This window comes from Caloenas nicobarica, chromosome 4 (assembly GCF_036013445.1).
Source record: "Caloenas nicobarica isolate bCalNic1 chromosome 4, bCalNic1.hap1, whole genome shotgun sequence".
In the NCBI taxonomy this organism is placed as follows: Eukaryota; Metazoa; Chordata; class Aves; order Columbiformes; family Columbidae; genus Caloenas; species Caloenas nicobarica.
The window spans coordinates 39,570,530-39,642,618 of NC_088248.1; the positions used below are offsets into that span (position 1 = coordinate 39,570,530).

The window sequence follows — 72,089 nt, forward strand, 5'->3', positions numbered from 1 at the left end:
CATGCTTTCATGAACTGAGAAAAGAAACAATATTGCAATAATTACTAAAAGCTTCCATTAGGCTGTCACTTACACACATCTCTAACAGGAGATCCGGTGTGACATGGAACAGCAAAAACATAATGTCATGAAAAGAACTCTGGAAGATGATATTCTTCTCATAGAGCTTTTGATGGCTAAAATATAGTCCTCTATAATGAAGCAAGTCACTGTCTACAGAAGGAAAAAAGAACCTTAGAAATATATTCATCTGACTGATTTTACACCTCAGCTATACAAAAGATGAATTGATGATGTAAATAATTCAGATGCAGATATGTACATTGTGGTGTTCATAAATTGACATTTGTGTAGACAGGTTCTCAGAGCAGCATCTAGTAAATAAGCCATTTTTAAAAAGTGTTGTAATTATTAATAGCTTAATTTTCCCTCATAATTACTATTAATGTATTGATGCTTTTCCCCCCATTTCCTGCCCTATGCTTCAAATTGAATTGAAATGAAAACACTATAGCACCAGTTCTTGCCACAGCTCTGATCACTGAGATGTTTTCAGGAGGTGCTTATGAGGGGATCTACAAATGGCAGGCACTGTGGTTCAGCAACACCACTGATGCTCTGCCACGGTGAGACTTCTTGAGCAAATGCTGCTTCAAAATCAATCTGCTTAAGAATGTGAGAACCACTATGGCAAGTTAAGAGTCATGTGTACGACCCTGTAGTGCCCAACTGTCTCATTTAACACAGGATTACCTCAAATGCGTGTCACTTTCTGCATTCAGAACTGCAAGTTATGGGAAGACTGGGTTAAGAGACCATCTTCAGGGACCCCTGTGTACGTGGTGGAGAGGCATGGGCTAATGACCTTCAGTGCAGCAGGAGTGACTCGGAGCACCGAAGCCTCTGCATCTGGACATGCCTTTCTTTCCTCTGCTGCCTTCAGAGTTACCCGAGCGTTGACCCTCCTGGCATGGAAGTGATACAAGAGCTACTAGTTTAGATTCTTGAAGACAGGGTGTATGCTCTTATCTTTCTGCTGTCTTCTTCCCCTCCCCTGTACACTAATAAATTCAGAAAAGGACTTTTACCTCTTTGAATTGCAAAATGTGATATGGATCATCCTCTTCTATAAGCAAATCATAATACTTTGCAGCTGCGAATAAAAAGAATCTCAAATAAATCTGCATTCTTTGTCAGGTTCTTCTAACTAATTAGATGATGTAAGCACCCAAGAATGTCAATAGCATCACTGTATATCAAAGTTCTTCACAAAGGATGGTAGCTATTGTTATCCCCATGGGGATACAGAGAATGAAGGTACTTGTTCAAAGTTACTCAGAAAGGAGCAGGAAATCCAGGTCAAACCCATTTACAATGCTTTGCCCACTTGGCAGCACCATTAGGATTTTTTTTCCCTTTTCTTCCCATAACCAACGTGTTATTCCAATGCAGCTATTCATTTCATCCATATTCAACTGCAGTTAGAAACTGGAAATAAGATATTATATATAGACTCTACATTATAATGTAGCCACTGGCTTAAGTTGAGCACACAGAGGCGAAGCCAAGGCTGGAAAAAAATGTGACCTAAAGAAAAGCTTGAACTTGTTTAGCAGCAAACTGACTTGGTGCGCATGTGTGAATTGATGATTACTTCTAAACCTTGTTCCTAGACTTTAATTCTCACTGTCACTAACTTCATACACAATAATCTGTCTTGCCTGAATAATCCTTGCTAAAAACAGAGACACAAGCTAACACTAATACCTGTATTGCCATTCCAGTTTAGACAAGGTTTTTTAGTCCAAAATAATGTCTCTGACAATGGCCAAAGCAAGAGCATAAGAAATGAGGAAATCTTTAATGATCCTTTGAGCTCTTCCTTCATTTTGGGCAATCATTGGATTAGGAACTCCTGATCTGGACCATGTAGGTCATTGTGTTTAATAATCTTTTATGGACCTGTTCCCAGTTGTTGTGTTTAATCCCTTTTCCAAACCCATTTGTATATTTGGCCTGTGCAAAGTCCTGTGTAAAGTTATGGTGCATGTAACACTTTCTCCCCCTGGCCTCCCCACCTGCTGATTAAATCCCCCCCCTCCTTCTTTTGTGATGAGAACAGTGCACACGACTCCCGATGTGTTTCGCTTATGCCGTTGCTGGTCTTACAAAGCTGTCTTGCACACCTTCAAGCTCTTTCCAAACTGCAGAGCCTGGCTCATTTTGTGCATCCTTTAGGGAAGCTGCGTTATACCCCTGTATACTATGATGCTGGCTGCATGCATAAAACAATTCTGATTTTTTGAATGAAGAGTGCTGCGTAAAAGTGAGAGAACAGGTTTTGTTGCAGGTTTTGGTTTTTGGCAGGGACAAAACATTTGTGTAGTTTATTCATCACAGGATATTGTACTCTCTGTGCTCTGTGAATCTGTTACTGGCAGCAAGCTGTGGCAGCTATCAAATTTCTAGTTTGGTGGTAAATATGTTAGCAAAGTTATTAGAAAAATTCTGTTATAGCCTGGGAAAAAACAGAGTAAGCAATATTTTCCGTGAGATTCCTCAGTGTCAGATAGTCATATATGATTGTTTGGGCCTGATGCTCGTTATCCTTAATAGAAAAATAAATTTTAGAGAAACAAAATATTAATATTTTTGTCCCTTGAGAAAGAAGGTCATTTCACAATCAGCACTGTGAATGAGTATTAGAAACATCCCTAAGAGTAAGTCTCTCTCAACAATGTGCATGTGGCCTTGGGGAAGATTTCTTCTCTGTTATGACTGAACTTTTCTCATATGCTTTGTCCTACTCTCCTCCTCTGCTGTTGGACTTCTCTCCGGTGTCATCCTTCTCACTTCATTTGTCCTGAGCATCACCAATACTTTATTTTGAACAGTGAGATAAAGGTCAGGGCATGCCACTAAGCTGTTTGCAAAGATCTTTCCCCCTTTCATTAGACCTCAGAGGCAACGGGTGGGTATGTGTGGTCGTGGTGTTGCAGCGTTTCATTCAGGAAGCTCACAAGAACGTGCTTAAGATTTCCTCTTGCCCTTATAGTTCTGAGTCATGAAACTTTTCTATGGGATTTTATTAAAGAGGACATCAAAACCACATAATTGCCTTAGAAATTTTAGTTCCATTTTAAAAACTAACTTGGTCATTCAGGAGTCTAATGTACAGAAATAAGCAGTAGGACTTCACCTTCCTAAATACTTTACTTACTCTGAAAATCAGTTTTAATTTAAAAACACTTAGGCAACTGTAGGAACTTTTTACCCCAGCCCACCTTCATTGCTTTGGTACCACAGCTAAGCAATTCCAAATATTTTTTCTGAATATCACTTACAAAATAGAGCAAGGCCTAAACTACCAGGATGCAAAACAGTCACATCCAATGGCCTTTTAAAATAAAATGTTACTGACATCAGATGTCTATGTTTTTTGTAATATGATTATCATAAAAGGCTCCAATTTGATTTCCTTATTTCTGACACTAGACAGGAAAGGGCAATTTGCCAGTACAGAAACTATTTCCAGTGGTGTTTTTCCCACCGTCTCTCTTTTCTACTTTACAAAACCTTCCTGTCTAAAAGGGAAATTTCGTATTTCCCTGCTTACGATAGGTTTTGAGAAGACTATGGAGACTCTTTGGAAAACTAATTAATTAGGGGAGCAGCTCCAGACTTCTGAAATATACCTTTTTTATCCCTTACTTTTGGCTTTAGGGAGTTAGCTGAATTCATACAAGTGACATGACTGGAGAGAACCCCATGGAATAAAGGGCTCTTTAATCCGATAGATTATTCTGGTGGGTTTTCCATCATTTTAAGATGTAAAACCAAGATAGGATATCTTGCTCAGGGACAATGAAAATGTGTGGCCTTCATTATAAAGCTGCTGATGATTTCCTCTGGCTTTGAAACTCATGAGTCACTGGGATACTTGTTCACAACAAACACCACATGCAAACATGACTGATACCCACAGAGTTCAGTCCCTGAATCATCTGTGCATGTTGCTTTCTGAAAGCCCTCTCTCTGTGGTGATATGTTTTGTGGGAACTAATTTAATGTCTAAGAGTCATTGCAGAATTGCTAGAGAGAGAACTAAACCTGGACACAGAATTTCTATTTCTATTGTAATAGGCTTCATGAAAATACTATTGTTGAGTAACCTAATTCATCTTGAGAGTAAAAATAAGGAGTTCCTAAAAGTATCAAAAAGTTTAAACAGAGCAACACAAAGCAGTCAGTTTCTTGATAAATATATCTAGTTCCTAATTTACGTGACTGATAATAAATAACAGTAATGAAACAGCAAGGAATAAGAAAGACAAAAAATGGGAAAAATTTTATTATGCCAATTAAGAATAATATTCTTACTCATTTGGTATAACTGCTGTTACTTGAAGATATAGGCAATATTGTGTTCCTGATAGTTACCTTTCAGAGATCCATATCCCCAAAGTCAATGGTGGTCTCCTATAGTGATACTGGTTGCTTTAAATGAAAAACTTTATACCACACAGAGATTAATTACAGGTGGGATTACATATGATGTGACCTACAAGAAGTGCAGAAGGTCATAGCATACTAGGTCATCAAATCAATAAAAGAAGAAAATAAATAGGCCAGAATCACTGGCTTTGATTATTGAAAAAAAAAAAGTTACCTGGGGGGTTCATGGAGGGAATGATTAGAGAGATCCTTAAAAAGAGATGGAACAACAGATGAAAAAAAAAAGATGCACTGAGATGCAAAAGTGTGGGTTAAATACTTAGAGTGGAAAAGGTATGAAAAATTTGGATACTGAATAACACATCTGTAAGTATGATGGCTATTCTCTTTTGGTTTAGGTTTGTGATAAATCATTTCTTTTCTTAGGTGTTTCTGAAGGGCCTTTGCTATTTTCTTTCATGTTTGTGGGATGCCTAAAATGTTTCCAGTTTCACTGGCTATGCCCGTATTAAGACAGCAACAGTCTTTCTCAGAGATGCAGGAACTTGTTTATTCACTTATTAAATAATGTCTTCCAAGTTCTTGGCACTGTGCTGAAAATGGTACTTTACATCATCTACTAGGAGGGTTTTAAGGGTGGCATTACAAGCTGGATTTAGTTAGAAATTCGAGCAAACAACATTCAGGAGTCAAAATTTTGGGCCAGGCCAACAGTGTTCTACCTGTTTTAATGCTCAAGTTTTTTTAGGAAAATGCAGGAAAATATTTTTAATCTTTTGAACCTTTTAGGTCCAAAGTTCATCATTAGCCAAACACAGAGAAAGGTACAATTCAAAGTTCTATACAACTCAAGAAACCAAAATACCTTCGCGTTGATTTTTTCCAGGTCACATCCTGGCAAATTCACTTGCTATATCAATCCAGATCTGATTTCATGTAAGTTGAAAATAAAAAGAAAATATAATTTTGAGGTATTCTCCAAATTCTGTACAGCTATAGGGGAATCTTCCAGCAGCAGTCAGATTAGTTAACACATTTCTGGGATATTTGTTCTTGAAAAGAATCAGCAAGACCCTTATCCTTCTCCCATAATAATATCCTAGCTTTGCAGGGCTACACAATGGCTTCCACAGTCATTAAGAGAAAAATAAGGTACCAGTATTCCTGGCAGCAATGTCGGAAAAACGAAAATGTATGTTGCTTTGTATTCACAGAGAACCTTCCATTCAGAATGACTACAGTTCAAACACTGCAATCGTTCTGTTCCCATCTAAGACATAGCCTACAGTGGGCTGCTCAAAAACTGTTGTTAAATAATAAAGAAAGCAAGACAGATTAGGGCATACACCAGCACAGCTCAATGCAGTTCTTTTAAATATTTACCCCAGTGCATCACAATCGATTGTAAATGCAGAACTGTAGGTACTGCAGATCTGTAGGCCACAAGGTTTTAAAATACAGAGTTCCACACAAAGGAAATTATTTTTAAAGAATGAAGTTTAAAATGAAACTTCCATTTAGAATTTAGGGGAAACCCCCTCAAAACTGAATGAAGTATTTTCCTCAAAAACACTATACGTTCTTGGACACCACCACTGGTGCTTGGAGACTGACATTCAATTAGACAAAATAATTCTTTGCATGCTCACCGTTTAATGTAATAACTGTCATATTGTATACACATATACATTCTCTCTTCTAATGAATTCCCCATATATATTTTTTTCTCAATAATTCATTAATCACAGCTGTGCTGAGGGGCTCTTGTTTGGAAGTAAGAGGGGATATTTTCTTTCAGATCAATAACCTGCATGGACCTAAAATTTCTAAATGTATTTTATGTGGAAGTCCAAGTTAATATTTCCATTTTTTTCAGGAAAAAACTGCTCCCCCTTGCTACATTTGTACCATTCCCAAAGGAAAAGTGGGATGCGTTGCACAGTGAGTCTTAATGTGTGCGACGACACAGGCACACGTGATGTACGTAGGACGTGTTGTGAGTTATATCCCTTGTATGCCAGAATTCTTTGGGTCATGTACAGTGGCGATTTGTCCAGAATTTCTAGGTGGTTTTTGTCAGCCAAAAGCCTGAAAATCCAGTGGAACTGAAGTGTAGGTACACCAGAAAGGACAGTTAATTGCCACTCAGAAGCAAGTCTGGAGACCCAGCCTGCCCAGAGCTGCCCACATGTGGGGCAGCTCTGCAGTGCTGCTGTCAGCCCTCCCACAGCTGCCCATACCTTGGTACCATCAGAGGATGTGTCTACCACACCAAGTCCTTTCCTTCCTGTGTCCTCTCATCCCCAAGGATAGATGGTGTCACTTGCACTAGCTGGCTTAAATCCAGCTATGAATGAGAGAAGTTATTTGGTCTTACGTGGATGAAACAGAAAGGGAAAACTAGACTTTAATTTGCCAGATCATTTCTTCCTACGTGAACCTGTCGCCCAGCCTTTTCCTTTTGTCTTGAAGTGGGTTCCTCCAGGAACATTTAATCACAGCAAAAACTCTGTCCCTGGAGACCAGACACTGTGCTTCATGAGGTTCAGGGAACCAGTATGTGCATATAAGATTTCACTGCCATTGTTCAATTTGCATTGTTCAGGATGTTAATTTAATTTCAGATGCTTCACCACAGTCAGGGAAAAAACCAAAACCTCTCTAAATTAAATTAGCTGATAGCGAAAGCATCTAATGTGCAGCAGATGGAATTGCATTTTACTTACATTGAACTAAATTAACATTTAGAACTCTGGAAGTTAAGAGATGTATTATTCAACACATCAGCAATATAAAGCTTGCTTAATAATTATATTTTGAACATGTTTTTCTAATTCAGGTCTGGCTGAATGGCAATATGACAATAGCATTTGACAATGACAATAGTATTTGCCTGAGAACTAAAATCAGTCTTAAATGACGTTTACATTTATTCCTGTGTAAAACTGTATTATTTTAATTAGACATATCAATTCATTCCGTTGGATAAAATGATCTTCTAAATTGAGCCCAAGATAAAAATTGCCTTACTGATGATAGTGAAGAGCTTCCAAAACTTCTATACATGGTTAAGAAACTGAGTTGAAACATGAAAACTTGCTGTTAAGCAGCACTGCACAGAGGACACTGCTAGTTTAGACCTCTCCTTAACACCATCAAACAGTGTAAAAAGGGACCGGTTTGTCTTCAAAGAAAGTGTTGGTGCCCTGAAAGCAACATGGGGACTGCGGGCTCTTCCCACACCACGTCACCCTGTGGGTCCTGGCTGCCCAGGCCCAGCCCAGCTCCACGGTGGGGCTGGTCTTGTCCACAGCACGAGCTCGGCCGCCAGCGGCAGCCCCAGCCCTGCTGCCAACAGGGCACCTTGGAGAGGAACGTGGAGCTGCAGGCTGGGTTGCAGATGGGGTGTGGTGGGACAACAGGCCCAGCCCCATGTTTGCAGAAGGAGGGCAGGAGTGACAAACAAGTTGGGACCATACCAAGTAGTTTGAATGGGTCTGAGAGGAAAGGCAAGTTGGAGAAAATTAATCTGAAAATTATGTGGACTTGGCTAAAAGTAGCAGTAATCTGGGAAGAGAGGAAACGACTGAGCTTGGATATGCTGCGAAGAGCAGAGATGGCTCACATGTGTGACTAAATTAAAAGGCTTGAGATAAATAGCAATACTGGGCTGAAGGCACTGGAATGATCCCGAGGATACATGCTGGGAAGGCACGCATCTGTGCTAGTTTGTTCTAACACATGCTATTTATAACTAAGGGGGAAAGAGGGAATTAAAATTACTGTTACTACTAAAACCATGACTCTTGTGAAACTTCCAATTAAGCAAGGTTTTACCTGGCCCATGTTTGGTTGGGTCACCTGAGCAGCTGAAGGTTTGGCTGGATCCTTGAACACGTATTTTCACTTCAAAATTCTGAACACTTGCATATAAAGAAACAGCTATCTACTATTGGTGGAAAACTACAGCACTTTCATGAAACAGTACATAAAACTTAAGTCACTAAACAAAATGGGAAGTCTTGGAGAATCTGTACAGTTAAAACTTACTGAAAGTTTTTTACATGTTGCCAAGTATCAAATGTTTGTGATCATAAGGACCAGGGGTTAGAGATCAAAACATTTCTTAATTTTTTTCATTTTGCTTGCTTTGTACATCTGGCAGTGTCAGGTTATTGTCCATCTGCTACATCCCCTGTTCAGTTACTTATGCTCACGGTTCAAAATCACATCTGATGAACTAAGAGCAGAGAGCAGTTCTATTAGGACATCTACCTACATGCGTTTGCACACCAGGGATTTTCTAACACAGGTACTGACGTGGAAGCCAGCAATCAGAAAACCTTTTACAAATTAGAGAATGAGCTGCAAAACCCATGCAAACTGCAAGGGACCTTAGGCCAAAGAGTTTTATTTGTAATCATAACCTAATTTTGCTGGATCAGTTTCCATTTCTTTAACATCCTTACATCAGTTTTATCTAAAAAAAAGCTTCAGTAAAACTAAATACTGATCTTCAGATATTCCTGACGCCATACAGCAGGTCAAGAAGAAAAGTGGCACACAAAAGCAATTCCAACATAATGTGTTGGAGGAATGTATCAGTTGGGATCAAGTAATAATTGCTAAGACCACCTCAGGTGCAACTTCCTAGGTAACCGATTTCCCGGTTTCCCAACTCAAATGGAAAACAAAAACCAGAACACAAATAAAGTCAAATCTAACAAAACCATGAATTTGATGTGAAGCAGAAAATTCTGATTTTGAGTGTTTTAAATGTTTCTGAATTAGAATAAAATTTTCTGCCAAAAAATAAGCAAATTGTTTTTCAGTCTTTCATTTTTTTTGTCTTTTTAGCTGAAATGATCAAAAGAAACATCCACTGTATTGTGCTTGCTTTTAAAGTGTTCTGATGAAATCCAAATGTTAACAAATATTTTCTGGACACAATTTTGATTGTTGTAAGAGCTCTGTTTAGCTTTTTACAAAGCTTCTCTTATAAGGCCAGCCAGTCTCTTGAAGGCCTGCAAAGACACAAATATAGTTCACATTTATATTCAAGCATCACTTAAATAGGCAACACACTAAACCTGTAAAGCTACAAAAACTACCCTAACCATATACAAACTCGGCATTTTATACTGCAAAATTCTACTGATATTCTTTGTTTTCCTTTTATAACAACAGGTATGGGCTTTGACTGGACAAAGCTTCCACTTTTCTGATACAAAATAAAAGTTTTCTGAAACAGAAAAATACATATATTAATGGTCAAAGGTTATTTGGGGTTCAGATGCAACTAAACAGCTGTTACTTTTAATACAACTAGTGACCTCTGCAAGAGTATCTCTTTTAACTTAATATAAGGGCTTAGAGGCTCCCAAGGTGAAAGAAAAGGAAGAACAGTTGAGTGGGGAAGCATAGAAAAGATACAATTTGACTGTCAACAGTGTGGTTATGAGTTTCTTTTACAAAGAAGAAGGAAGAAATGAGAGAGAAAATAGAAGTGCTTATCTGTTACAATCCTTCACAACTGAATGATAGTACAACTACAAATTCTGAACTGTTTCAAGCACCTGAGTCAAATTAGTATTAAATCTGCACAAATAAATGTGCCCTATCTTTCTTCCCAGTGATTTTACAGATGCAGCAAAATAACAACCAAAATGTTCCCAAGATACATAAAATATTTGTTCCTGAGAAAATAAATACAACGTATATGTCAATTGTATGACAGAAAACCAACATTCTTTCTCATAAAGGACTGACAACACACACACACAAAAGAAGGAGATAATTCAGTCTCAGGAATGGAAAGTCTGGAAAATAAAAGATACATGATGCCTGCTAATGCTAAAACAAATAGCAAAACTTACTCTGACTTCAGTAAAGCCTTTATGAATAAAGTCTGTCAGGATTAAGCGTTAGACTCCACTTGTATGAGATTCACAGAAAAATTTTAAGTGGTCCTAAAAATTTGGTACCTTTCACATCATTTGGATATACGTATCTTCTTTAAGAAATAGATAATACTGCTTCAAAAGTACTGCTTAATCACCTACGTACTAGAAAAAAACATTAACATTCAAGAAAACACATAAGGAGAAATAAGTAAAAATAAGGGAGCATTATTATGTGAGAAACTGTCTTCGTAAGAATGTAAGAAAAAAAATCTCACTTACGAGATCCATTTGGGCTGGAGAAGACAGAGAGAAGGAGGCTCTGACATACGAACTAGGTTCTGAGCTATCGATGTTGAATGCTCCTCCAGGAACCAGTAACACCTAAGAAAAATTGATGAGCCACCCAGTTAGCACAACTTCTACAGTTTTAAAACACTATGTTAAATTAAATTTGAGAAGGCTCACTGCTGAAACACTGGTATCAGAATATGGCTTTATATATTTCTTCTCTTCAAAACGAGAAGCCAGAAATATGCAACCTGGAATCGGACTTTTCATAACAAAATCAAAGGGCTCGTAGGTTTTGGTTATGGATTCTGGTGGGTTACCAGGTCTGGCTTATCATCACAATGTTTAGAAGCACCAGTGAGGTGGGATGTAGTTTACTCAGTACACAATACTGGCTCTTATAAATTGTAGAAATAAAATCACACTTAATTTCTCTCATCGAAAAGATATAGTGGACAGCCATCATTCATATAGTTACATATATTAAAATTATATATATACACCTGTTGTATACATGACATTGTTCTATAGATTATAATGGCTTAAATCTAACTAAGCTGATTACATATCAACATCTGAATACAGACATGAAAATATTTTGAGTCACTATGCAACAATGCCTGACTTGCAGACTCAATGATGGTGCACAGCAAGTTCCTCTGTTTTTTTATGTGTGCGTATGTGTAGATAGATATGGTAAATTAACTTTATCCTTCCCTCATTTCATTTTAACATTGTAAGCCATTAAACCATAGTTCATACTTCTTTCTGCAAAGCTTTTTCCATGATCAGCTGCTGTGTATCAGAAACACCCTTAATTTTGATCCATAAGAACATGCCAGCAGCAGGAGGGTACCATTCTGCCAAGTCTGGAGAAAGAGAGAGAGAGAAAAAAAGGGAGTAAAGAAAAAAACTTCTGCCTGACCTTTAACTGATACATCATAGATTCAGTGATGTTGTAGAGTCGTTGCTCCAATGCTCCAAAGGGAATGTGGGCCACAGAGCCAGGATGCCACTTGCCAAATTTAATGTACGCCTAATCAAATCTGTGTGGGCTCACTGTACTTGTGCTGGTATCCTCAGTTCTTTTACTGAAGTGATTGCTCTGGATTACATAAATCCCAGACATTAACAAACTATATTTGTTGATTAGTTTCAGCTCAAGTAAAAAATCTAAAATAATTTTTCTGATGCAGTTTCTCCAAATGTCACATTGACTACCAATATGATTTAAAGTGTAGCAAAGAGCAAAAGTGTTTTCCTTTAAATTACGATTATAGATTTTTCCCCAAAGAAAAGGAGAGCCTGGGAGTTATGAGGAGGATGGAAAGCCTTGGAGAAGATTTGTCTTAAATTATATATGCAGACTTACTGCATACCTTTTGTTTACCCAGATTTCTTTATCTGGTTTTGGACATATTTTAGAAGAAACTATTTATTTGACTTGACATCTTCTCCAGCTCTTCCTTGAAGAATTTAACCATTGCATAGCTACAAAATAAAGGTTTATCTTCCATAATATTATGGCTCCTATTACTAGAGAACATGAAGGCCCTATAGTCTTTTACGTAAGAGTATATTCTCTGAATACACTTTAAGGTTGCCCACTGCTATCACACTGTTTTGATAGTTGGGGAATTCGGACAAAGAGGGCCTACCTAGGTCAACAACCCATGGTTATTCAGAGCCATGTAGAAAAAGAAGAAATACTTCATATCTAAAAACCTGGAATAAGCAGGAGTAAGCACCTTAATGACTGTGTGGTGCCCACATACCCATGTCCCATGGAAGTATCATCTGAGGTAGGTGGGCAGTTCTTAAGCAGTTATTGCTGATTCCACTTAGACTGACAAAAGGAGTGAAGTCACCAACTGTAACTGCATTATTGTTAATCGAATTATTTCTATGCTCCATGATTAACACAAAAGAGGACATTTAAAGTTGATTTCTGACAAAAATATTATCACTACTTCTATATTAATTGTTTCTATCTTCTTTTAAATTAAGGCCACTAAACTGCTATTTCAGACAGAGATTTTAGAGACAGAGATCTTAATGACAGAGATCTTAAAGATAAAAAGTATAAGAAAATAGTGGAGTGAAATACATGCTCTTTGTAAAACTGCTTTATACAGTAATGTGGTGAGCTTTTTTCTCATCACCATCCCATCAAAATGGGACGAATCATCCCATCAGAAAAGCATTAAACCAGCAGCACTAGATAATTTGTCCTAAGCTTAATATTTAATGTCATTGATTTGCTTATAGTGCGTATCTGTCACTTCAGTCAAGAGATGAAGAGAGATTTAGTGATTTTTCTTGAACACAAAGATGACAAATAGCTAGAAAAAAACTTGAGTTATTAGCTGTGTTGCACTTACTGACCTTTTAACCACTTGTCAGCAGCAATGAGCATTGCATTCCGCTGGGTCCTGTAGAACTCCACCACTCTGAAAGTAAATTATCAATTCAAAGTCGTGATCCTGTAGCATTTCAGAGTCCGTTTGTTTCCAAAGGCTGAAACGAAGCTTTTCTACTTGAACAACCTAAGTGCATACTTAATGGAAATATGAGCATATCCTAGATGGGCACAATACAGTGTGTATAAAACTTCGTGTATGTATCAGAGAATCTTGAATGCTTCAGCGTGTCTCTAACAAAGTGCTGATCAACTAGACAGAGGAAATGCCTGTGTAGCTGCTTATTAAGCTTTACATATGTCATGGAAACTCTATATTTTATCCATTCTGTCTATTATATCAGTGGATACAAGCCCTGCTAGCAATATTTACCACGCAAAACAGACATACTGAAGGAAATGAAGGACTTATGCAAAAGCACAGACTCAATATTTGTGCATTTGGGTTGAATTTGTGTAATAGGTACACAAGGAAATGGTATTTCACATGGTAAAAAGCAAATCATATGATAAACACGTCAGGACTATTTGACAGCTTCCCCTTTTCTAAACTTTTGAACCTATCTCCTTCACACTTTCAGTAAAACATCCAAACAATTCAATGTCAGTGGGGAAAATGATCCTAACCCAATTTTGAACATGGACAAGTCTTGTGCAGTGACTTTTGGTGACATGAAATGAGACACCTGTGATTCTGCAGAGGGAGACACAAGAGAAATGCCCGATACAGAGTTCATCAATCAGGTGCAAATGTGTTCCCTTCTCTGTAGATAAACCATCGTCAGTAATTTAGATTTTTTTTATAGTCTCTGAACCAATAGCTTTGATTTCTGGATGTATTTTATTACATCTGATAGACAAACACTAACACCACCAAAGTTTCATATAGTTTTGGGACTCAGCCTATACCAATTGCTACATTCTGCATGAAGTGGTAAATCTCACTTATGCAGTTTTCACCATTTCACAGATTCTGTTGCCAGTTTTTTGCCTTTCTGTTATCATTCTACTTCCACGTTGGAACAAAATTTTAAGTGTTAGTGAAAAATGTAGCTGCTCCAAACAACAGGCTATTTCCTACTCAAAAGAATGACCTAACAAGTCAACTTTGTCCAAATGAAATCACCTGGAAGAGACTGCAGTCAGCTGTTGGGCCTCATCAGTAAGTCACCTGAGAAGGGTCTAAAAGGTTATAAAGGGTTGTGGCTACCCTACCACAGCACTATTTTCATTAACTCAAGAGGAAGAATGGTCTCTGGTTTGAGCAAGGATGCCTTCTGGCCTACAAGACAGTAAGTCAACAGATGCGTTTAGGATATGTTTTTTTAACTGCTGAAAGTTAAGCTGAAGTGTGGTCTGAGTTTCCCTGTAAAACTGATTTTTCTGTTTCTTAGAACAAGGCAAAGCCAGGGCTGGTGTGTCTGCTGTTTTCTGGTGCGGTGCTTTTTTTGTTGTTGGGCGGGGTTTTTGTGAAGTGCTGGTTTTTTGTTTGTATTTGTTTTGTTTTAATACGCTGGTCTTTACAGTATGGACAACAGGCGAGTGCTCAGGGGACAGAAGTGGCTGTTACAGTCAGGTGTAAGAATTTTTTTCTGTACTTTGCTCACATTCCAGTTACAGGGCTAGGCAGTGTCACATGCTACCCACTGAAGCAGGAAGCTTGGGGTTCTAATGGGATCCTAGTATGGCATCTGAAATGAAGCATAAATACTCTAGAGAAACTATGCTCCTCCAGCATAATAAATGAAAACCAAATGTGTGTCAGTCAGTATGCAAAAATGCTTGCTGAGTTAGACCTTAGCCCAGGGCTTTGTCTCCAAGTGTGGTAACAGAGGTAATGTTCAGCAGGTGTAGGTGAACCTCCCTCCCCTCCTCTGTAGATCCTTCTATCAGCACCCACAATCATTAGATTAAGATGTTAGAGGGTGAATCCCAGATGAGTTAGTGAGGCAAGAACTCCCTTTGTAGAAGGTATGCTGACTTTGTCAATAGATCATGTGCTCAATGATCTTAGTCTTTGCTGTAGACCCCACCACTTTAGCAGAGATGAAAACTTTATTCACTGACTTGGGGTTCCCGGGCTCCTCTTGAGCTCCCTTCAGCTGGGAGCCGCATGATGACTGTGCCAGTGGTCTGGCAGGTTTCAGTAGTGGTAGGTTACATGCCCTGACCTGCCTGTCTGCAACTTCCCACTGAGCTCCTGTGGGACCCTTGTGTGAATACTGTCAGTCTGGGTGACCTGGCTTATATGTTTGGACTAATACTGATGCACCTGCTCTGACCTGTTTATTGAAAAGAATGTTCTATGTAAGTAACAAGAAGCAGAATGGCAGGCGATGGGATTCAGCATTTGACATGACCGTACCTGTCTATATGCTCCAAGAAACCCTTTTCTCCCCATTGCTGAAGCAGTTGTGATATTATGATCTAAAGAAATAAAACACATCATCAATACCATATTTTAAACAAGACTATTCTGCAACCATCCAAAGATACATAGTGTGATGCGTTATTCAAGATTCCATACAGGCAAGAAACTGCATGCAGGGTCTCTTGGAGCTCTTTATAAAGAGAGGTGGCAACAGCAACAGGCCATTGTAGTCCATGTTCCTGCTGTCTCCAAGGATCATGGCAGTGTTTGGGAGCTGGGGTGAGGGGAGGGAAGAGTGAATGGAGAGCTAAATATGGTAATCAAGGAGAAAAAGGCAATGTATACTGGTTTACCTTCCTGCCCATTATCAGCATCTCTGCTTTAATACTGCCTCTATGATGAACTAATGGAGCTGGAAGATGTGCTCAATGTCTGCTTTCCTAACTATAAAGGGGCTGTATTTGGCAGCCTGCTTTGTAATGTCTCTGTGGGCTGTCAGTATTGTTGTAACTACATGGTAGAATGAAAATTATAAAAAACCCTAAGTGCTTCCAATGTCTACTTTACACTGAGGTTTTTCAAGTGAATCTACTAGCAGGAGATAAAAAGTATTTTAAATCTTGATTCTTGAAACCTGAGGGTTAAGTGCATACTAGCTGTGCTTTCTGTGTACTGAGACACCCTCCAGCTCTGGCTGTAATTTCTATGGTGGTGTCTTTTTTGGCAGAATTGACACTTTTTGTGCTTATCATAAACGAAAGTGCAGAGCAACTACAAAAGTGCAAAGCTGTCCACTTGTGGTTTCTTACGAGTTGGAACATGTTATCTTTTCTAAATACAATTGAGCTGGCAGTTTGGTACTTGCCTGTGTGAAAGTGCTGGTGTGCAGTGTCGAAACCTGAATGTGTAGAACAACTCTGTCAATAAGAGGTTTGGGACCTGTCAGAAAACCTATTCTTAACCTAGAGAAGAAAAAAAAGTTACTAGAGAAATGCAATGTGTTAATACTTTGTGTGAGTCATGGTTTAACTTAAAACTGGGGAAATGTGTAACCATTGCATTAATATTGTAAGGATCTTTTATGCATTTATCTATGTCTTAATACTGCCCTAAGCCCTAGGCTTATGCAACTTATGAGCTGAGTATCAAAGTCATGAAATAAAAACACTTAAGGATCTCTAATGCTTATAGAAGCTTCTTAGTTCTGAGACTTCAGGCCATAACCCACACTTGTAAGCTTTCCTTTGCAACCATAAAGATTATATGAACCAAAGGCAAGAAAGATAGGTTTTCACATAATGAAAAATCACAAATGCTCAGGCTTTATGAAAAACAGATGGCAAGTGGCAAACAGCTTTACTTTTTCACTCCCTTTCATTACTGCAGAATAAACAGTATTTAGACTGATAAATCAGATTCTTATTCATGCTTCAATTCTTATGACCGATCCTTAGATTGGCTGAAGTTTTTCTTTGAAGAAAAATAGAATCAGTAAGCTCACTTGCATCTCTGACATCATGCATTTTTGCAGTGTCACTTCTGAAAGCGCAATTGCACTTAGCATCATGTTGTCTCCTCACTTTCTCAGAGATGCAGATATAATCCACTAGCTGACAGTGCAGAATTCACATTACTTTCTTATGTCTATCAGGATAATAAACAAAAGCAAGTTAAAAATCAAATATGTTTACTTGTGTGAAATGGAAAGCAGACAGCTTAGTTTTTCAGGCAGGTGAAAACAACCTGAAAGAACTGTAAGGCAAGAAGATGAGATCACTATAACCCTATGAATAGTTTGTGGAGAATTATGTCATCTTTTATCTTCTGTCTAACAAATTCAGGGAGTCTGCAGGAATAGTAAGAGATAGGAGAAATGGAAGAAGAAGAGAGAAAAGCTCCTGAGTTCCAGGAACTGAGCTGGAATCCAGCATCTGTCTTTCTGCCTATGCAGTGTCTGCAACAATAGGCTGCCTGGGGAGAGTGGCTTAACTACCAGTATCAAAAGAGAAACAGAATCTGGAGTTAAATGACTGCCAAGAGATGACATGAAAAGTTAGCAGACAGAAAAGCTGCGGATCCAAAAGTACAGAAATTGATAGGTACTAGATGAAGAAACACTATGACATGCCTGATCATTTTGTATGAAGGATTAGTCTTGTGCCTTAGCTGAACAGGCAATGCTGAGCAGTCTGATGCTGGCCTTACCCAGATGAGAGGATTTTAGAAAAAGAGTCAGCTCTGATAACTCGGCCGTCCACATCCATTGAGAGGAAAGTTGGAGCCCATGGCTTGGAAGAAAAGAAAAAAAAAATTTCAAGGTGCTAGTAAGGGTTACGATGGAATTATTTTATTCATGATGAAAACATAATTAATTCCTTAAAGAAAGACTTTGATGGTAAATATTTTACAGATGCACGTTCCAAGGAAAAATGCAGTAACTTGCTGACAAGTAATTGCTTAGGCTACCTGTCTGAGATGTGATTACAATTCTATGAAAGTCATGAAGAAATCAGCCTTGTTATTTTTTTGATGCTTAGCCCACTGTTCAGCATACAAGTCTTCTGTTCCAGTTTTGGTATGATGCCATAAGTAGGAGACAGAAATAATTATTTCCTGCCAAGATTTTTTTTTAATGGAATAAACAGAAAGTGTAATTTCTAAGATAAGGCCCTGTAACTTTTAGGTTTATCTTAAAGGAAATCAGAAGATTAAGATAGATAAGTTTTGATGATCTGAGTTCAGCACACTTTTTCCTTATCAGAAATTCTACTTTTATACCTTCTCTCCTTATACTCCCTAACAAAGCTACACAATACTATTCAATGTGAAGCAGTTTTATTGCTTCCACAAAAACATATTTCAAACCAGAAAATACTGAACTTCAGCTTCTACTGGTCTTTTACTGCTTTATAACATCAGCTTTTATTCCTGAAGATAGGTACTTCTGCAGACTGTGCAACTGTAGACCCCTGTGTGAAGACAGGTCAACACTCTCTTGTCACACATTTTGGGGAAAATTTACATGAAGGAGGGAAGCCACCCATCCAATACTTCTTCCTGTGGTATCTGAGAGAACTCTCTTCTCCAAAAGGCAAAGGGGTAAAAATGGGAGATACAGTGGATTGGGAGTAGGCAGTCTTCCACTGCCTGTAAGACTGGGCTGAAAGGAACATTAAGAGGCGGCTATTTTCATGTGCTGCTTCAGTGGCAGACTTGTTTTGCCCTGGGAGGCAAAGTCTTTGCCATTTTCTGACTACTGAAGGAAATTCTGTCCTGTATAAGGCTTGAGGAACTTGAACTACTGCTTACCAGGACTGATGCAATAAAGTGTCATAAAGGGGACAACAACTGAAAACAGCATAGACTTGAGGCCTGTAACTACCTTGGCAGGACATGAAGAAGCTGCCATGCAGGAAGACCCAAACCTTAGTTCTCTCCTGGACAAGAAAAGGTGATACTAAGGAGTATGGAAGACAAATTACCTTTTCAAACTGAAGAAAATAGTAAGGATCATCTTCTATTATGAGGAAATCATATTTTCTTGCAAGCTAAATAAATGAATAAAAAGGAAAGATTTCTTAAAATGTAAAGAAACTGTAAATTCAGTCCTTCCTATACCCTGGACCTATTACCAGGACCTATGGATTGCTCATTGACTGTATACAAGGCCCTATCAAAAGAAGCTTTCAAATGCCCAATTTAGATATCAATTAGAAGAGTAAAGAAGGTACCCGCAGTACAAGGACACGTGTACAACTGAAGGTCTGTTCCATGTAGTGTTCGAACTGTGCAGAAAACTTGCAGTAAGTCCAGTTTGAAGCCCATGGCAAAGATATCAGCCAGTAATGGGCTACTAATGCTTAATCCACCCCGAGGAGTTGTCATGAAACAGGTTCTGCTAGAAACAAGTTCTAGGAGGAATGCCTACTGGACCAATAAGGGATCCAAACACTGCACATGGGATATCCTCAACTGAAATGGGATTGACATTTATCCATTTCCACCTACAAGATTCACAAGGCCCCAGCTACATACCTGGTAAATCTCCTTTTTGCGCTCTGTGGTCAGAGAGTTTCCAGTTGGGTTGCAGCCATTCGGAATAGTATACAGGAATTTGGGGAGGCGGTGGCTACGAGTTTTTACATCTACTGAGCTCCAAGTAGACAGAATTTCTTTTAGAGCTTTTGGAATAATGCCGTGTTGGTCATTAGGAACACTAATTATGTTACAACCCAAAGGTCTCAGCTGTTAACAGAAGGAACAAAACTGTCATAATCCTGTAAGTCAAAGGTCTACCTTTTGTCATTGTATCAATGACATTTTACAATGCCCAAGCATTTCTAACTTTATAGCTATCTAAAACTCCATTTGCTCCCGATTCAAAAGAAAGTTTGCCTGAATTTGCTGTGAAGCTTGTCAAACGTACCACATCACTCCGTCTGCCCTGTGAAGCCAACTGAGAGCAATGGGTAGCTCCTATGTCCAATTGCTGCTCTTCTCTAGGAAATCATACATGGTTTTGCAAGCGGGAAGGGATTTTGTGAATTTGAGCTGTAGTCCCTCAGGACTCCTCATGCTCTCACCACAGATAGTAAGTTCATAGCACCTTCATTTCCTACTGACAACTTACACTCTACTTCAGTGGAAGTGCCAGAACTGTAAGCTACTCTTCACTGACAAAGGGCAAAGAATCTGTTCTCAATAGATTTATTCAGCAATACAAGGGAGAATGAAATGATGCTATTGCAATGACATATTGACAGCAGTATGAAAAAATACAGGTAAAATACTAATGAAAAACCATGCTGTCTCCCCTCTGTGGAATTTCAATTGGTACCATGTGGTGCTCTGCATTTTTAAGTAAAAATGCAAGTTGCTGCACTGTCAAAATATATGCCTAACAAAGTATATTTGATTAGACGGATATACTCAAACTTAGCCAACAAAACCAAAAACCAAAATTCCTTTTGATGCAGAGGGAGACTAGACTGACATTTTGGTATATTATCTATCCTAACCTTACTTACAGTTCTTACACATTTTGAGCTGACATTTAATTACATACTGATTAAATTACTTTTCAGAAGTGAACCTTGCTATTTTTGTGCAGTTCTTACTAATTCACATCTTTATACTCATATATGGAAGTTTCAGACCTATTCTAATTCCACACTATTGCAAAAAGTATATAAGTACATATGTTTCTATACTTAGAAGTATATATAAGAATAATCAGACCTCAAAATCCTTCAGTTGAATGTGTTGACATGTTGAAATACCCACTTATAAATTTACTTCAACCCAACTAGGTTGTGATGGCTTTCTTTCCAATGCCAAATGTGTCCTTAGCCCTTGAATGAAGTAGGATTTGGAAGAGGAACTTCTGTCCTGGGAACAGCTTTTATAGAACGTCTAGCAGAAAAGCTTATGTGACTAATATTTATGAACTTAATTGGACTAACATTAAAAACCCAATTCTTAGATATGTTTTTACAGTATATATATATTGCAGTATATATTATATAATGTATCTAATACAGTATATATTATACAGACAGTGTATATAAGCCTGCAGATCGGGTACTAAATTGCTGTTTAGGTCAAATGTAACATCCACATTTTGTAGCTAAAAAATACTTACAGCTGCTAGTGTCCCAGAGTATGTAGGTGCATCCAAAAGGATGTTGTCCCCAGGATTAATGAGCATTTCGAACACCTGTGAAAGAAAATAGTCCATATTAGAAAGATTGTGCCATTCTTGTACATGTGCTTCATACTTCTGACTCCTTAGTGGGATTAAAATCCTTGATTAGACATTGGTAATCCTCTAACTATTATGCTGTCTGTGAGAAGAGCAATTAAGAGATTAAAAAAAATCTGCTTTCAAGCCAAATGAAGCTAGGTAATCAGCTAGAGAATATCAATTTGAAATGGAAGGACAGCTCTTGTAGGAGAGAAGTGGTGCTTCAGTTACAGAAAGGATAAAATGAGCAGTGGTGAGAGTGGATTACAAAGGGTAATTATTTAAGAAGTCTAACATAATTAGAATTGAGTTATGGTAAAGCAAATAATGCTATGTACTTATTACTGCACTACTTGAGTAACATGAAAGGTTACATTATAGCATATTTTCTGACAGGCTCTTTGGTTTACCCAACCACTCATGGAGTCCTGACAGATTAGACTGCTGCACCAGTTTTACTTCAGTTCTATTATCTTGTACTGATAATATCCTGAGACATGTATTTAACAAACTACACCGGCACTTAATGTTGAGTATAACTGAACTGATGGAAGAAAAATATCTCTCTGAAAGCAGCGCTTTTAACATATGAAGTTGATCTTACTTTACACAAGCCTTCCTGGCTGCCAGTTGTGACACACACTTCCATTTGTCCTTGTTCAGGTCTGTAGTTGGCTGTGGGGGGATTATGTAGATTCCGCTGGAAATTCTTCAGCCAAGACAACAATTCTGGAATCCTGAAACATGAATAAAATAAGGTGTCTCTAACATCTTCTACAGACCAAAGCTAGGCTGTTCCTCTAACTCTCTGCCAAATCTAGCACACAGTCTTGAGTCTCATTTCAATTGTCATACAGATACATTTAGATGATGATTTTATGACTGCTTTATCAAATGATGAAAATGAGAGAAATGCTTCTTGTGGAAAAGCAGGAGATGGGCATCTGTGGTCCATACACCAAACGATCATACTGAAATCTGGGTGGAAATGGTTCACCAAGGATGGAATAGGGGCTGAACGCTGAACAGCATCTACTCCTAGGAGTGATATTTCCATACTCAAATGTGTTGCAATGTGACAAAGCTTGCAATACTGTCAGTAACAGGCTGCAGATAAGGACTTCTGAAACAATTTTTTCAAAAAGTATGTCTTAAGATTTTGTAGCATGTTCACAAATGGCTAGGCTCATTTAAATATTAGAAGTCTTAACTTCACTGATTAATGAATGTCCTGTATGCCTTTGTAGGTACCTAAATATTTTTGCAAACCTGTCACAAGCCTGACTCAGTGCTGTCTGCTGGAGAGTTCACATAAGTGCTAAAGTAACTTAACGATATGCAATTTTTGTACTAAAAATAACAAAACTATAAATACCTCCATTCAACTACCACAAGTAGTACAAACTGACTTTAATTTATGGAACCTCATGAGAGCAAAACATCCTCTGGCATGTGGAAATTATGTATTGCAATGCAGCATATTTCAATGAATATCTTATTGCAAAACACAAAATGATGCCTCCTAGTGACTTGGGAGTCTGGATTCTCAAATACTAACAGCCAGAAAATGTTCTGGCTTGAGAATTACTAGTATTAGAGGAATTCTTAATTACTCATCTGCTCAAAACTTTCCACTTAAACTGAAATGTAAATAGTGAGGAAAACTGAAAGAAGTTTAACCTGGTTTTGTAAAACAGGTTTTACAAATACTTTTTAAAAGCATAGGTGAATTAATGCAATATGATCCTTTGATTCTGGTGTCTTGAAGTGCAAGCAGCTGTGACAGATACCCTGCTGAGGCTGAGTACTGGAGAGCTCTCTTCATCAGATCTTCCCCAATCTCAACAGGAGTTCCGTGTCCAATGGCAATAGTAGCCCTCTTAAATGGGAAAAGGTTAGGGTTTGGTGCCCCTCCAGCCAGAGAGATGAGAGATGGTGGAGACTTCTGCATCAGTTCAGCTAGAGGAAAAGGAAAAGACCTTGGTTACAATTTGATTATTTTAACACCGAGCGCATCCTTTAATCAGTATATAATAATTGTCCAGAGAAGTTTGTTCCATTTTTCATTTTATTTTTTACCTGTCATGAATTCAAAAGGATAATTATATTTAAACTTGCCTTTCTACTTGGATTAAATGGGGGGGGTGTGGGGTGGGGAGGGAGACATGGATGGGGCAGACCAAAACATAAAATCATCTTTGTTTTAAAATAAATGACAAATAGCTTTTAAAATCTTACCTAGACTGTTCTACTATTGTAAATACATTTTGTGTCTGTCCTTTAAACTTCAAGAATTTAAAATCTTAATGAACTTCTGATTTGACTGACTTGGACTGATAGGCTTTGTTTTTTTTGTTCAGCCTCACTTTAGCTGATGTGGTGGCAGTAGTAGAGCTACACTCAGTGGGAATGTTTCTGGCAGCCTGGCTCTAGTGGCAGAGGCACTGTGTAAATAATTCAGTATGAAGGAAATGTTAACAACTCTTGCTTTGAAGTCAGTTTCGCAATCCTCCAGATCCAATCTACGCAGTGCAGACTGGACTTGAATCCAGCAAGAGCACTTGCACTGCATTAAATCTAAGAGCTCACAATATGGCATCCAGGCTGGCTCGATGGTTTTACATCAGATATGAAAGGAGAGGTGACATCAGATCTGGCTTAGAGCCTCCTGTTATTGAGTTAATTCTCTACTACCTATTAGTAAACATGAGCATGGAGAGTTAATTCTTATCAGCTCAGCACTATGGGTCATGTCTGTGACTTTTGGTCTGGTAAAGAGATTTACTTTGTCATCAAAACTGCAGCCTCAATGTGTCTTTTTGCGCAAGGTGTGCTACTTAATATTTGTATTATAATGCATATCAATGTATCACTTGAAAAAGTATGAAGACTGACTAGAGTGAATTAGTTGACTTAGCTGTACCTGTATGAAGCATTTTAAGCAAAACAGCAAATACCAACCCCATACCCAGACAGGAAATTGACCCCTGGAGGCTTAACGAGTGATGGATGGTCTTATGCTCTGATTCTGTCAGGCCTCTGTAGGTTTCAACTGAGTAATCAAGTAGGCAGTTAGTCTTCTGTGTGACAGATAGAAAAGGTTATGTAACACGGTAGCCTAAAGATAGTGTAATATAGAAGAGGAAAGTGTAGTAACACTGAGGGGGTGGGTGTGGTGAGGAATTGATGGATGTTAATAGGATACAGGAAAGCTAAGGGGAAAGAAACATGCTGTGGCTGAATCTCAAGCCATTAGCAGTTGCTTGTTCCTGGTCAACCAGTGTAAATTCAGTAGCAAACTGTGCCAAAAGCCCTACTGCAGCAGCAGAGATTTTTTCAGATGCATTTTGAAGTGACAATACTATTTCTTCTGTCTGGATGGGTTTCTGAAATGGTTCGAGGCTATTCACTTTATTCTTCTTTATACCTGTTTGACATCTCAACTTGACAAAAGTCAAACAAGTTAACTGACTTTGCTTGTCAGCTTACAGCATGGCTGTCTTTCAAGCACTTCTAAGTCTTCAGCCATGATACCCCAACAAAGTCCAGAACATGGAATGATACCCCTCTAAAGAACCTGGGAAGAACAGGTGTGTACTCACTCAGAAGTCTTATTGGAGATGCTTTTCTTGCTGCACTCACAGTGGTGATGAACTGAGAGTAATTCATATCTATGGAGAAGAAGCAATTTGTTGGACATAAAGCTCAAAAAGTGAATAGGAACCCCAGTGCTTTTGGTATATGCACCTCCTACAAGTAATGCTTCCAGTCTGTCATTTCCATAGATGTGTTCACTCATAAATTAAACGTCAACTTATTCATGTAGAAATCAGTGCTGGGATTTAGTTTCCGTTTTGAATTCACGAAAATGCTTCCCCTTCATACAGGTTCTGTCATGGCCTCCCAATGACACTGGCACAGTGTGCTTATGCCAGATGCTGCTGCTCTGATAAACACAAACAGCAGTACAGCTTTGATGTGGGGCATTTGTTGGTCTGCCAGTGACCAGGAGAAAGCCTTTTCCCCTTGTTTGCTGCCAGCTGTGGAGTTTTAAATGCAGATTACAAATTTGGAGGTCTGACAGAACTTAAAACACCCATCGGCTCTTTTCTAATGAGATTCTGGCTTTATTTAACTGTATTAAGTATTGTATTGAAAGTACTACAACGATTGCAAGCCATCATTACGAGTCACAACACTTGTCAAGTTAGGCTTTTTTTTAGTAAGGATAATTAATAATGTCTTTCAAAATGCTTCAGATAAGTCCATTCCCCCCTTTTCCTTGGAGCCCACTGAGATCCAGTGGATGGTGAAATGCACTCCTGCGGGAAGCCTGGAGGCCCGTTGCCACAGGAAAGCTGTCTGCTCCTCCTGAAGGAAGGGACGCGCAGGAATCCAACGACAGGCAAAGAGACCCCGACATTTTGACTGCCATTTACAAGTGTGCTTCTACTGAATTTACAAATACAATCCTGCAGCAACCACAGCAATGTGCATGTGCTGTTATTGAAAACTATTTGTTGAGCAAGGCTGCTTAAAAAAATCACTTACACAATCTAAAAATACCCTTCTTAGCTCTCCTCACCCTCAAGCGCGTTTCCGTAGCCCGTACACCCAAGCTTGCTCCAGCGTTTCAGACACGTCTCCTGCTCCTCCTACCGCCACCTCCAGCCCGGGGCCACCAGGCTGGCTCCGCTTCTCTTTCAGGGAATACCCGAGCCACCCCACCGCTTCCCCGGTCCCCACACCGCCCCCTCCCGCTGCCCCTCAGGGGACGGTGGCGGCCGTGGGCCGGGCCGCCCGCGCACCTACCGGCGGGACGGCGCGGGGCCGCTCCGTGTGCGCGCAGGCGGCAGCCGGGGCGGTGAGCGCCCCCCGGGGGTGCCGGGGTCGGGGAGCGGGGCAGGCAGCCGGTCCGGTACCCGCGGGCCGTGACGGCAGCTCGGCTGCGTTTTGCTGGGCGGGTGTGGACGCCGATGTTACGTAAATTGGTGCAAGAGTTGTAAAGCGCACGGCTCCCCCATCGGTTCCTTCTGTGTAGTGCCCTGAAAACAAGGGTTGAAGCCTGAGGTGGTGGGCAGTCCGGGGTGAATCAAAGCTCGGTGGTGGGGGAAAACAGGAGAAAGTGAAACCTCTTGTTACTTTCTTTTCTTCTGGAAGGTTAGGACCAGTGGAGCTGGCATGTTTGGTCAACGCAGCAGGTTTTTAATAAAATTATTTATAAACAGCTGAAAAGAGGCAGCTCTGTGCAGCAGAATTGAACCGGTGATCCTTGCAGATCTTGCTAGGGTGGAAGTAATGGAGTAACCGGGGATGTGGTTTTCCTTGTGCTTTAGGTTTTATAAAGCAGCAGTGCAGACAGTGCGTGCTCCCACCACTTGTTGGGGCTTGCTCTTTGGAGCCACATGGGGTGAAGGAACTCGCTTCTGTTAAAGCACAGCAAAAATATTGTCATTTTTCGACTGAATCATGCCTAGTCCACTTTCTCATTGTGTGGCAGTTGCGTGCCCTCCGATGAGATCCAGAGCTTCTGATAGGCCAGCTAATGGCTCTTTAGCACCTTTTGTGCCCTCTGTGCCTTTCCCCACGGTGCCACAGTCACATCCCCCCTGCCCTGGGGCTCGGTGACTCCTCATGTTCAGCTCCTCCAGCTGGGGGAGCAGGAGGGGCAGGACCCCCGGTTAACAGACAGGGTCCTCAGCCAAGGAGGTGCCCAGGCCCAGAGAAGGTTCTGGGCTGTGCTCGTGATGACCACAGCCAGATCTGACCATGCTATGAAACGGAGACGGTGGCAAAGACTGTCTTGGAATTGGTCTTCTTGGAGCAGTGGGTCTGTGAACAGAGCCCTCCTATGTCAGGGACTCCATCTAAGGAGACTTCCTGGGACCGAGAGCTCTCACCTTCTCCTTGGTGAGTGATTTTCTTCTGGATCTATCCTTGAGTGAGCCCTCGTTCTCCCTGGGCAAGTGATTGGGTACTCTTGAGTGAAAGAGGCCTCTTCTTTTTGTGAGTATGTTCAGTTGTGGGTTATCATTCATTTGGAGCGGGACATTTGACAGTAAATTTTGTTCACAGATGAACAGGATCAGTGCAAGGAAAAGCAAGATCAAGTGTGTTGTGACATGTCCCCTCCTCTCTGAGTGTCACATGCTGTTGCTTGGGCCACACATGTGACTGTAGCTGCTGCTACTTAGGTCCAGAGACACAGTGTCATTTTCTAGTCATGGCTTTGGACTTCGGCACTTCAGGGCTACCATGGTCCTTGCTCCTGAGTGCAAAATGGAAGACACACAGATCTGGGTATAAAAAAGTGGTCTGAAAAACAATGCAAGGACATCTAAAATCAGGCATGCTTTGCAACCTGTAGGTTTTCCTGGTTAGTTTGGAGGCAGGAAAGTAGTAATGCTGGAAGGGTTGAGCACTGGAGCATTTCTGGGCTTTAAATCAGGATATCACTAGGCTTGAAGGTATCCAGTGCTTAAAGCACTTTTTAACTGGTACTTTCCAAAACCTGTTCAAGGCAAAGCGGAGATATGAGAGCGAAATGGTTCTAGAAAAAAGAGGAGTTGCCATAGCAAGATAGGAAAGAAAGACTGGAGGAAAGCAGATGTCACTCCAGTCTTCAAAAAGGGCAAGAAGGAGGACCCGGGTAACTATAGACCGGTCAGCCTCACCTCCATCCCTGGGAAAGTGATGGAACAACTTATCCTTGGTGCCATCTCAAGGCATATCAAGGAGAAGAGGGTCATTAGGGGCAGTCAACATGGCTTCACCAAGGGGAAGCCATGCTTCACCAACCTCATAGCCTTTTATGAGGATATAACCAGGTGAAGAGATGATGGCAAAGTAGTGGATGTGGTCTGTCTTCATTTCAGTAAAGTATTTGGCATGGGCTCCCACAGCATCCTCGCTGCTAAACGGAGGAAGTGTGGACTGGACCATCGGGTAGTGAGGTGGACCGCAAACTGGCTGAAGGAAAGAAGCCAGAGAGTCGTGGTCAATGGGACAGAGTCTGGTTGGAGGCCTGTATCTAGTGGAGTGCCTCAAGGGTCAGTACTGGGACCAGTACTATTCAATATGTGTCCTCAAGCAAACACAAATGGAAAGGTGCTAAACTTGAGTGGGGAGTTTGCTGTGAAAACATGGAATCAATCCGAACTGCTTTTTATTTAATCTTGTGGTTTTTGGTTTTTGATTTGGTGTGGTGTTTGGTTTTTTTTATTTCCAGGCTGTCAGTGTTGCAGTTCATGGCACAGACCAAAGCCCAGAGAAATGAAAAGAATGATTTCTATTGATTTCTGTGGGCTTCGTCTGGTCTCCTAGGTAATTATGGTGTCATCCTACTGAAACAAATTTAGAAGAAAATTACAAAATATACAGATGTTTGGATGCTTACCCCTGCCTGATTCAAATGGCAGATCTCTGCATTGCTGTTTATATTCCCTAGCAACCAGAGGTTGAGTGCTCTATTTTCCTACTGTGTAAGAGTAGTTATTTCTCTGCTGTCTTTGTGTATTATGTGCACACTTAGAGCAATGGCTGTTTGGTGCAAGTCTTAGGTAATTCATGAAGCACTGGTAAGGCACACATGTGGTTGTTTCTAGTGAAATATATCTCCTGTTGTCTCAAAATGTATATACCTCTCTCCAAAACCTCTACATGCTGAGGGTCAGCTTGGTCCAGTTATGTGTTAAAAAAGAACCAATAAACAAACAACCCCTAAACCAATTTGATTTAAGAGAACAAGAAGATTAGGCAAATAATGTACCTGCACTATTTCCTTCTCCCCTAAGGACCTCAGGAACAGTATTCCTTTTGAGAGGACCAAGAGGAAAGCAAAAAATTGAGACAGTAAATGCCAAAATTCAACCGAGATGCTGTTTTTGCAACTATATCAATTTTAGTGTAAAGTGCAAACAACCTCAAGCTGCAGTGTAGCCCGGGGTACTATAATTTTTATAGTTCTAAACCACGTTTATTTTGTGAGATTTGTTGAGCGCCCTATTTGAAGTGATAATTTCACATCTGTTAAACGTGAGTCTACGAAAAATGTGATACTGTCCATAGGGGACCTAGTCAGGAGTAAAACTACTGGAAATGTTCAAACCTCGGTGTCTGAAAAACGTGGTTTGTGGGCTCGCACCGGCTGTCGTTGGCCATAAGATGGCGCGTTCGCCCTTCGTTTCCAGGTGGTGAGCTCGAACTAAATAGAAGTTTCAGGTAAAATCATATCGGCATATTTCGTTTGACTGTAATTGCTTCACTGCAGGCAGTTTCTGAAACTCGAAATTAAGAGTCCCACCTGAACAGCTTGGCTATCTGCATTTCAATTAATGGGTTAAATGTTGGCCAATAATGTTTATCGCTAGTTGGAGACAAAAGAATTTAAAAGTGGCACTGTTGAAATAGCGTTACGATGTGAAGGTAGTAATTTAAACGTGACAAATTGGAATGGCTGCCCGTGAGAAAATCACATAAGAGCAGAAAACGGGTTAGGTGTGAGATCAGTCATTTTAAACATCAGAAGCAAATTTTTACTGCCAAGGGCTGCCTTCCACAGGAAAAATGCTGACTCGGGCGGTACCTTTGTGTTTGCAGAACACCCTATCTGCAGCAAACCATCAGACGTGTGCATGGGCCACAAAGATCAGGAAGATCTTAGCAGTGCAGAACAGTTTGAATCTGGGATGTGAACATCTGCTGACACAGTTACTGTAAAGATCAGAGGTACCTCTTTTTCCTGTGGGAAGCCAAAAGTGCTAGGAGAGTGCTGGCTCTGTGTTCAGAGAGAATTAGTAGAAAAGATGTGATGCTCATTGTCTTTTGGCTCGCAGATTACTTGAGTAATTTCCTGACTCCTTGTCTGTCTTCACTTCAAGCTCTTGGGAAAGCAACTCTTATATTTATTCTTCGTGTCGTTCCTTATTCAGTGGGACCCTGATCTTGCTGCCCCCTAATCAGAGCTACTGCAAAACAAGTAGAATGCTGTTACTTGCCCCTCTCCCTCTCTTTTGAGGCAATTTCATAGTAAAACCTGTTTGTAGTGTCTTTATCCATGGTTTTAGAACTTGCTGCATCCCCAAAATAGGGGAGGGCTTAGGGAACAGTGAAGAAGGATTCTCAAATGGTTACAAATCCTGGTGCTTATCCAAATAAAATTTAACAGTGGCCTAGGCTCACTTATATGCTGGTACTGCTTGTTGACCACCTCAGAGTTAGGACTTGTTATATCAGTGTGTTTTCTTCTGGTGCTTGTTTTATTACTTTTTTTTCTTTTTAAAAAATATATATTTTTTTAAACTGCTGGGTCCTTATTATGCTTTAGAGACTGTCAGATGAAAGTAATGAGACCTCTGTGGTATTCAGTATAATTTGACAGCTGTTATGAATATTATGTCTTCAAGCAAAAGACTTATGATTCTGCAGAGTGACAGCTGTGGCTTGTATGTGTTTGAAGCAGCCCTCTGCTTGAAAGATGGTTGCACCCAGATATGTGGCAGTATTATCTGATTGGCAACCTTTTTTTCTGTACCAGGGCTGTCATTATTGCTTCCATCTTTGCCCTTTTCCAGTCAAGCAGAGTGTAAAGAACTGTCTCTAGAAAACTATGATTTTCTAGAAATTCTAGTATAGATTCTAGAAAATCTGGCTTTCACAGTAACTTATTCCTCCAGAGAGGTTGCTTGTTCCAGAATGTATGCCTCTGATAGGATGTCTAATATGACGAAATGTTTTCCTTAGACATGTCAGACACTCCTGTGCTTAAAAAAAAAAAAATAGGCTGGGAGTGGTATTTTTCAGATCACTTTGTCCATGCTGTAGAAACTGAAATTGGATGGAGCAGAGATCAATAATGTATCCAGTTAATACACTAACCTACAAATGAAATGAATCATAAGAAATGAAATTACTTTCCTGACAATCTTGAGATAAATGCTGTTCCCTAATACCTCAGTCTTGTCAATTTGAATTTATATTATAGGGAAACAGTTGCTGACATGTGAACTCTATTGTGTAAATCTCTCAGGAAGTGGGTACTCACTATTGTTTGCAACATACATTATTCCCTGGGCTCAGCCTTTATTGCCTGTTTTCATTTAGTAGGTGTGAGAGTTTTTCTCCCTTGGCCTTGTATGTTCTTCTGTTCCTAGCAAGGTCATACGCTTTAGTCTGAAGCAAGTGCAGCATGGAATAAGGAATGATCCAAAAGGCAGAATGAGATCATGCAAAAGTGAAATCGTTGCTTCATTCATGTCGTTGCCTGGAGAAATTTAACAGGTCAGGTGACAACTGGTACTAGAGATGTTTCTTTGTGTATTTTGAAGTTCTATCTATTCTATTCATCATAGAATATATTGCTGCTTTTACATCTAGTCATCTACTGTTCTTCAAACTGCTGAAGATAACCTTTTGCTTTTGTTAATTTTTGATTAGAATCTGTCATCTTGTCATGAGAGTCAGTTTATCTTGAATCGGGCATTTATCTTGACTTGGACACTTATTCTATTTTAATGTCTGGGGTTTGCTTCTGTAAACATCAAAAATAGTTCAGACTATTCCTCTGTGTCCTACTGCAAGCCAAACTTTACATTCTGCAGTTGCGATAGAATTGTGCTTCTATTCCATTAGGTTTTGTTCCTAAGTTGTTTCAGTTCATGTTCAAATTACATCTGTAGTAAAAAGAAAATCATGTCACTTCTGAGAACAGACGTCCATATGTGTTATCAGAGCGGGGTGTGGATAAGCAAGATCCTCATATCAGTCAGTCTTATGGTTATCTGCCTGCGGTCATTACATGACTCCAGAGATGATACAGAATTCCTAAAGCAGCCTGAAGGTGCTTCTGTCACTCTGAATATGCAGGGAACCCAGGGAGGTTGCCTGATGCAGCTATTGCCTTTGAAGCATGCAAATTCTCTGCTGTGTTATGTACCCCATAATATCCAGTCTTAGCTTGATATGCTTCACAATTATTGCATGTAACTAGGACTCTAAAGATCCTGGACAACCATGTCGTATATTAAAACTATATTAAATGGACCAGCTCCATCTCCTGCTTTGCTGCACCAGTGGCTATTGTTCTAGTATGTTTATTTTGACTTATTATTTTACCACGTTTGACTTTATACTTACCTTGCTGTTGGCCGATTCCTTTGAGATTCAAACCTAAAATAGATGAGAAGCTTCAGAAGCTGTAGAGTCTGTCCTTTGACGTAAAAAGTTTCTGTAATGTTAACAAGTAAACCTCTAATGAAGGCTAAATGTTCTTCAACATACTGGAAGAAAGGACAAAAAAAAATTAGACAGGAATGGGGACAACTGAGATGGTGAGTGTGAGCTATTTATAGGTTTGCTTTAGGGGTAATCTGTAATCTAACTTTTTTTTTTCCTTAGGCCATGTCTTGTTTTGTCCTCCTTATCTCTCTCATATTTGGGGAACATCATCTCTGTCAGAACATGCTCAAAGCACTGGTTTTCTCTTCTGTAGACAATTGCTACATGTGGCTGCTCCTTTCCTAATGGAATTTCTAAATGCACCGTTGTTCTGATAATGCTAATATGTTAATTCAGGTTGAAGCAAGGTCTATTTTAATTATGGCATCTTTTTCTACTCGGTAATCCTTACTCAGACAAAATGCTGAGCCCTGCAATTCCAAGAGTGAAAAAAATGCATTGTTGCTCAGATTCTCAGGCTTCTATCCTTGTAGGTGGTCAAGGTGAACCTTTTTCATGAAGTATATTCATGTCTGCCTGAATTCTGCAATGCTGCAGGATCTTTAAGCATCTTCTAAATTTTTTCTGCCGTTTAGACTCTTCATTCCTCAGTCCCTTGTTTGTCTGTCCTGCTCTTCTCTTGTACCTATAGCTCTGTCCCTGGTTCCTTGAGCTTCCTTCTTGTTTTGCTGTCTTTTGTATCATGTTCTTTCAAATTACATGAAACAGCTCTCTAGTTAAAGCAAATCCAATTTCTTCGCTCATTTCAGAAGAGATCCTTAACCAACCTGTTTGGGTTATAACCAGAGTCCATTTTGTTGTCCGCATGCTATTTTGTACCAAATGGGGTGTTATGTCTTTGTTTAACTTAACGTTTCCTTAGACAAACTGTGTTGCTGCTGCTGCGTCTGATGCTGTGATGCACAATGTAACTTCTGTGGGACAATCAGAATGATGTACTGTCTGTTAGAATAACAGGACAGATGGAAGCAGAATTGTGAGTTCTACAGGACTGGTAGATCTTGGAAATACTACTTTAGTGGTAATGGGTGCAGATTGAATAAGGTTATGTTAATTCATCATCAAATAATAGAAAGTTCTAGGTGGGATAGTTTTATTCCATTTTTAAATAGTACAGTTAGTTTCTTCTGATGTTGAACTCCTCGCTCTCACTTCGTAGAACAGCTTTATTCATGTGTCAAGTGAGTCTTGATTGTGCTCTCATTGTTTAATGCATTTTGTACTTCAGTGTGTGTCCCTGAGTTTCTCATCCTTTTTCCTTCTGGCTTATCTGGGGCATGATTCAAAATCCTTGAAGAGACAGGCTCAGCCAAGTTCATTTTTATGATCTTGATTTGTAAAGCACACTAGCTTTGTGGGTTTTTTTTCATACACCACTAAATTTAAAAAATGATAAGCAGTTCTGCAAGCATCAACAATCTGTGGACTTGTACCTCTCTGTCAGTGTATTGAGAGGAAGCACTTGCATTCACAGAAAGAATGATAAAATTGACTGTATCATATAGACTATGAACAGCATTTTAATGACATTTTAGCATTCATCAAAAGCTCTTGGCTCTGCAGTTGCTTTTGTTTTGCTCCCTGTTTGCATTCATGTTATAAATCACTGCTTTTAAAATGGATTTAGAAAGTGCTTTTCTAACACAGTCAGCAATTAAACTGTGGAAGTTAAATCCCCAGGAATTAAGTTATAAATTAGTCCAATTAATTCATAAAAATAAAACAGATTGGTATAAGTAAGATGAACTGTAGAATGATGGAAGTAAACACAGAAAACGAGAATATTCACACGCCAAATTCAATAGATGGCATAATGAAACAGGTTATCTTCAAGTGTAGAATATATATGAATTTACTTCATTTTTCTGAAGCACTGAGTGTAAGTACCTTTTTATGCAACCAGGCCGTGTTTTTAGGGTAGGTCTGGCTAATACCATGTCAGTAGTGTCATGGAGCTGAGGGTAAAGACAGAGGGAATAGGAATAAGCAGATGCTTATAGGTAGATGATGATGTGCCTCTATATTGCCTATATGTAGCTGTGCTTGTGAGAATGTCCTTGGGATCCTGGGAATTATGAATCAAAATTCTAAGCTGTGTATGAGTTTAGAGAAGTTCCTTGTTCCTGTGGTGTGCAGGAATTCTTAGAAGGGATTATCTCATGGATGTGAGACTGGTAGTTTTTTGGAAAGATTGATGCATCTTCTGGGATTCCCTGAAGTAGCTGGGGTCAGGATCTGACTGAATACACTTTCACTTAAATGATGGCTGCATATTGCCCATGGAGGTAGTTCAGGCTGAAACTTGCAGTAACTTCTTAGAAAACTGTCTTCCTGTTAGCACTCTCACCTTGTGCCTAATGTAAGGAGGTGCCAGCTTTGCTCTGACTACATCTGCCATAGGCAGATGTAGGGGTGATAAAAATATTTAAAAATATTTAGAAAACTAATCACTTATTGAGTGTTCTTGGAATTTGCCCACTTTCTGTGGTACAGTGTATTACCCATGAGTCTTAAGCATTGATTTTTATTTAAAAATCAGTAGAAAACTAAATTGTCAGACTGAAGAAGCTTTGAAGTTTTCTCTACCTTATGCTGCAAGAAAAACATGATTCCAGAAGGGAAGTATGTGTCTGATTCCTGGCTTACCTGTTTATGAAAGACTGAGGTGCTGTGCTGGGTATTTGCTGTTGGACCTTAGACTTGTCCAGCTTGGTAAAGTATCAGGATTTTTATTCTTTTTGCTGTCTTGATAGGCATGGTTGTAGGTTCTGAGGCTGCCAGGGCTGAGGTGTGTTACATACATTTTGAGGTTTTCCTCTCAGATGGCATGCTCAAACCTCCAGCTGTCAGTCACCTTGACTGTTCTGACTTCTGTGACAGGAGTCTCACGACACTAAAGCATCTAGAGGTGGCAAAAGACTCTAGAAGATTCTGTAGCTAAGCTTTGCTTTGGGGGAAGAAGAACATTATATATACGAAGCTGTGGGCCTGTAAGAGTTGAAGGAGTGAGACTCAAATGCCAGAGTCGTAGAAGAGGAGCCATAAACATCTCCTTTTAGATGGCTGGGTTGAGGCCAACAGTGAGTGGAAATAAATGTCAATGTGGCAGGTGAGAGGAATAAGATGTATGAGATGTTTTTATATTTGTTTCTTAAATGAGTTCTGCTGTCAAATACTTTCAAATATTTTTCTCTCTCAAAAGGAAAATTAACATGTTTCAAGCTAGAAATATTACTATACATTGATTTATTTGAGAAGACATTGTGTACCCTGTCTTCAAACTTATTTATTTATTTAATTTTCTAAAGGTTTTTTGAATTACCTGCTTGAAGAATTATTTTTACTAAACTTCTTCTGTAATCTAGCAGTAGCACGTCAAAAGTCTTTAATTTAGATAAAGCTGCATCAGCTTCAGAAATTCAAAATTTTTGACTTAGTTTTGTACCATATGGAACAGAAAATTTTAGTATCACCCACCGCACCCCCAAACCCCACTTCTTGGTTTAAAGCAGACTCTGTATCTTATTTAGTTTAATATTAAGTGATCACAGATGTTGATATATTTATGGTTTTGTTTGCTCTTATTAGACAAATGAAAGTGAAAGATTTTGTCACATTATATTTTCAGCATGATTCTAGACATTTACAGATATGCTTGGATATCATCGAGACAACCTGGAAGCTTGACCAGTTCTCCTAATTATTCTTTGTGTCTTTCAGGACTGATGAGCATACTCTAATTCTGGGACTTCATATAAAGCAAATCTTGCAGAAAGTAGCAGGAAGGCCTTGAAATCCATGGAGTATCAAAGTATATATGGGCTTAATGAGAGAGTTTAAGGCCTGAAACTGAGCTGTGGAGTGCTGGGCAGTTTGGAAAGAAGCTGCTTGCTTAGCAAAAGCTATTGTATTGAAGCAGAAGTGGGGAAAGTCTTAACTAACTGGCATATTCCTCAGATCCCCACACATCTTTGGTTATTTCCCAATTTACAGAATAGCTGGAAGAATGCAGTATTTATAATAACATATTCTTTAAAAGACTTTTTGCATAACTGGTCGATTCAAAGGTCTTTTTTCAGCTTTAAAGGATACCTTTTGAAGCTGTGGAAGGCGTAAGCCAACTAACAGGATTTCCACCTCTGCTCTAAGGACTGATATGACTAGCCTTGGTGGCAGCAGTTCTTTTAGTGTTCCAGTCACCCTTAAGGGAATCTTCTTGTACTTTAAGGCAGAAGTTTATTTGCCCAGCCTGCAAATAACAGTTTGAAGGCAGAGAACATTATGGTGCTAAATATTCAGAGAGCTGAGGTCTAATCTACTCATTTTCTCCCTGTAATTTCTATCCACAGCATTTCATCCTATCAGAAAAAAAAGTTGTGGAAAATGCAAACTCAAGCCTCTTGAAATGCTGAGATTTGCATTGGAAACTAAATTGCAGGTTAAAAATCAGTTGTCATTGAAAGAAGTTGCTTTGAAAATTTGATCTGATAACTCGAAGATTTTTGATTGCTAAATAGTATGCATACAGACTGTGGGAATAATATATTCTTCTAGGTTTGAGAATCACTTGTAAACTGATTACAGATCTATGAAGACACTTGTGTCAGGGTGAGGGAATTTAGAAACTGATTGTACTTCCAGCATTTTAGACAAGACTTGCTCTGGATATTTCAGACTCTTCTGCTCAAAAAAAACACCATTGACAAAGCTAATATTAGTTTTGTGACTCTTTAATATAATTGCCTCTCCTGATGAAGACCTTCCCGAAGTTTTGCCATTTATCTCTATTGCATTTGTCTGCTTTATGGGCTGACTTTCCTAACGATGTCCTGGTTTAGGAAAAGTCTCTTAAAGCTGTTGTTCTGATGAAGTTTTGGAATAGTGTGAACGGGTTTTTTTCTTCCTCCTTTTATGCTGATACTGACTTTACTGTATCTCGTAATTTAAATTTAACATAACTTGAGGAATGTTTCTTTTCATCCCTTGGGACAGTTTACATTGCTGTCATTTACCAGGTAATTTTTGGCTGTACAGTGCTCATAGACAGGATATTTGTCAACTCCCGGACTAGACTGAGCTGGAAGTGCTGAGTTTTCAGGTTTGAAGTTCTCTCACTATTTTATAAATTGTACTGCTGTCCATGCAAGAATAACTTTGAAAGATCCTGTAAGCCGCTTCAATCTTCAGAACTTGTCAAAAATCTGAGTTATGGCCTTATGTCACTTTTCTGTCTAGGAAGGAAAGGTGTCTGCAGTAGCTAGAACAACAGAGAGGAGACAAGAGTACAAAATATTTGTTGGAATGCATATACTAACTACTTGTTTTGCATTCGTTGTGGTATCTGAAGTACCAAATGCTGATGACTGTTGATGACAGCATGCCAGAGGCTGGATATCAGTTCTTATGTTCAAGCCATGCTTTGTAATTCATTTTCTGTCTAAATTATCGAGACCTCCTACTGTATTTCTGGTCTGTCTTATAAGACCTGAGTAATAATCTGACAAGAATAATTAAAATATGCCGAAGCTGCAAAGGCTGTATTTCATAGTTGTTTGGACCCCAGTGTTTGCTTCCAATTATAAAGCATAGAATGAGAAGGCTTGGTTTTTAAACTCATGAAATCAGAGTTGTTTAACATTGAGTTCTTTCATCCCTAACTTATGTGAAGCAGTGTGGTTCAGTGAACAGAAAACAATTTTTAGGGTAATCTTTGAAACAGATTAACAAAGGCTTTAGATGCACATAAAAGCTTCCTCCTTGCCACCTGATTTTCTTTTCTAGCTTTTTTGTGCACACTTAAAATTAAATTTCTGAGGTAGAGCTTGCACAAAAATACTAAATGGAGGAGAAAATATTTTTATTGTACTTTACATCCAGATCACACTTCATGTCATCTGAAGATGCAGCTGTTCTTTCAGATAGTTGATTCATGTCACCCACAATTAAAATGTCCTTGCTATTTAAAAAATGTTTCTCAGCATGTCAAAAAAGATTGTTGAAACAATGGCTCATTCAGTTAGAGAAAGGCTCATAATGCTTTATAGAAGACTGATGCAATGAATTGATTAGAAAAATCTGTTTTTGTCTGATTTTGGATGAAGTCATGTATCTTCTTGTATCTTGGCAGTTAGTTTAAAACCAGATCTTTCTGATTTGGAACCGGAGATGATAAATTACATTGTGATTCCTGGGTTATACAGCATATTTACAAGTACATTCATACTGATCTCATTCAACATTGCTGTTTCTGTCAATCACTGTATTTCTTGCACCAAATGTGTTACTTCACTTGTTATAGGTACTCAGGAATATGCAGTCCAAACTTTCTAAACTCCGGAACTTTGATTATTGATAAAGGAAGTTGCATTCTTTCTGAAATTAATGGGTCCTTTGAGGAAAGCAACATCATGAGGCTTGTTCTTGCTTAGTAATTGTTGGGCATTTCTAAAACATTGGGGGGAAAAAAAAACCACACACCAAGCCAAAACAAACCACAAAAAATTTGTTAATTGAAACTGATGAGACGATTGAGTTGTCACAATTGTTAACATCATAATAAAATATTAACATGATTTTAAACTTCTTGCTGCCTTGTAGAATTCACCATTGCAAATTAGAAACTTAGGTATCCCATATGTTGTGTGGGGAGTGTTGCCTTGCTTGTGAGTATGGGATCCTGGTGTACAAACATTTGACCTAATGGCTAATGGCCATATTTCTGCCCTTGGTATTTGCTTGGATTGTTACCTTGTAGGCTTGCCTAGCTCCAGATTGTGGCAGCCTTTTTTGGCTGGGGAGTGTTTGGCAAGTAGTGGGTAGGCCACTTGCCGGAATACTGGAGAATAGAATCCTATTCTCGTTCTCTGTGAAAGGTCCTGACTGCAAAGTTAGAGATGTTTGTGAGGTCTTTTCAGTCTGAAGCTGTTCCTCTCTTGTTAGTATAATTTGGTGTTCACAGACTGGGTGTCTGTTATTTTTGTGGATGGAGGGTTATGTAGGTCCTTGTTCAGTGAAACAGAAGCATGCAGTGGTGCAGGAACTGGAACCCAGCTTGCTGCCCTAATTGGCAGGACTGTGATGTGCACTTCTAGGTTTAGGCTCGCAGAAGCTGTTATTCCCTTTTGAACTGCAACAGCTTCAAATGAAGTGTTTCAAATTTTGTAGCCAACTGGTAGGTAAGAAAGATCCCTGCAGGCTGGACTATTGTAGCAGTTGAGTAGGTAGAGCACCTGCCAGCCATACATCAAATGAAGAGACTTGCATAGTTTGTTTTTTGGACTGTTTCAAAGCATAATTCACAATTAAAGGTTGTGAATTTAAAGTAGGGGAGGCCACCTTTTTCTTCGATGCAAAAGCAACACATCTGAATTGCACTGCTAGGTGAGTTTAGAGTAAAGGTGTCTTTTGCTTTTTTTTGTGGTCTGGTCAGTGTGAAGAGGTTTGTTAATCCTTCCTATATATTTGTAATTATGACCCGTGTTACTAAGGGAGAAACAGAAAAAGCCTGCAGGGCTTGTGTGATTCGTTGCAGTTTCAAGATGCTTAGAAAGTGAGTGCCATGGTTCTAATCATTGCTGTGTCTTGGTCCTGTGAAAAGACCAGAGTACCTAAATCCAATTAACATTTGATCTGGTGCACCTGTGCCACTTAAGCCTGAAGATTTTTTTTTTTCCTGCTTAGAAAGGGCTAAGCCATTTTATCCCTTTCCCATTATCTGTTCTGTGCACAGATGTGCTCAGTGTGATTGTCATTGTATTCCTTGGAGATGGCTGCAAGTTGGCTGCAAAGGGATTATGACATTGATGTGAGTTTTACAGGAGGACTTCTAACAGTTGAATGCTTTTGCTACTCTCTGAATCCCAGTAACTCTTCCACTTTCATGTCGCATGTGGAAGGAAGTTTATTCCTACAAACACTACTAAATAGTCACTATTTATCTTTTCCCTTTCCATCTCAATCTCCTCCTTTTGATAAATACATGATATGCCTGTAGTTTGGCCACTTTTTGCAGCTGGCATCATGGTGATAGAATCCCCACCCCAATGAAACAGATAGGAATTGGTTTAGGATTTCATGTTAACGCAGCGTATGTTTTTAATAATATCTGTTACCTTTGGAAAAATATGCATCTCATCTAGGAAGATCTATTTACATGCCAATCTTTATGCACATTTTCCACAGCTATTTTTTCGCCTCATTCAAAACCAAGATGTTCATAGCCTCATTATATTAAATGTCTAAATCGATCACTTACCTGTCTAACTTGTAATGTGCAATAGCAACAAAAAGTATCCCCGTTCATGCAAGCAGTACTTTGAAGCATAATACAGGCTGCTGCAGGCAAAAGGTATTTGCATTGTAGAGGAGTAAATGTGGTATGGTCATGAAAACAATGGAAGTGTTTCTCCTCCTTCGGAGAGTACTTTCTGTAAAATATATGAAATAAATCAGCATGAATTTAGTCAGGCTTGTCTTGCCATATCCTAGGATGCCAGTTTCTTGGTCTCCTGTGCTTCATTTCTGTCACAAGATTAAGGAAGGAAGGAAGGATCACAGGAGAAACACAAGATCAACATCTAGTAGGGCAATTAACAATCTATTCAGAGCTCATCACTGTACAAATTAAGATCCATTACATTTTGCTACTATCTTTAATTTAGTGAGAGTAGCAGCTGCTTGGCTACTTCTTATAGGAGTCACAATATTGCAATACTATGCAGAGGGGCTTTGTTTATTTTTATCAGCACAGAAGGTGGCAGTATATTCAGCAAGTAGTATTTCAGGGGAAAAAACTGTCTGTATTAAGAGACTCCTAAAATATTCCCTCAGCTCCATATGACTTCCTCTCTCAGCCTCTACTAGGCTTCATTATTCAAAAACTCATTTTACCATTAAGTGATAAGAAAATATTTTCCACAAATAACAGAACTAAAGTGAAATCAGGGACAAGTCAGTAAAGTGTTACGATAATCATAAACAAAATAGTTTCACAAAAATGACACATGGTTTGCTCAGAGCTACAGTTGTGTCACTGTGGTTTATGAGGAGGCTAATGATTTAGCAATTATCTGATTTTTCATTTTAGAGAACAGTAACTTAACATGTCCAGTTAATTTTGAAGCTCTCCACAAGAGAGGTTCAGGCTGATCAGACTGAGTCTGAGCTGACTAGGCTTTGTTAATTCTCAATTGCTAAGGAAGAGGCAGGTTCCTTCCAGTAATAATTGTAAGGGCCTAAACACAACTTCTGTTCTGAACTGACTCCTAGGGAAGGATGTTCTGTCTCTTTGGAAGTGGAACCATTTGAGCATTTGTAAACACAAGTGAATTTTGAAACTTTAAGTTTGAGGCTCCTGTAGTTTAGTACTGAGATTCCTGACTTGGATGTCAAATGCATCACTGTTATCAGGGGAATAACACCAATAACAGTGTAACTGAAGGAATAATTGGGTTTTGGAGTTTTGGTAGTGTTGGAATTTGACAGGGAATATTTGGATCAAATGGAAAATTTCCTCCAAGTTTGAGCAAGTCAGAATGAAAACCAAATTGTGTGAAGTTGACTTCAGTATTTAATTAACATAATGTTTAAGGATTTTGTGTTGTTGCCAGATGTTTCTCAAAGTGTATTTTATATATATTATAAATAATACATGTATATGTATATTTTAAATACTAAAGGTTAGGGGGAATTATAGCACTTTCAAAATGCTGGAATGTTCTTATAAAGGTTTTTATAGTATGAAAAAAGTCAATGTAACTGACAAATTTGCAAAGCATTTTATATTCCAGTAGAGATACATGTTTTGCTAAAAGCTTGGGCGATTTATTTCTTACGTTGTCTAATAGTTTATTAGGTCTGTATGTCTCAGTCTTAGTCTTTAGTCTATATGTAGTGCCAAGATAGTGTAGATATATTTCTATACTGTGGGAGAAAGGCATATTCTTCTGATATCAGCTTATTTTATTTGTATACATAGTTATAAAACGTACCAAGTGAAGGTTGTATAGGACATGACTGAGGAGCAACTACTTCAAAAAGAGCTGGCTCTGCAAGCTGAGAATAATAAAAAGAGAAAGTCCATTTGGCTGGCTGCTGTCTCAGAAAGATGCACTCTGAAATGGGCAGAAATTGTAAAGATAGGAGTTATAATATTGCATTTCTGTGCATTAAGACTTCCAGCCTGACCTTCCTGCCCTGTTGCAGGTATTGTTTCTGCTTGGAAAGGTTATAATGAATTATTTGAATTCCCTCATACGAGTAGTTTCTTGTATCGAAAGAAGCCAGTGGTGGGGCTGGGGTCCAGGCCATGGCTTGCACAGTCCAGAAAAGCCCAGATGCAGCCTGGGCAGACGGTTTGAGGCTGGGAGTTTTGTTGCTTTCCCCTGTTGTTTGTGCTTCTGTTGTAGTAAAAACCCACAAAAGGAGGTGAGTTATCAGCTCAGCATGAGGTTGTTAAAAATGCAGCTTCCTCTGACACCTAAAATCTGTTTCTTTACCTCACAGACTATAGGCAAAGTCCAGCCTGGAGGGGTGGATTTGTTGGCCGATATGCTTTTCAGTGCTGATTCCCCCAGTCTCTCACTTTAGGGATGTGGCTGATTAATACTGTTTCTTTTCTGCATGCTCATGTTTCTTTCCTGTGAAAGCATGAGGATAGGGGCAGTGTGCCAGGTCGGGTCTGAGTGCGGAGAAACACTCCAAGGACCAACCCTCGGATTGTAGTCGGAAGTGAATGGTGGGCCTGAAGATCCCAGTATGCGTGAAAATTTGTTATTTGGTATGTAGGAGCTCTACCATTGTGCATGAGTCTATGTTTTGGATGAAATTAAGATAGCTAATTGAGCATAGACACAGGTAAAATACTCTGGTATCCATCATTGAGGAAAGAAACTGCTTCAATATTAGATGAAAAAATGCATGCTTAAGTAGAACAAAATAGGAATTAAATGTTTCTCACTTGATCAAAACTCAAGTATGGGATACATTTCCACTTGCTTCTCTTTTGTTAAGCAAGTAGCTGTTATGATCATTTGTTTCACTGTAGCTTTTTAAGTTTGGGATGGACCATAATACAGACCGCTGACCCCTGGAGTAGCTTCAGTCTCTTCTTGAAAATAAGTCTCCTGTATTTTACACTGTTGCCTTGACCATAATAGCACTTGTATTCAGATCATAGTCCTTGTAGCTAGTCACACTGTCAAGTGAGTCTCTTCTGTCCCTGGAATTAAAATGTCAGCATACTCCAAGTGCTCTTTTCCTACTTGAATTACAAATGGTAGTTTGCTTCTTGAATGTTTTCTTTTTCTTTGGAAATCTTTGGGTTTTTAAATGTAACTTTATGTTGTGGGATTGCACCTCCTGAAAATCGTCATCAGGCTTCAGGCGTGTCCTGAAATTTCTCCAGGCAATTAGTTTTTCAAAATGGGATGTAACTAGGACAGAGCAATCTTCCTTTGTAACAGGGGAAAAAACAAAACAACCAACCAATCTCTCCCCCTCCCCCCCCCCCCAAAAAAAAAAACCCAAATAAAAAACCCCAACCAAACATGTAATGAGTTTCGAATTGGTATGATGGTATTTGCATGTATAATACATACAGTTCTGTTTACATATTTTGTTTTATGATCATACTTGCTTGACCAGGAAGGGATTTCATGCATGGATTTTGCAAGTCTTATGGGTTCCTTCTTAATTTTTTTTAACTCTCCAAAAATAAGAATGTCATGCATAAAATTTGTTTGATGTGACTTAAATACTTACCTTAAACATGTTTTTCTGTTAAATACTTTTGAAATCGTGCAGGGATCTGCATGTTATCCCTTGTTAATATTGGTTTCAAGGGAATTAAATCATTAAGAATGGTGAGCCTTGTGCTGCGCTGTTGAAGTTAATGGGAGGTTTGTAGTTTATAGCAATGGACTTGCAGGATCAGTAGTCACCCAAGTACTTTTAAATAAGGTCCTAATTACAAATAGAAACATATTGACTATGTGTAGAAACGTTCATCTCTGCAGTAGAACATCAGTGCCTATTCATTTTGCTAGATAACCATCCTCCCACCCTATTGTATTATATCAGTGTAATAATAGCATTGCAGAGAAGGATTCCATTTCTGGCCAGTGAAATTCATCAGGGAGTTCATATCTTTTTAAAATAATGAAATTAAGGACAAATTTTACTGAAGAAGCAGCTGTTAAAACACTTCTTCTCCAGTGGTGGGAGGGAGAAGGCTAGCTTTGGGCATTCTTTGTGCCATTTGCTGGAGGCCACTTGTCCGTACAATGCTGTGTCTGTTTTCCAGGAGCTGTGAAGAAAATAGCTTTTTCAAAGAGTTTGCAACCTAATGCCTTAAACCTGCATTGGAATTCAATGAGCAGAAGACTGCAGACTTAAAATCATAGAATCTTTTCAATTGGAAGAGACCCTCAGGTTCATCAAGTCCAACCATAACTGAACCGAGCTCTAGCACTAAACCATGTCCCTAAGAACCTCGTCTAAATGCTTTTTAAACACCTCCAGGGATGGTGACTCCACCACTTCCCTGGGCAGCCTGTTCCAATGCCTGACAACCCTTTCTGTGAAGAATTTTTTCCTAATGTCCGATCTAAACCTCCCCTGGTGCAACTTGAGGCCATTTCCCCTTGTCCTATCACTTGCTGCTTGGGAGAAGAGACCAACACCCACCTTGCTACAACCTCCTTTCAGGTAGTTGTAGACAGTGATAAGGTCTCTCCTCAGCCTCCTTTTCTCCAGGCTAAACAGGCCCAGCTCCTTCAGCTGCTCCTCATAAGACTTGTGCTCCAGGCCCCTCACCAGCCTCATCTCCTTCCTCTGCACTCTCTCCAGCACCTCAATGTTCTTCTTATGATGAGGGGCCCAAAACTGAACACAGGATTCAAGGTGGGGCCTCACCAGTGCTGAGTATAGTGGCACAATCACTTCTCTAGTCCTGCTGGCCACACTATTCCTGATACAAGCCAGGATGCTGTTGGCCTTTTTGGCCACCTGAGCACACTGCTGGCTCATATTCAGCTGGCTGTCAATCAACACCCCCAGGTCCTTTTCCACCAGGCAGCTTTCCAGCCACTCTTCCCTGAGCCTGTAGTGCTGCCTGCAAAAACATTTGGTCATGACCCAAATGCAGGAACCAGCACTTGGCCTTGTTAAACTTCATACAATTGGCCTCAGCCCAATGATCCAGCCAGTCCAGATCCCTCTGTATGGCCTTCCTACCCTCCAGCAGATCAACACTCCTACACAATTTGTTTCTTATTATTTTGGTACATGTCTGTGTAGATGTCTGTATAGGTCAGGCTTTCTACACTGATCACAGTATAAGGTGGGGGGTGGGAAACAGAGGAAATATTAGTGCTTTTAAAGGTTATGCTTTTTTTTTTAACACTGCAAGTAGCATGGTGACTCCTTCCTTCACAGTTTCTTCCAGTAGACAATAGGTTGGTGATCCAGCTTTGTGGTTCCCTCTGAAGGTGGGATGGTTCAAAATTCAGTAAATTGGTAGAAAATTTGTAACAAATTTCACATCATTGTATGAAGCCATGGGACCTGAGCCTATACTTAATGGTATATAGTTATACAGTGGCTATGTTCTTAGAAATACTGATTCTCCAAGAAGGACCTACCTGGTTTAGGTGACCATGTGAAGGTTCCATGGTTTTGATCAGCTTTACCAAGCAGCTGACATCTGGTAAGTCCTCAGAGTAACTCTGTAGGAAAGGCTGCATTGTGTGCTTTAAACCAGAAATCCATATGTGACTTCTTGTCAAGGACTTGCAGCAAAAATGGCTAGTCATTTAATTTTATTTTTTGGTATCAAGTAGTTCCAGAAGTTAAGTTAGTCAAATCTGCAGTTTATTTCCAATCACAAGAAATAAGAGCTGTCGTCACAGTAGAAAGAAATAGTGAAACAGGTTAAGTGAAATTCTTAAAAGAATCAAAATTGGCTGACAAACCAGTAGATGTATTTGGTTCTTCACCTTGGACTTGTTAGTACTTTCCTGACTTGCAGGTGAATGAGAATAACAGATACGGAAAAAACAAAACCAACTAACCAAACAACCCAAACCCACAACATTATATGCCGCTTGTATGTTTGATTCAGCTGGTTGGAAAGAAATTTTAACTGAAAGAGAAGTCAGTGAAAGATCTGCTGACATAATGTAATTCTGTTACTGTTCAATAACATTACTAATTCATGCAAGTAAGTCCCACTCAGCTGAAGCAACTTAGTTGCAGTGAATCTGGGTAACAGAGCTGTGCTTTTTAAACAAGGAGTTCATTTGGTGACATTGAAAATACTGTTTCTGTTATGACTAAGGATTTTGGTGATGACACTGTGACACTGGGTATTTTTGAGTAATGCTGTTAACACAAATGTTGACTGAATCTTTGAATATGATGTGAAAGGTACTGTAACATACATGGTGAGATTGTGTATACCCATTATTTGTTTTATACCTTATATCCAATGTATTGGTAGCTTCAGCCCTGGGAGGAAAAGTCTGTTTGGCAAAGAGTGGGAAAAGTGCTCAGTTTGCCCACATAACCTTGGAAAACTGCATTTAGCCTCTTGTGACACAGCACGACTATTTAAGCTGAATGTAAAATTATATGTGAATGTTACTTAATTTTCAGATACCTGACATTCAAGGTAGATTTTAAAGCTTGTCTGTTATGTTTCAGTAAATCTTCTGACCTGCTGCTCTCTAACCTTTTGATTTACCCAACGGCATACTTGCTACTGCTTTTCTTCTGTTTTTCCTATGTGAACAAATTGCCCTATGTATGAATAACCCCAGCCATGCAGAAATCAAGATAGAGACCTGCTTTTTTTTCTTCGCTCTCTGTCCCCCTGGGCAAATCAGATACTGAAAGGCTCACTGTCATTTTATATACCTGTAGGGAAAATGCATGAAGAAATCGTGCTGGGAGGATAACAATTCAAGCACAATAAACTGCTGAAAAATAAAAGATTCTTTTCCAGTGACATCTGCTTTCCCTTCCCCCTTTTCATTTCTGGAGAAGTTAAATGGTGAAAGGACTATGTTTTCCCCTCTTCCCATGTCCCTTTAACATTGGGCAAGGTGGTTTCTGTGTTTTACCTTTCAGTGTTCTTTATAAAACAACTATGGAGAGTAAGCCCATCAGAAAAGAGAGTAATAGACCTTCTCTGGTGGACAGTGCTTAACAACTGCTTATTATAGGAGTTCATAAAGAAAGTGTCTTTACCTGTAATCATTTAGTTGTATACTTATAATGAAGCTCATAAGGAAAAAGGTGTGGATTTCATTATGTTTTTGATCTGAGACTTAAACCATCTGACTTAATAGTTCTCATAACATTATTCTGCCAACTATGAGTAGAGACTGTTATTCTTGGACGAAATATGTTATCCTTGCATGAATTTTATAGATGGTCTCTGAAGACATTTAATCACATTCATATAATTTTTTCTTGGAATCTTACTAAATTATTCACTGAACTGCTGTGGCATTAAGTCTCATGAATTTGTTTTACAGGACATAAAAAACCAGCCCTTTTTATTTCTCTAATATATATTGTAATTTTGTTTCACTAGTTGAGATTGTACAATACCCTAGCTGGCCACCACTTACCCAGTGAGTGGCAATAAGTTTTCCAGTGTTTTCTATCTGTCTGTGTGTGTGGAGCCATTGTTTGGCATCACTATGGAGCTTAACAAGTTTGAAGTAGACACATGTTTTCAGGACAAAATGTGGTGGGTTTTTTTGGTGGGTGTTGTGTGTGGTGGCTTTTTTTGTTGTGTTTTTTTTTCCTTTAAGCTGAAATTTTACATTATTATGCTCTGTAGTTTTTGTTGGGGGTTTTGTTTTTGTTTTGTTATAGCTTTTAATTACATATATTTATATACATTTTTACATACGTTTATTTATATTCCATAAATCTTCATAGGTAATCTGTGCGTGTTACTGAAATCTATTCTAAGATAATGCACATTCAGTAAAAATTCTGTCCTAACACAATTTTGGTGTGTATTTTATGAGTAGATAGGGTTGGAAACCCCATGATATCTACTTGATATTTGTGTGAAGAGTGCACAGACTAAAGTAGAAAACCCTGTAACAGAGTTGGGGAATTGTCTTAGTTTCAGCGGCTTAAATCTCAGCAAGTGAAATGTGGATGGAATCCAATATTTCTGTAGATTTATCAAGGTCTGTTTGTCAGTGTACATGAAAGTAGATATATTCCAAAATTGTGGGGTCATTTTGGTTGGAAGAGACCCTTAAGATCATAGAACAAAAACATGTTTTTGAGGAAATGGCTGTCAACCAGAGTTGAGTTGAACAGCAGTGTCAAGTCTCTAATTGTTTTGCCTTTTAAATCGCTTAGTTTTTACCTGTCTGCTCACTTAAGATAACATCTGTTGCAAATGAAAGAAAAAAAACCCCACCAAAACCAACCAAACAAAACCACCAAACCCTAACTAACAAACAAAACCAACAAACCAAACTCAACATTTTATACATAGATTAGGGAAGGAAGGGGCCCAACAGATTAAATTATATTCCAGTGAAGTGAATTTAGATATTTAAGAGGACCACTTTGGGTAAGTCATTTTAGAACCTTTAACTCTTGAATAAAGTGGTTATTTTGGGAAATAAACAGACATATTTCAGAATTGATTACAGGTTATCCCTTATTTATCTGTTCGTTAGTAACAGTCACTTTGAGTGACACAGGACACAAACTGAAAGACAGTTCTCTTAAGAGTCTCTATCCAACCAGGCTGTTCTTGGGAGCTTCACTACATATCATTGCTCTGACATTGTACATACCAGAAAGGACAAGTCCAGCAATATTGTTTGGACAGATAATGTTATTTGACAGTAAACTTCTGTCTTCCTCAAGAACATCTGTTTCCTAACAAAGCTTTCAGTGTTCACTTGGCTAAGAATTATAAGGGTTCCTTTGGTCACAATTAACGTAAAACCCCTATGATATTAGAAGGATGTATCTATAAACACCCAGCGTAGTATCTGCTACTTACTTACTTTTGCCTTGTGACATTCCCAGTGCTACCAATGACGTCCATCATTAGGGATACAAATATCAAGTGATGCATGTGCTGCTCTACATTTGGAGTCCAACTCAGGTAGAAATGCACATGGAAGCATCAAAAGTGTGGCAGAACTGCATTAATTTGGCACCGGTTGTCAGTGAGTTCTGTTGATGGGCTCCTTGTAGTTGGTGCTTATGGCTCACAGTCAGTGTGTGTCGGGCATTTTTGTTTGTTTGTGTGTGGGTTTTTTGTGTGGTGTGTGTTTTTGTGTATGTTTGTTTTTTGTTGTGTGTGTTTTTTTTTCTCCCTGCTTGTTCCTTGTTTACAAACTCGGTCACTGCTACTGATTTTACACCTGCGCCTCAATTTGTTCTGCAGGTAGACACATACATGTGCTTTTGTTCTATATATCTGTACCAATTCATGTCTGTGGCCATTGCTTATAGATCTGTGTTCTGGGGTAGAAGCAGCAGCTGTGTGTGCTTGTAAGGGGAGTAGGCAAGAAAAGCAACTGAGGTAGCTGGATACATATGTGGGGAGTGGATCACTAAGAAAGGAAAGGTAAGAAGACAGCAGAATTGATCATGGCACACTTGCCCTTGACCCATCAGCTGTTTCTTGTCTCCTCAAACTTAAGCAGATTTATCCAGGAGCAGTGGCTGGTTTAGCCAGTCTGTATCCCTGCCAAAAGTGAAAATGCTCACTGCAGCATGCTTTAAAAACTTTTATCTGTGATAGCCTGAAACATGAAGTGGTTTCACAGTATAATTACTTCACTGATGGAACATCTGAATAAAGAAGTTCTTATCAAAATTTCTCTTTTCTGGTCGTCATCGTTTTGCTTCTAATCCTTGTGTGTCATACTAGATAGATGTCTTCCTCTTTGGAAGTTACATCTATACAATATTAATGGATTGTCATGCTCATTCTTCACTGTTACTTAGCAGAAATCCATGTGTTTAACTCTTAATCTTTACCTATAAATCAGTTTCTCAGTCCTATAATTCCTGTTACCCTTCACAACCTGGTGGTGAATATTGCCAGATCTTTCACACAGTGTTTCAAGTGGGATCACAGCTAACAGAAGCAATGATTATTGCTTCTTGCAGTGTGGTTTCCTCTCCTGTGGTCACTAGGAAGGCCTTATTAACCTCTAGTAGCACATTCTTTATTTCAGGTGTTTCTTCCTCCTTTGTCTAGTTGTATTCTTTGGTTTTCTTTCTATTTAGCTTAACAACTTATATCTTAGCAAGAAACAAAATTTTTGTCTTTGAACTCCATCTGTGCATAAGTGATTTTGCTAATAGTGAACCCCAGTCTACAGCTCTGAGGTGACACATTGACTGCAAGACCCTAAGGTGTTCCTTACAGCAACAAAGAACTAGCACTTTTATTGTGCAAAATGGCATTAAATACCCCCAAATCAAAGTATTCTGTATCAAGTTTCAAGAGAGAATCTATTGTTATAAGCTGGGAAGGTTTTCCTGTAGATTTTGCAGCTTATGAATGAAAAATACTATATTAAATTTTGTCAGTTTTATTATAGTTGTGTATTGGTGCGATTTATAGTTGGAAGAAACTCACTTAGGCTTTCAGTGCACTACCTTTAACTCTGTGTTCCTTTGTTTATAATGGGTTGTTTTCCTCTTTAAAAGCTTACTATTAAAACATTTGTAAACTTAGATTCTGTAATGGCTCTAGTTTTATCAATGCATTTCTGAAAATGTGAAGAAATAGCAGTCTGGGGTTTTTTTGCTATTTCTCAGTTAGTTGTATCCCAAAGATGACAGCCACTTCATTAATGTTAATGTGTTCCAGGTGTTCAGAGCTGTTGTGACTCTGATAATTTTACATGGCATTATGCTCATACAACTGTCCTTCCATTATTCCCACTGTTGGATTGGTACAAATACTGGTATTTGCAGATATGCATCTTAGAAGCAGTGATTCCTGCTTGTGTAACATTTGCAGGCAAGTAAAGAATGACTTAAATTGAAATGCATTGTCAATTTGCTTAGTACGTATTTTGTAGCTGATAGTTTGTGCTTTTAACCTTGACATGGCAATGGATAGAAGAACTCGAGGCCATATTCACAGCAGCTCCATCAGTCATGAAATAAGTCAGTAAGATACATCCTCCTCTTTGCACGCTCCTTTTCACTGTTAACGCTCAACAAATATCGTATAATTTTAAATATTTAACAGTTTGAATAACACTTTGCAGTGCACAAAAACTTGGTAGTAATTTTTACCTTTCTGTAGATGTTTTGGTACATTTGTCACTAAACTCCAGTTTTTGACAAGGAATAAAATTGTAAAACACTGAGGGCAAAGAGTGAATCTTTGAGAGAACTTGTTTCTGGCTTGAACAGGTCAAAATCTCTACTGAAAAGTAGGGAGCTGATTTGGTCAAGGAAGAGGTGTATAATCTGACTGTTGGACTAAAATCCGTGTCTTTTCTGCAGACCTTTCAGAATGGAAAACAATTCCTTTTCAGGAATCTCATAAATCATGTGTGTAGTAGCAGAAGTAGCATACCACTAAGAAAAGATAAAATACTCAAAGAAAAGCCATAGTACTGCAGCATGCAGAGTGCTGCTGTATTATTTATAGTGCTCTAGAAGTTGAAGTATCACAGTACAATTTTTTAGTGTTGGGAAGAACTCTTTGTAGCATGTGTTGAGAGAATTATTTGATGGAACAAGGAGGCTCTGGTTTTGCTTGCTTCTCAAGCCTTACATGTACCATGTAGTAAGAAATGTAATGAGAAAGTACTTTTTAGAGTAAACTGCTTGTTAACTACCAGAATGGTGTATAGAAATATGCCAGTTTCAGTATCCAGAGCACATCAAATAGACATGGTGCCTTTGGGAACTTTTTTTCTCATGCAGTATGCAGTCTTTTTCTGAGCTCCATGCTGCTGATTCTCAAAGGTGGAGTTTGCAGCTCTGTCTTCAGTAGTTTAAACAGAAGAGCTTGGGCCTGACCTCTGAGAGTCATTGCCTTTCTCTTGGTACCTTCTGAGCAGGATTGTTGAAGATAGATTCCTTTCAATAAAAAAAGGAAAGATATGACAGGCGGGGAATTCTCAGTGTTACAGGATTCTGTGCCTGCCTTCCTTGGTGTAAAACTTAGACTTTTCAGACATGCTGTGAAAGCATGGGGACTGTTTTGTTATTGTTTTCCAGATAGCTGGCCCTTTGCTCCCATGTTTATTCCGCAGCAGGTGTGTGCACAAAGGTGTTTCTGTAAGTGCTGGTTCAGTCAGTTCCTTTGAATGTGATGTTAAAGTTCTCAGTTCTGGTTCTTTGCTTTGCTACAGCTCACAGCTACAATTGTAAAGAAATTCCTGATCAGCTCTAAGCCAAATTAGGTCAGTGCAAGTGGCATCTATCAAAGTTTTGGCGCTGAACATCTTGCAAATCTTTATCTTCAAAGTGCACAAATGATGGAGACAAGCTGTGTATTTGTCTTAAAGTCTGTTGCTGTGTTATAGCAAGTCTTGGCTGCAGATCATGTGCATGCTTGAGATTGAGTATTGATGTCGATTTTTTTAACATGGGGAAGGTGTCTTCAGAATGTGATTGCATTGTTTTAGATTATTTTTTTTTAAAAAAAGGAAAAAAAACTTATGATGAAAGGGAGATGCTAAATATTGCCTTCATAAGTCTGTTTGTGAAAACAAACTTCAAGCAATAATCAAGGGCACTGTTACCTTGGAAGCTGGCAGATCTTTACCAGAAGCTCATGGCTTGGCAACATGAATGTGTATTGCTGGCACCTTCCTCTTGGGAGATGCTCACACAAATGCTGCTAAGCAATGCTGGTTAGGAGACAGAACGGAGGAAGTCTTGTGCATTGGTGACTGGGATCTAAACTTTGTTTCTGTTTATTTATTTAAAAAAGTGTGAAAAGAACAGATTACTGTGTAAATAGCCAAGGAGCTGGGAAAATCCACTTGCTGACAATTGCTGAATTTGGAAGTTACCCCTGGTTAACAGTACAACAATGCCTAAATATTGTTTCTGTTTTTTCTTGTAGGACATTGAGTCTCTGTAGGAAAATCTTGAATCTTCAGTGGCGTGTGGTAAAGATGAGTAGGAGTTCATCTGGCTGTCTAAATGTGGAAAAACATGCTGGCCTGCTCATTCTTCTTGATCTAGCCCTAGTATTATAAGAAATTTGCTTTGCGTTATGAAGCTTGCTGATGTCAGAAAAAGAAAAAAATTAGGCCCAGATGGCATGATGCTAAATAGAGCTGAGTACGAAGTGTACATGTAAAAAGAGGCCAATCAGTTTTTGCTGATCCTTTATAAGTGTGAGGAGAGGAGGAAGAAAAATATTTGCTTTCCAATTCATCTTCCTTAAAGAGAACCAAACTCTGTACATGTTATAGCTGAGCAGAAACCTGCATGACAAAAGTCTCTCATTGCTTTTAGCTGGACAGTTCTGTTGTCAGTTCTCAGATTTCCCATCTCCATCATGTTTTAAAACTGGCTGTTATCTGGAAGCTTAATTTCACAGGTAAACAAAGATCAACCCTCTGAAAATGGGAGAAATAACTAGTTGATAACAAGTATAGTAATTGCTGTTGATTTGTTAAAATTTTCAGGTGAGGAACATTATTTTATGTTCATTTGAGTAGGTTGGCTACTAATTCAGCTATAAAGGAACAAATATGTCCAAATTTGTAGTCACATGTATTTCTAGTCAGGTTACTACTGGAATATTTTTTTGAATAAGAACTGCAGTGCTCATGAAATGAAACTTGTAGAAGATTCAAGGAAGAAAAGGTTAATTGTTCTTTTTTTCTCACCCTTAAAGCAGGAATACCAGGTACTTTTTCTGTTATCATCAGTAATAGTTTCCTTCAGACAAACTAGAAACAAAAACCCAGGCAAGCTAAGAAGTCTTACAGGGAGCTAAGCTTAATTTCTTTTATATCATTTCCACTTATTCCAAGATACCTCTAGGTTAGATTCAAGCTTCTATACTTATTAAGGATACAAAATAAAAATCAAGCCTACATTCTCGTTCAGTTACAGGCTGGTAATGTAGCTCTTATTTTGAAGACTTCTACATGCAATAGTGCTGTGCATCAGTGCTCTCGCTCCTTGGCATGAGTTTGATGTTACGTGTCCATAGCAAGAGCTACAGTTGTTTTTGTAATTTGGATTAAAAAGGTGAAAATTCAGACATATGCTTTGATTCTTCTGCCGTGAAATTACGTCCTTGACTAACAGGCTTTTTGCTGTATAAACTTTCAGTTATCCTGCTGATTAAAATTGCCCTGAAATATTTTGTCTATAAGGTCACTGTTTGTAAAGATCATTGCTTCTGAATAAGAGGTGTTTTATCTTTATCAGACATGGAGAAGGAAATTAAAAAAAAATTTAAAAAAACCACACAAACAAACAACAACGAAAAACCAAGAAACCACCAAAACAAAAAAAACCCCACCAACCAAAACAAAATAAAAACCCCACAACCAACCAAAACCTCAAAACAACAAAACAACCCACAACAAAAAAACCCCTTTGCGCTACTTTATCATCATCTTTTAGTGTGCTTTTTTTAATCACTCATGTGATATGGATCTTTCTGGTAATACTTATGTGCATATACTTGTGTTAGATATGTTCTATTTTTTTCATAGAGTACTGGGTATCAAGCTGGTTGTGGGCTGAGAATTCCTCTGGCTCCACCCCAAAGAAGATACTGAATCACAATCCGTGTCAAATGTGTGTTAAAGGATGAGGGGAGGAGGAAGCTTCTACAAAAAATGAAGATGACAAAAGATCTTTCATACATCCTGTACAGCAGCTTTTTGGCTTTATTTAGTGTTTTATAATGTATCTGAAACTTGGGGAAGTAAACAGAAGCAAAAAGGTAAACTTCACAAGAGGTCTGTGAACTGGAAGGATTCAAAGAGCTTCTCCATCCATTTTCTTGTCTAAAACCTAACTGCACCCCTAATATTCACTAAGTTGCATTGATACAGTATTTTGTAGGTGACAACCTTATCAAAAGCACTAGGGAAAAAATGTGGGAAAAGGATTTATCCTATATCTTCCTCTTCAGTAGCCACAGATGGTATCATTACTCTCTGCAATAAAGGTTTATACTTTCTTACTCAGTAGAAAACCTTTAAAATACCGCTGTTCTAATAATTCTCTTCTTGACTTTGTTACTAAGAATTGACTCCAAAGGAACAAAAACAGAATAAAGGAATAGGCTGCACCTGACACTCAAGTGCTCTTTTAAATGAGAAACTGAAAAAGTCTGGTTTTTGTCTGATATAGTGTTTGCATTTGCATCTGGAAATTCATTTAGGCCTGGAAACAGATGATGCAATAAGACCTTTTATTAGCATTGTTTTTTATTAAGAATAGTCCAAGCAGGGATATAAGAATTGCTTACTAAAGCTTTTAAAGTCATGACAGCAGACTTTCACAGGTATTAATTCAGTTTGCTGTAGCATTTAGCATCCTTAAGTCTTCTGGTACTTTTCCATCCAAATTTTGAGTTAAGTTTTGCCTCCTCCTTGCCCTCACTCTCTCCCCCTCCCTTCTGTCCCCCTGAAATGTCCTCCCTGAAATGACAGTGTTTAGAAAATGGCATGTACAATGTGTTACCTAGGTTCATGTTGAAAGCTACTCAGTCTGTTGTAGGATGGAATATGACTCTAAGGAAATATTCTGTATAATATAGTGGAGAAAAATAGCTTTTGTTGTGACCTTTAAGTTGAGCCTTTCTGTTCTGAACCACATTATTTTGCTAAATACAAGGGAACTGGAGCCAGCCTGTGACCTTTTGTTATTGTACAGCTTTGAGAAATGGCAAAAGTCATTTGGTGCTCAGAAGTTCTATGGCAGAGATACTGTTCTTTTTTTTTTTTGTTTAAGGAAAAAAAACACACCCTTAAAAATATTCAGAATTGTAGTTCTACACCAGAACAATGTAACCATTTTTAATATTGGCATAAATTAAAGCTGCTTCTACAGAAACAGTAAGGTCTAAAGTTAATTGCAATACATGTTGTCCTCAGCCTTTTTTTGATCCCAGAGGTGCTCAATACCTCTGAGGGGAGTGGATTTTCACCTCATCAGTCCTTTTAAGTAAGGAAGCTGCAGCAGAGAAGTGATTAAATGATTTATCCTGAATTTTCTAGGACTTCTGTGAATTTGCATTCATAGGCCTGTATCTTTGCTGTCATAGGATAGTTCACTTTCAACTGGTGTCTCATTTATTGCTTGCTAATTAAGAGATATAGTGTCCAGAGGAAGCAGAGGTGTGCTTTATTTTAAATATTGATGTTGCAATTTAATCTTCTTCCTTTAATCCCTTTTCCTGCTTTGCTGCTCAGTGCTAAAGGAGACTGATTTGTTCCTGTTGCTGAAAAATGTCTTTCTTTGATCTTTACAGTGCAGGGTTACCACTGGATGGTGAGGACCTCAGCTAGCCCTGTATCTCATTGGTGTAAAACCACAATGTAATCACCCTGTGCCAGACCCTCCTCTTCTGGTAAGAAAGGCTTTCTGGATATCACTGAGTTTAAATATATTTTTCTGGGTCATGTACAGATTTAGAATTAGTTGTACACACCTGTTAAGAAAACAGCATCTTTTCCAAACTACACCCAAGGAAAACTAGGTGTTTTTGATGATAGTGTTAGAAGTAGAGCTGTGGAGCTATATTAGTGATTGATGGTTCTGAGTGGTATGTTTCAAGTGCATTTGCACCATGAGAGACTGATTGCTTTATTTTGATTGATGTGGGTGTGCTTCATAGAAGGAAAGGACTTCAGAAACACTTATCTTTTTAAAGCACAATCTAAAGACCGAAGCCTTCTGGATAGGCAAATGGTACTGGGTAGTTTGGATCTGGATCCAGTTTCCTATTTGAGCCCACTGCAATGTTTCCAGCAGATGGGCTCTGAGAGTTTGTAGATGATGAAGATAAATAATGGGCATCCACTGTGTCACTGACAACTGATGCTGTTCTGTTTTTAAGCCTCGGTTCCCTCCATTACCACTGCAGTTCTCTCATATCTCTGTGCCTTCCTCTTCTGCCCTGGGCTCTCAGGAGGAGTGATGCCCTGCAAATCACTAGGCACATACGAGAAGCCCAGCTGAGTTGTTAATCTAGGATCAGGTAGATCAAGGGACTGGGGAAGAAAAGCAGTCCTAGGCTATCAAGTCTCCTCACACAGTACTGACTGGGAAAAATCTGAAACAGCTTGACTCGCCAGCTAGTTCTCCCAGTTAGGGTAGACACAACACCCAATTAATGCTAGCTTCATAAAGCCGTATCCTGAAAATGCCCGAGAGATGATGAGGCAAGGTAGCCTCATAGCAATTGTAAAAGGATTATGTTTTCAGTTAAAGTGGCTTTACAGTGCTTTTGTTCACTTTTAGGGAAGTGAAGTGGACAGGAATGGAGCAGCACTAGGAAGGCTGGGAGACTCTTTCCTGTATGGGACAGTGTACTGCTAAAGGAGGGGAGTAATCTCTAATGATTGACACTGCATCTGTATTGAGGCAGTAGCAATATGAATAAAGGGAGAATAGTAGTGAAGTGGCAATGGTGCATGGTGACTAGGCAATAAAGTAAACTGTACGGGCAGGGTTACAAAGGTAGGTCCATTAGTTGTAGCCCTCTGGTTTGCTGGATTAAGGGAGCAATATATTAGAGAATGCATCTGAAACTTGTGGATGTGGGAATACTTTCTAAGCAAGAAAACTGAGACACCTTTCTGGCAAATCCACCATCTGTATGATGAAGGAAGCAGGACATTTGGTGTGTGGTGGAGCCCTGCTCCCTATTTTTATCGAGTTAGAGTTGGCTAGTAGCAATAGTGATGTGTTACACTTCTACAAAACCTACCAGGCCTCAAACTGTCTGAGCTTTTAGTTCATCAGTTATCAGAGCTGCTTCAGTCTGGTCTCATTTACCAGTTCATTCAGTTGAAACATTTTGAGGACATGAGGTACCTGTCTATTGATCTGCTTGAATCTGTATGATGTGGAGAGGAGACCTAATTTTTATTAGTTGCTATTGTCAACTCTAAATGTGGCATTAAAAATTACATGAGATGTGTAGTCCTGAAACACATGTGAAAGGCCAGAAAGCTGTTTTCCACTCATACCTTTTTGTCTTGCTTGCTTTCTTGATGACCTTTCCTGTGATGACAGGAAAAAAAACAAAACTGTTTACATTGTCACAATGTTTTGCTTTGGGATTGTGTAAAATGTATAGGATGAAGGGAGTTAAGTGAGAGCCTGAATGACACCCTGAATAATGAAGACCCTTTTGCTTAACCGGATTCTTGTCCATAATTTGGAATTTTCATGCTTTTTTGTGAGACCACTGGAGGTGCCATGCGGTCCTGTTTCAACACAAGGTGATACAAAAATTCCTATCAAGTGGCAGAAGAGTACTTACTACAATAACTACAGCAATTTGTTTTTATTGCTGAAGTATAAATCCAGGAGCTGCAGCTCATATTTCACATAACTAATAATGCCTTGCTCTGTTTTGCTTTTGTTTTAATTTTGTTTAACATCCAACAGCAAATTGAACTCTGAATTGTTTGTTCAATTTGTGTGAAAGAAGTGAGACAAGGATAAGTCTTGCGTTCAGCTGAAGGTTAGCTAAAGTTCTGGAAAAACACAGATAATACAGGTTCCACTGCATGTAAAAACAAAGCTGATCTTTGGAACATTTTTAGAAAGGATGTTTCATGTCTTAGTTCTAAGATTTCCAGCCCTGTTTGAAGAACTTGGATAAAATTTTTTCCACTTACCATGATTAGGTGAAAGTGCATGTAATCTAACCACTAAAAGTGGATATTGGATAAACAATGATGTTGCTTTTCAGCTTGCTGCCAAAGTTCTCTGTAAATCTAAGTTGTCTGCCTTCTGTATGTACAGACTTGCTCGGTACCAGAGCTGCTGTTTTTCTTTCAACCCTAAATATAACCTGTGTTCACTGGTATTTTTGCCTTTATTCCTTGTTTCATCCCCTGTTGACACCCTTTGGTTCCTTCAAGACCTTTCTTCTTGTTTGTGATCTGGCAGGAGGATTATTATGTTTGTCCCAGTATCTACTGATGATAGTTAAGTCTACATCATGAAAAGATAGAAGGAAACAAATGCCTTTTCCAGCTTCTCTAAACTTAGGTATTCTAAGGAGAAATCTACCTATTTGCTGCTGTTAGCTTGATCCAGCTGGCAGCATTGGAAATCACACTGAAATCTTTCACGTACTTTTTTCCTTGTATGATCATGCTGCAGCTTCCCCATTTATCTTGCGTTGTGCTTTGCAGACATACCTGTTCTCGCAGACTGCAGTCATGAAGATAAGGCAGACTCTGTTCAAGAGTATTAAGTTTTGGATTTCGTTTCTAAAGTCAATAACTGCCTGGCACTGAAAGGGTTTCCCCATTTTATCAGAGCAGGCAGTTAATCACTCATGGACAACAGGGGCTGCTTTTGCTGTTTGTTTGCTCTGTTGCCACTTCCCCTTGTTTGGATTGTTTCAGCATATTGCATCATCCTGTCCAGAGCTCATGCAGAAATGTTAGCAATTCATCTTAGCATTTTCCCTATGTCAGCTGAGGTTGCAAACCAAACTAACATCATTTTTCAAAATGCCACTTTAGGTGGCAAAGAACTGAATTCTCTAGTCCTTAGCCAGCCGGGGGAAAAAAAAATCATGTTTGCTGATTTAGCATAACAATCACTCAACTGTCTATAGAATTAAAGTGTTCTGAAGTTTACCACTGATATTAGTTATTATTTTTTACCAATATTAAGAACGGACTGCCTTACACTGTAAATTGTTTTGTACATGCTTGTAATATCTGATGGTAATTTGAGATGTGAAATCTTACATGCTTAGGTACAGATTCTAATTCCATAGTTGACTTGGAAATGTTACAAGCAGTAACAATTTTGACTTATGTCAGTGGTAATAAATGTAGTCTTGAGTACTTTTTCATGTCTCTCTGGGGATTGTATGGGATTTTTTTGACCTATAGTCCTAAGGTAGCTAGAGTTGACTGAATTATTTGACAGAGTGAGGAACTAGAAGATAATGATTGCCTTCAAATTTCATGAAAGAAAGTAGCTAAGCAAAGCCAGCATTGTTTTATGTTCCAGTTAACTGAGAGTTTGCAGTGTCAACTCAGCCCTGTAATTTACCACAGAATTCTCAAAAGAGAATTATTAATAATGATGTAAACCTTTTAGATAATGTGCTGTATTAGAAATTAAAGATTGCAATCCCCAGTAAAGCGTGTTTTTATCATTGGATTCTTTAGTTGTCTAATAAGGGGCGAACTTCTGTTCATAGAAGAGCTTATAACTATTAGAGTTGCTATTAAAATTGTAACTGACATGACTGAAACAGTCATACTTATTGAAAAGTACTGCAACTTCATAGTTTTCTTAATGAAAGGAAAAGCTATGAGAATGCAGGAATTGCCCTCAGATCTGTGGATAAAAGAAATGTCTTTTTAGATTTGTTTCCCACTTCCATAGTTTCACAAGCATTAATTAATATTTCCTCGTAGGCTGGTAGAATGCCTGTCCTTGTTTTATAGATTGGTAAAAATTGAAAGGTCAGAAAATGTAGGAGCTAATTTTGGCAGGCTGTACTACAATAGCACTCTTATTTGGAGAGAGAGAGTGGTTTTGAGTGAATCCCCTCACTGTGTCCTCACTTTTTGTTATGGGCTTAGTTTGAAGGGTGCACAACTAGATACCTTCCAGTATAGCCTCTGCTGAAAAAGGAGTCTTTTGGCTATCTCAGTGAAATCATGGCTTACTATATGATTGAATATCTCATTGAAATGGGTTGAAACAGCCAGATCCCTAGGTATTTTTGGTCAGAGTCCATCAGTCAGGTGCTATTGCTTGGCTGCTATCTCACCTTGTAGGTTACTGTGTTTCTGCTGTCAGTCATGGCTAGAGGGCTGATTGATCATCTCAGGCTTTTGCACTGCTGTAGCTCAGACCGAAGCCTGAGGTTTCCTGAGGAAGGGTTCTTGGACTCTGGGTGTATTTTGGCCAAATCCGCTATGATAGGGTAGTTTAAAGATTGTAACAATCACAACTGATACGTGACCCTGTGGTTTGATGGGGGGGTCAAAACCAGCCATGTAAGATATGAAGCAGAAACTTGTAGTGGATTTTCTGCATTCCAGAATTAATTGGTGCATTAAACACCAATGAAAGCTGCGTTATGGAATATACTTTCTCATTATCTATCAGCTTTCCTTTGTTTTAAATATTTAAGGCTGGGTCTTGAGAATATTTTTATGCCTTTTGGGACTTGCTGTCTATAAAACTAGTGTGACAGAGTCCCCTTGGTTACCGTATATGGGTCAGAGGCCATACTTTGCACCCAGTTTTGTGACAGATGTTTCTTTTGCTTGGTCTCTGTTTAGCTGTGGGGAAAGTTGGTTACTTACAATATCCACAAGGTGATATAATTGTTCTCCTTATCAGTTGCAACAGACAAAAAACCTTTTCTGATTTTGATTGTTTTTCAAGCAAAGTTGAATGGGCTGTGGTGTGTGTGGTGTGGGTTGTTTTTTTGTTTTGTGTGTGGTTTTTTTTAAGTGCAAAATGAAAGGGAAGATCTTCTGCATTTGAACCGAAAGCAGAATGTTAGATGAAACCAGGCCAGGTTTGTGAAGGTTTGTGTGGGTGACAGTAGATTTTGAGTTTTCCTGAAGTGTGCAGTAGGCAGAGCTTTGCTGCACTAAAATAAACATTCAAAGGGCTCAGTAGTCTGAAAGTCCCTGTACTCAGTGGATGTTCCCTTCCATTTTAGGGACAAGGGGTGGTTAGCCATCCTTAAGTTTTACTGTTGTGTATGCTGTAGTTCTTTCTATAGTACATCTGGGAAAAACACTCATTTGAGGATCATAAGTGATTGACTCCAGTTATCTATCGATGACATTATGAAATTGTGATGGCTAGAATAATTGAATATCTGTTGCTGACATTTTCCGAAGATATTTAATGTGTATGACTTCAGCTATTGGAATAATTCATTGATTAATACCATGCAGATATTGAAATTGTTTGGTGTGAATCAGGGCCTAAGGAAGATGTTTTATGGACTGATCAGGAAGTGTGCATCAGCCTCAAGTTCCATTTGGAAGTTCAGTTTAGATCATTATTTGTTATCAGAAAAATGGAGAATTAGCTAGAAGCAGGACATGTCTCCACATGTGGAGTGCTGTTCTTGCTTGCTTGTGCCCACTTCCCTCTATTGCCATTCTTGTTCTTCAGAGCTTCTGTCTCATTCTGCCACTTCTCCAAAGCAGAGACGTTACCCCAGTAATATGAATAGTATTTAATAAAACTTGATGTTCTATGACAAATAGTGAAAATTTATAAAAATTACCCAGGGTGGTTCACTGATGTTGTTAGGCATGGGTGTCTCACTGTGTTCACCTGTGTTTTGTTTCCTTAGCCTAGGGTTTCATAAATGGGGTAAACTGAAAGATAAGGATTACTTAAATCTGGTGATTCTGAAACCAGGTCAGGTTTGTGTGGGTGACAGTAAATTTTGAGTTTTCCTGAAGTGTGTGGTAGGCAGAGCTTTTCTGCTGCACTAAAATAAACATTCAAAGGGCTCAGTAGTCTGAAAGTCCCTGTACTCAGCGGATGTTATAGACAAAACTATTACTTTCTGCCTTCAGAATAGAGAAGTTTTCTGGTTTCCTGCTTATTCCCTCCACAGGGTGGACAAATTATCTGTGCTGGTTTTATATGAACCCAAGAAATGTCTCTCCCAGCTACTGCAATTGAAATTGATCTTGCGGGTCTGTTGGGATTTAATTTCATAGTGAAGAGAAGAATAGAACAAAGAGTAATGATAATCTGTCATGCTGTAGGATGGCTGCTGCTTCTAGGTATGCTCAGAAAAGTTTCAACTATTTGAATTGCAGGAGCTGTTTCCTTTGCCACATAGTGGTGTGAGTGCTTCACCTGAAGATGTTGTCCTAGGTATCCCTCTGACTTGAGGTCATATTCAAGGTTCTGTTTCTTTTTTCAAAAGCGCCTAGCAGCAATGTGTCCATGGAGGCACTACTTTGATGTGGTAGCCAACTGACATAAAATTCTGCAATAGATCATGACAAAACCATCAAATCTCTTAAGAGAACAGTTGATGTCTTTTAGTACTGATGTGGTTTTGGGTAGCTGCAGATTCACTGCCTTAGGAACCTAGTTTAAAACTTGCTTCTTTTTAAAATTTTTTTTTCAGTGTATAATAAAAAATTTCTTAATGTGAGCTCCTGTCTTATCTCTAAGAAAAAAGGAATAGCAACAGTAGTACTAAGGTGTGGAGGTGCCCTAATGATGAATCTGGTGTCATACCTGAATAGATGAACTAAAATGTACAGAAATCATCCAGGATGTAAAGCAAGCCAAGACCTATTTCAGATCTTCCAAAAGAAGGTGCAGAAAAATAGTTCTCTATCTTCTGTAGATGTTGCAAGACTGAGTACTCCAGGAGCTTGTTCTAAAAAAAAGTAAACTCAAAAAATTGCGAAGCTTTGAGACTAAACCCATAATCCTTCACCAGATGATTTACTGCTGTTCACTGATTCCGTGCTCTGTACAGCCAAAAGTGTTGTGTGTTGCAACTTGTTCTGTTCTTCCAGTCCTGTTTTGGTGCTTTCGGGCACACAACTTGGCACTCTCTCCGGGTGCAGACTGTGATAAGCTGGGAAACACTGGGCAGCTTTGTGCTCCTCTTGCATAGCATTGGGATTGGGAGAGCACTCATGGAGATCAAGCCCTGATGTTCAAATGTAAGCTCAGTCAAAGTGGAACTGTTAAATATTCTTACAGTGCAAAAAATGGTAAACAGAACTTTCCCCAAACATTAGAAGTGTCCTTCCCATGTGTTGGCCAGCAGTGAAGTCAAACTAACAAGCAAGTGATTCTGTTTAAAAAAAAAAAAAAGGTATGTTGTGGTCTTTACAAAGGAGTTAAAATGTGTAATGTAGGGTCATATAATATTAAAAGTAGCCATGGAACAGATTCCGCTTGAACATGCGAGGGAGAAGTAAACATTTGGAGAAGGTTGAGGTCATTCTATAATGAATATGTGACTTTCCTCAGTCCTAACTATAATATCTGAAAGCTTAGAAATCCTTATATTGGTTCTTGGGGTTGTGGTTTTTTTTTTCCCTTTCTGGTGCATTATGGGTAGCTTTTTCCTAGGCATCATCTGCATTCCCTTCTCTAAATACTATTTTTTTCTGTATATCTGACACCAAATGACTATAGCACCTTTTACGTTACATAGCCTCCTTAATTTTAATTTAATTGTCTAAGATACAAAGCGCTACAAATGACAAATACGTGAAATACAGGTAGACAACAAAAAAGGACAGTCGACTTAAAAAAAGGAATGTTATCAGCAAATAGCAAGTCCCAACACATCTCTGACTCTTATAAAATCTGTATGTTTTGCACTTTGCTCAATATTTATCAGTTTCATCAGCCTTGAAATGGGAACTACAATTGCTTTGAAAAATGGATTCAGGTTATTTAGTTTCACTCTGCTCTCTTTAAGCAGCACTTTGTCTTCTGCTGAGATGCTATTTTGTAACTTCAAGGCAGATTCTAAAATGTAATAATGTCAAGCCTTCATTAGAGGAGCACGGAGTCCAAGTTGTAAGTGCTTTGGTCTTGCAGTACTAAGGTTAGTACAGTCTAGACCTTATTTGGTAGAAATTAAAATTCGGATGAAAACTATCAGCTCAGGTGTAAATAGTCTATTTTCCCTTGCTCATAGTGAGCCAGTTATCTTACATTCTTCCTGTGTGTGAGAAGATTTGTTGAGGGGTTTGTGACATGGGTATGGCATGTGAATGCGATGTGTTCTGAGCAGTATGGATGAGCGCTTAAAAAAAAAAAAAGCTGGTATGAGAACTGATACAGGCTATGATATATCTAGTGAAATGCTCATTGAGAACCTCCTTCCACAGACATGTAGTCACGCCTGCTAAGAATTTGTCAGTTGTTCAGCTTACTCTGAACTGTCTCATCCATCGGTTCAGAACCTGTAATGTTAAGACTGAATGAGCTTACATTGAAAGCCTGTTGTTGAAGGAATACTAGAAAGCCCAATGTTTTAGTCTCTTAAAATTACCAGTTTTCAATTAAACACAACTAACAGCCTTGACTAGGCTTGAGGGACAGGCTTTGTGTGAGAAACTTCATGTTGAGGAGATAACTTGGGGCCATGCTGCAAATACAGTTCCACGCTCACCCAAATATCCTCCTGTGCTCACTCTACATTGGCAAATCTCAGCTTTTTCCCTTACCTGCTTTGCATATCCTCTCTGTGCTGGTTTCTTTAGAGCTAATGCTGAGCCTGTGTCTTATGTGAAGTACTCTTTGTATAGTATTTTTTTTTCATTTGCCCTCTTGCTGGTTGTTTTTGTAGGTCTTCCATTGCTGTAAGTTTCATGGTTTTGTCACAGTCATAGAATTGTAGAGTTGTTTTGGTTGGAAAAACACATTAAGATCATCAAGTCCAACTGTTAACCTATCACTGCCAAGTCCACCACTACACCAGGTCCCTAGGAACCTCATCTGCACATCTTTTAAACAGCTCCAGGGATGGTGACTCCACCACTTCCCTGGGCAGCCTGTTCCAATGCCTGACAACCCTTTTGGTGATGTTTTTCCCAATATCCAATCTAAACCTCCCCTGGCTCAACTTGAGGCTGTTTCCTCTTGTCCTATCACTTGTTACCTGGGAAAAGAGACTGACACCCTCCTCACTGCAACCTCCTGTGACTGTGTGGTAATTATGCATGTGTGCATGATTGCACTGACCTCAGTGCAGCCCTGCATTTGCAATTAAGTGCATTATTTAATCTTTCAGTTCTTCTAGGAAATAAGATTTTGCATTATAGAGGGGCACACCATCATGTGAACAATGCTGTAATAAAAAATACTGCTAGTAAAGAGAGAACTATTATTAAATAGGGACCTGGGCCTTGATGAAGTTTTTGACAGTTATCAGAAACACTTTTGCAAACTTGCAATGTGTAGGATTGCGTCTGAAGTTAGCAGACAGAGGGTACATTTTTAAGTCTGCATTCTTGTTAGGATCCCAACTTTAAAAAAGTAAATGATCTGGAAAGTTAAAAAGTAAAAAGGGTAACTGCAATGGAGTTAATGCAACATTGAATGTATTCTGTATGTATGTGATATTGTCTGTAAATACAACCAATCCCATTTATCATGCAAATTAAACATGTCTAAATCTGCAGGTTTCATTTCTTTTTTTGACAGGAAACTGCTCAGACTTCTTTTAATTTGTACCATCTTTACTATTATTTCTTTCTCTAAGTGGTTCTGTACTGACAACATAAACCCTACTGTTCTGATGAAGCACCTGTAATCTAAATATTTAAAGTTGTTTGTCTTTGGTCTGGGAATCTACCTACCCTTTCAATCAATTTTTATATTACAAAATATTGAATTTTTGCATGATGTTTATCATCTTCCAGCTGAAGGAAGAAAATTCATTACTGGCAATAAATGGATACAGCCATACTACTATCACTGAAATAACATCTGTTTATGTTGGGAGAGCTTTGGTCCTATATATATATTTATTTTTTTACATCAGTAGGATTAAATTAGGAACCATTTTTTTTTCTGCATGATAATGCTAAATATTCTCAGTGACTGAAAATCAGTAACATTTTATAAATGAGCATATCATATAAACTCAAATGTATTCCTTTGGACCTTTAAATCCTGCTTTCAGCATAAAGACAGGTTGTCGGTGTAGTAAATTAAAGCTGCCTTACTGCAGCTATTTTGTCCAGTGTTCTATCACCCATATTAATATTTTATCCCATTTAATATTATTACATGATGCAGGCTTTATTTAAATGGATTTGACGGGCCTCTTGGTTGGCTTGACAACCAGAGGAAAAAATTAATGTTCTGCATTTAATCTCAGCTCAAGGTGCTAAATTATTTTGGAGGTCGAAGCTGTCATGCATATCATGCTAAATTATTGAATGTAATAACTATTAGTCTGTCTATTTATAGATTTTGGTTTTTTATGGTTGTTTACTTCATGCATCTTCAGCTAATTTTGAAGGGAACATCTCAAGTTTTCTTTCTCTCATACAGTAGTACTGTATCTTTTACAGATACAGCACTGGAGGTTACTTAATCAGCAACAGAAAAGGAGGCGATGGAGTCAGCAATCTTCAAAACTGTGAAATAAAACAGCATTCATGCTGATGAACCGTATTGTGTACACAGCCTGTGTAACATATGCAGTCTTAACTACTTCAGTTCAAATACATTTAACTTTAAAAGTTCATAAAGCAAAGAATTTCCTTGTATTTTTAATATTGAAGAGATGCAGATCCCAAGGAGGAATGGAGCCACTGAGCTTGTAATAGAAACCCAGATTTAAAGCTTAAAAACAGTGACTTCTTACCTTAAGAATCCCATGTGCTTTAGGAAAAATGTAACGTGGGATAGACTGAACTATAAAATGTAATTAACAGTTGTTAAAAGAATGCTACAATAGGAATTGTCACATTAAAGCTTGAGATAATCTAATTATACTCACTGATGGTACATGTTTTCATAGCTTTGCATCTCTCCTGCTGTCTTAATTTGCCATGCTAAATAATGTCAAGAAGTGTGATAATACTTATACTCTAGAACACTGTTAGGCTTACAGCACTGTTTGTATAGTGAAGGCTCTGAGGAAAACTAGTTTGAAGAAGTGGGCATATATGACATATCACTGTCTTCTGAATTACGACTTCTTTCTCCTGGCACAAGAATCAGTTTCTCACCTCTGTGTCTTATTCTCACCTTCTGAGTATGAAAATAAGAGGTTCTTTGTCTTTATCACTTAATAACAATTGCTACATGATTCTGTAACTATTCCCCTTGAAGCAGCATCAATTGTGACCAATGGATTGTGAGGAAGCACTAACATTCGGAAGACTGTTTGTCTTCCTTTCAGTGAGTAGTGATGGACCAAAAATATTTCTGTGATAAGCATGCACTATTTGATGGCACAAATAAAGATGGAGACAATTGTACTGGTTGTATATGAATTGTCACATTTTCTATTTAGATGTACAACAGAGCAAAGTCACCCTGTGGTATGTCTTGTAGGATCCATTGATTCAATATTGGAACAGTTATTGTAATAAACTGACTTCCTTTAGGTATTGCTATGACCAGAGTAACTGCAGTATAGCTTTGTCATTCTGACAAAACAAAATTAAAAGCATCCTTGTGCAAAAGCCCACTTTTTTTTTTAACATTTGTGTTGCTTTGAACCAGGGTAGGATGAACAAATACCTTTTATACACTACTCTAACTTAAATAATTCTGCTGTTCACTGTTTTGGCTCAATAGAATGATATGAGTTTTCTTAGTGAGTTAAATTTATCTTTCTATGTTTTTGGTTTTTGTTTTTGTGTATGTTTGCTGTTTTTTACTTTATTTTTTTTCTGTGTACCCTTTAAGCCCCGGTCTACATCCATCTTGTCAATTCTTTTTCTCTTGACACCCTTTTTTAAAAATTTTTTTAAACCTGATAGTTATCAGTGGATAAAATGACCCTAATGGTGACTATGGACTGTTTCCCACTTATCTCAAAAAAGATGTTGGAAAAGAAGAGGAAAGATAGAGGGCAGGATTTTCTGATACAGGGTTAAATCTATAGTCCATTTAGTGTCTTGAGGACTCATGTCTCTGATGGTAACAATTGCTGGGTACTTCAGAGGGAGTTTTTGTAAAAACAAAACCAAACAAAAACTTTCCCCCACCTCCCAGTAAAGGTTGGTTTTTTTTTTTAATTACAGTAGGTCTCCATAATGGACGGGTGAACAGACAAAATTCTCAACAGAATCCTGCTTTGGCATCCATATGTATGTGGACTTGATACTGTGGTCTAGGTACATTCCAGCATTATCTCAGTATTGACCTTGACACTCACCCTCCATGTTCTCTGCTCCCTAGATCAGCAGGGAGATGGAGCATCATACCCAGTTGCTCAGGCTTCTAGGACCAGTGCTGGTCCTTTCCTTACAATGTCCCAGTAATAGGAGCTTGCTGTTTGCCAGATCTTTCGCTTGCTAGTTTGTGCACTTCTCAGTGGACTAGAGAAAATGCAAGAGTAAGTATTTCTGTATTTTTGCAAAAATATATTCCAAACAAGTATAGCTGGTAGAGGATGCATGCAGATCCAGACATACCATAGGAGCCTGTGTATGCTTTGTTTGCCTGTTCACCATTTTTTATTTTTATTTGATCTGGATTACCTATAATATTTATTCCCTTGAAGATTTTTTTTTCTCCTCCAAGTCAGGTAGCCATTCCTGCTAAAATTGCTGGGTATTTAACTGTAAATAGAAGAGTCTTAGCTACCTGCTAGTGTGTATTACTAATAATAATTTTGCTGAATTACTACTTATTTGTATCTTATTGTATTACATTTTGTCATATCGCTACTCTTTAAATTGCTGATCCAAAATGGAGACATAAAGGCAGTCTGCTAACTCTGACCGAAGTAAGATTTGTAGTTTTAAAAGTGCAGGAAGTTCAGTCTTGAACCAGAATTATAAATAGTCCATAGACTCTCTTACTCATCACAGCTTGCACTTTGCTGTGCACTGTGAAATGCTGATAAAAAAAATGTATGGCTGTATAGCAGACTAGAATAATTTTCTGGGTAGAGTATATAAGTCATAGCTTTCTTTGCTGTGTTTCTGTCACTTTTTCTTCCAGTGAATTTACACGACCTGCCACTGTTAAACAGTTAGGGTATGTCTTCATAAGCAAATAAGAGTCAGTCTTTCAATCTTGAGCTCAATTAGATGAATGTAATATGATTAAACAGTCTCTTCTTTAGTTTGGTCAGGTAATGTGGCTTTAGATTTTCTAACCTCTTCCTAAATAGAGCTCTTCAATCATATCGCATCATATTATGCCCATTCATTTGAGTAAACATGACTAAAAAACACATTCAGTTTGTTTTCATTGAGATCCAGCCTTAGAGAAATTAGTTGGGAAGGGGCCCAAGGATGACAAGTTCAACCCTATTTGCTTTAAAGTCAATGGTAGCTTTGCTATTAACTTCCACGGGATCACAAACACAGTATAAGAACATGATTTCTCAAGCTATTTCACTAATTAAAAATTGATTTTTGGCTTTGTATGGATTAAAGCTGCTAGGTATAAAGTTGTAGGTGGTTTGTTTCCACCCTGTAAGCCCAGTTGACACACAGCTCGTACAAGAACTGAGTTGGAAATAGTGGTAAATCTGATTCTGCTTTAAAAACAACAAAATACTGCTGACAACCATGTACAACAGTTATGTACACAAATGCCTGGTACCTGAAGAGTTTCACTGACTTTATATTAAAGGACTTAATAAAACTGCCAGAATCAATGTCAGCTACAATTTTTTCTAGGCAAAATCCAAGTTCTGATTGTATATATGTTTTCCTCCTAAAATTCTGTAGCTTAAGTTCTCTTTGGACTGCCAGTTCTTACTATACATGATGATTTAAATTAGTTATTCCTGAAGGGAAGCAGCAAATGCCTTCTGGATTTAATTGGTTGTTTCTCCTCACATGGAAAAACCTTCCAGTTGACAAGTCTACTTTCCAGGAACACTGGTGCAGGATGTCTCTACCTGCATCTGTCCAGCAGTGTTTGGAGTCTGAGTAGATTCATTCTGATTCTGAGCTGCTCCAGTAAAAATTTCTAAATGAAGAACTTTTCTTCATGACTGATTTTTCACTTGGAACAATGCATTGAATGAGTTCGTAGCTGAACTCAGAGGTCTCTCTGGACCATTAACTTATATTACCATTTTACTATTGAACAATTCTAGTTATTTCCTTAGTAGCTTCCAGGAATGAATTAGCTTTATGATGCTTTTTTTATTTTGGGATTTCTTTCAGCCAGGCAAGTGTACAAGAAGCCTACAATGGAGTGAAGCATGTTGAGTGTATGACTTGCACGCAGTGACTACGGACCCTAAGACTGCTTAAGTGACATTAAAGGAAGTTTTCCTATTGAGTGAAGTGGGAAATTTACAGCTAAGCACTCACACTTAGAGCTTCATTCAATGTATCTACTACTAAACATCCCACTGTTTTTCATAATCGTGACTTGCACTGTAGTGAGAATTGAATTGAAACAACAGGATGAGATGTCTGGTTGTAAGGTCTGAAGCAAAGGAGCAGACTCTCTGGGGAAGCTCTGGACCCTTAGGGGATGTAAGAGGTTTGACATACCTCTCGGAATGCTTCAGGTATTCTTGATCCTGGTTTAGGTCAAGGATGTGGCTTGGACATCCCCTTTAAAGCCCTGCCAGTGCTATTTTCTGATGGTTCTGGCTTAACCGTATCATACTTTATAGTGAGCACATCAGTGTGGGTGGGTGCAATATAACAAGGAAGAGAATTTGAACTTAACAGAATGTACTTAAACCAGTACATGTATTTTTTTTGTCATTCAGAGGTAGAAAATTAATGTGGTTTTTAACTTTCTACTATCGTAGATATATAATAAGAG

The 72,089-nt window shown here is 38.7% G+C and overlaps 1 protein-coding gene across 3 annotated transcripts; it reads right to left on the reverse strand.

Annotated features, from left to right (window-relative positions):
• Positions 1–9,339: 9,339 nt before the first annotated feature.
• AADAT (aminoadipate aminotransferase) lies at positions 9,340–26,076 on the reverse strand. 3 transcript variants are annotated; one of them, XM_065634104.1, is made up of 14 exons: positions 25,992–26,076; positions 24,782–24,850; positions 22,970–23,138; positions 21,784–21,916; positions 21,078–21,152; positions 19,472–19,681; positions 18,919–18,984; positions 17,642–17,724; positions 16,302–16,398; positions 15,431–15,492; positions 13,032–13,096; positions 11,409–11,515; positions 10,638–10,739; positions 9,340–9,479 (listed from the first exon to the last, which is right to left on the reverse strand). In XM_065634104.1, the coding sequence occupies exons 2-14, from the start codon at positions 24,846–24,848 to the stop codon at positions 9,438–9,440; spliced, it is 1,278 nt and encodes a 425-aa protein (XP_065490176.1). In that variant the 5' UTR covers positions 24,849–24,850; positions 25,992–26,076; the 3' UTR covers positions 9,340–9,437. The 3 variants fall into 3 exon arrangements, 2 of the variants coding, with proteins under 2 accessions (XP_065490176.1, XP_065490178.1); XM_065634106.1 differs by lacking the exon at positions 25,992–26,076 and adding an exon at positions 25,765–25,833; XR_010606131.1 differs by lacking the exon at positions 11,409–11,515.
• Between the last annotated feature and the right edge of the window lie 46,013 nt (positions 26,077–72,089).

Bases quoted from the DNA above. Each gene is read 5' to 3' on its own strand.
- AADAT (XM_065634104.1), bottom strand. From the start codon at position 24,848: ATGAATTACTCTCAGTTCATCACCACTGTGAGTGCAGCAAGAAAAGCA. The intron at 21,917-22,969 runs GTATCTGTCACA...TTCATGTTTCAG, and splicing joins CAGTACTCAGCCTCAGCAGG to GATTCCAGAATTGTTGTCTT. The intron at 21,153-21,783 runs GTAAGATCAACT...TTTCTTTCACAG, and splicing joins GCCAGGAAGGCTTGTGTAAA to GTGTTCGAAATGCTCATTAA.